We start from the raw sequence: 72089 nt of genomic DNA on the forward strand, positions 1-72089 counted from the left end.
CATTTTCTCATGGACTGCCCTATGCATGGACTTTTTGCTTTGTCTTACATTCTTGTCTGTGTGTGTGAACTCCTCTACTGATTTTCTTGTTCTTTCATGATGCCATTAAAGGTGCTCCATCTCCATGCTGTGATGGCCTCCTTCAGTCCACAACTTATGCTCAATACGTGGGCTCTGCCTTTTTTCTTGCAAAATCTCTCAATATCTGTAGATTTCAATGTTTGTCCAATGTGTGGGTTGTTCTGTGAAAAGCATAGGCCTTTGTTTTTATTTGTTGATATTTTCTACATATGTGGGGTCTCCTTTTCACTTGTGGACATCCCCTGTTCTTGCCCATTTACTTCCAATACGATCTGCTATGTGAGTCTGGGTACCATGAATGAAATTTTGACTTAAAAGGTTGTGGATAAAAGCCTTGAATGACTCATATAATTAGTATACTTTGATCTTTTCTAACTATAAATGAATTCATTTGCAACTAAACTGGCAGGCCTTCCCTCCTCTGATGCATTTTCCTTCTCTAATGAAGATCTTAGAAGTGTATTTGTCCATGGCTCTCTTAATATCTCCAACATTGCTAATGTTCCATCCCTGCTCTTATGAACAAGCTCGGTGGTTTGATAAGCATACACAGACATAAAGCTCTCCTCACTGTACTTCACATTAAATCTCTTGACTCCAAACTTGTTACTAAACATGCTCCACATCTTTCACAAATTCCACACATCTTTATGGAAAATGAAAAGTTTGGTGCAAGAAATCCAAACTTTTTAAAAAATAATTATCGAATCCACAATAATAACCATATCTTTCATCAGTGAGAAAGATGTTTTAAAGTAACAACATTCTTTATGCTCTTTTGCAAAACACTGGGGCCATTGACAAATGTTGGCTTTTATCCATTAAATTTTGATCTATTCGACTTTATCTTATTTTTTTCCATTTTATCTTCTTATTATCATAGAATGATAATAAATTCAATTTTGAATCATTTGAATGTAAGGCAATAGAGTTGTTTTCTTTTGTGTGTGTTCCACATGAGAGAAGTCGTGATCCATCATCATCATAAACTATTTCAAAGCACAACATCTTGGGCATATCATACTCAAATGTAGACACCCCAATATTGCTTTAGCCATGCCATTTGTGTGAGTAGTCCCTTACTTTTAATGGACTTACAATGCTACATTTATAATGGACACTATATGTTGGTTTAAAACATTGTAACACTACTTTTTACAAAACTCCTCTAACCCCGTCTCCAACTCTATGCAATCAGATGAGAATAGTCAGACCCCAAAGTGGGTCCAACTAAAAAAAATTTTATTTCCAAAAAATGAATTCTCAGAATGACCGATTCATCATCTAATACTAATAGGATTCAAAATCAAGAACTTTTCTATCATTAATAACTCATTTTATCACTTTCTTGCAAGTTGTCAACTTTATGCTAGGAGGTCCGTTGATAGGCCTTAAAAGCTTATCCAAACACCTGATCAGGCTCTGAAAGTCAGCATACTGATTCTCTGTTCTACATACTTTTACCCCACCAAATCTCCTCTCATGATGAATTCTCAGTCAAAATATATTTAGTGTCAAAGTTGACCTCTCAGAATTACCTACAAGTAAACAAGTCAGAAAACACTAGATTAGGTTCAAAATCAGCTTTAAAAGCTAGGTAAACTAACACTTGGGAAGATGAAAATTGGGGCATTGATTCTCTATCATGAGGACAATATGAATCTATGATTTGGTCTTATGATGAATAATTGGGTACAAATGCCGAGCGGTCAGCTATTTAGAATTGCTGACTAGAAACAATGGCAGAAAGGTGATTTTTGCAAATGGAATTGACTTGGAAAAGTGTGCAAATGGATTTGTCATGACTCAAAAACTGACACACTTAAAGTATTTTTAGAGTACAACATAGTGGTACAATCCATTCAATCTCACCAATCACGAGTTTTGAATTATAACATCACGAATAGAGGTCCCGAAAAATCTACAAATGCTGAAACCAATAAAAGGATAGAAATTGTGTTTCGAATCATGTTTTAAAATTGGTCAAATAGAATTTTCATAAGTTGAAACTTGAAACATAATAAGTCTCTGATGTCTACAATGCAACGTAAAAGGAATTTTAGCATTTTAGTCAACTGGGTCAAAGTTATAACTCATCAAATAGGGCTTCCCAAAATTTTGAACATTTCATATCAGCATGACATTGATAACTGACCAACTTTGATGGATTCGAAACTTAATCAAACAGACTCAAAATTACTCAAAATCTAAAACATAGGCTCTTAGGTATGGACACTAAATACTCCCAAAATGGTGAGTCATGAAACATTTTTGGGTGTGAGATATTCGATTGCAAACACAACCTCATGTCATTGTTTGACACTTTAGGGTAAAATGCAAATTTGACAAATGCTTAAAACGAGGCTTCACAAAATGACTCGAAATGATAGTTTGACTTCATAGAACATGTGGATTCACTAAATGGAAGGTGTTAGAAAGATTGAACACCTCTTGGGCCTCAAATGGACAGTCGGGTACATTTGCATGAAAAGCATTTATAGGGGGCTTCAGAAAAAGATGTTCAAAATAAGAATGTAATTTTGAGCGCCAATAGACATTTCTTGTAAATTTTTTGTAAATCCTTTAACCAGTTCACTATTGACATAGTGTAATGCCTTTAACAGGGTAGGCCTTTAACAAGAAAAACCATCAAAATTGGTTGAACTCTTTGTTGCAATGATTTTGTGGGTGTCGTCCCCACGCTAGTTTAATCTTCTTATTCCTAGAGGGTTTTTGGGTTACCAAATCCCTTGTGTCATATGTGGATGCATGCTTTCATTTCATATTTTCTTATATGTTTACTTGCATCACTTTAATTTTAGTTATGTGTTAAGAAGGGTTTAAGACAATGAAAAGTTGTTACTTCTGATTCACCCTCGCCCTTTAAGAAGTACTCTTCCCATTTGAACATTCTAACAAAAAGAAATAACATAAAAATAAGGGATGCCATGATTTAATGTAGAAACTCAATTTGGGAAAACCATCAATTGTAACTAGTTACAAATTTTCCCTCTTCTTAAGTGATCCCTGTTAGGAGACAACCCTATTAAAGGTTACAAAACAAACTTTTAGGTGTGACCCTATTAGAGGATCTATTCACCCTATTAGGAGTGACCTTGTTAGAGGTCTTCAAACACTTCAATCTAGAAATTCCACCTTGTTAGAGGATTTTCTAAATAGTTGTTAGGCTAGTTCTGTTAGGAGATTTGATTCATTGCTAAAATTGTTAGAGAGTAATAATGACTTGACCTGATTTCTGATGTAGCTATCTTTTTTTATTCAGATCTTTTTTATAGCTTGATTACTTAATCCTCCTTGATCATAATATTCTATGTAGTTTAGTCAACTTTGATACTGCATCCTCTTATAGATGTCCTTCCAAATTTTCTTCCTTAATTCATCTTGTTCAATTTCTATATTTCATTCCTCAACTTGACCTTACATATATATGATTCAAATTGTCAAGTTAGATTGAATACTCTTTTAATCAAATAGTTATCATCCCTTAAGTCAACTTTTATTAACTAATAAATTTATCAAGCTTAATATGATGTCAATTGGTTATTATAGAATTGAGTATTTACTTAGCATAGAGGATCCCTTTATTCACTAACCATCTTGTTTGGAACAAGATTTCTATGGTTAACTGACCAAACTTAGTTATTACTAACTTATCTTGATTAATCAATTGAGCTAGGTCAATACAGTCTGTGAACTTGGTTATAACTGAGTACTTGGCACATACAAGAGACTACATTTGATGACTGAGTGTACTTTTCTATCACTAAATTCTTGATAAAGGCTTGACATTCTATGTAATATCAAAGACAACACATAATTGAATAAAAATTTTCAAGAATCTCCCTCCCTTTTATTTATGGCAGCATAACATGCTATAGTACAAATAAATTTTAGAGAAAAATAGAAGTAAGGATAATATTCTTATTTTTATTCTGATTCTCATCCATGGGAACTCCCTCTATCAATGAGAACTCAATCTCTCCCTTTGGAATGATTTTCTCCAACTTCTCTAATTTCTCTTACTATAATTCCTCCCTCTAACTAATTGATATAACATTTCTCTGATAAACTCTCCCAAAATTTCTCTTATATGATAGGAAAATCTCCCTCTTTGATATCTCATGCAAAAGAAAATAATCAATGTATTTTCCATGCAACTGATGTACTCATTCATATGTAATCTTCTTTGACAATGCTAATTCAACATGACTGATCTTCAAATGCTCAGTTGATGAATCACAAATCTTTTTTTAGTGAGCTTTAGATAAGGGAATTTCCCCTAGCTTACCTCTTAGATACAAAAATGAATCCTTAGTTAATGGATTGGTGAATATGTCTGTTCTTTTGTATTCACATATTCTAGTCTCACCTCTTTGTCATGCATTAATTCTCTCAAAAATTGATATTTTATTGCAATGTTCTTTGCCTTGCTGTACATCACTAGATTCTTGGATATGTTAATGGCACTAGTGTTATCACTAAAGATAACTATTTGATTCTTGTTTTCTTCCTTCATACTTGAAAATAGTTATTTGAACCAAATAGTGTTGTAACAATTGACTATTTTTCCAACATATTCTACTTGTACTATAGATTGAGAGATGCAATTTTCTTTCTTTCTTGTCCAAGACACTAGCCTCTTCCCAAAAAGAATGACCCACTACTACTACTTTTCCTATCACCAATACTTCCTTCCCAATCAACATCAGTGAAGAATTTTAATTCAAAGTTGCCTTCTTTCTTATATCACAAACCATAATCTTCAGTACCTTTTAGATACGCCATAATTCTTTTTATTGCCATCATATTATTTTCCTTTGGATAAATAAAAAATATTTCCACCATACCAACTACTAATGCAATATTAGGTCTTGTGTATACTACATATAGAAGGTTTCCAACAATTGATCTATATGTAGTCCAATCTACCTCTTTCGAATCATCATTTTTGGAAAGCTTATGTCTTGTAGAAATAAGTGTTCCAACTGGTCCAAAATCCTCCACTTCAAATTTCTTAAATATCTCCTTGACGTACTTTTATTAAGTAATGTAGATGCCATCCTTCTTCTATTGAATTTGTAACCCAAAAAAAAATTTAATCTCTACAAATAGTGACATTTCAAATTCTTTACTCATTTCCTCAAAAAAGGAGTTGTATAAGTCATCATGTCTAGTGAATAATGTATTATCTATAAAGATTTCTTTCAACAATATCTTTTTTCTAGTCGTTCCTTAATGTATAGACTACTCTTGTCATTTGTCCTTTGAAAACTAATTCTTACTAAAAAACTATGCAATCTTTCATATCAAGCTCTATAGGCTTGTTTGAGACCATATAAAGCTTTGTGTAATTTAAAAACCATATATCTTTTGTTAGGATCTATGAAACATTTAGGTTTCTCAATGTAGACTTCTTCTTCTAGGGCTTCATTCAAGAAAGCTAACTTTACATCCATCTAATATACTTTGAATCCTCTATGTAAAATAAGCAAGTAGTGTTCTAAAACCTTCTAGTCTTGCAACTGGACAAAAAATTTCTTAATAATCTATAATGCTTCTCATTTTTGTAGTCTATACCTTGTTATATTTTAATTCAAGGGATAGATGTTACTCATGTTATTGTTTACATTTGAGAAGACCTCAGGGTCGAATGTTATACTTTGATTTTAGTATCATAGATGTTAGACTACTATGTTATTTAGTTGATCATATTTCCATGATGATGCCATTTTGAAATGACAATATGTTTTATGCTGATATCTTGTTATTTGGTATTTGGGCATATCTCTGATTATATTAGATGTGGATTTAATGCTATGGTGATTTACTTCATTCTTTCCTTATTATGCTTTATGTGAATAGGAGTAATGTAAATGGATTATTTTAGTAAATTTGAATAAATGGTTAAATTTTGTATTTAATGCATTTATTTCTTTAGATATATTATTATATGCAATTGCACTTAATTATGTGTTCTAGTGTGCATGATTTATATCTCTAGCAATGACACATGGAGTTAGTGATTCAACTATTCATATTTTACCAATGTTGTTCCTATATAGTCAACGTATCTTATTTAAATGATTAAATTAAACCTTTGGATGATTTGACAAAGCTTGACTCATTTGCATTATATGATTAGACATGTGAATATGTGTGTGCATTTAGAGGTTTGCATTGTCACAAAATTTGTTAAGGAGTTCTATGATTTTGGTTTTGGGTTTTCAAGCTTTATTTTTTTAATTTTAATTCTTGGTAGCTTAGCCATAGATGAATTCCAATTACTTGGAATAGCATGCTTTCATTTGAATTGATTCGGAGTTAGCTAGTCTTCCTAGTTATTCATCCTAATCAGTTACTTACTCGAAAAGTGAATAAGTATCCAAAGAAAAAATTAACTCCTCACTTCTCACTTTTGCAAATTACAAAATTGAGAACTTTTTTCAAAATCCTATTCTGGAGGATTATGTTTTCATTTTTTGTGAGAGCTATAGGCATAGGGTCTTCATGAGATTGGTCTTTATGGATCAAGCTTAGGAAGTCCTTGTTTTGCTACAACTTTTAGCCTCTTCTATGAGATATTTATTTTATTAGGCTGATTCTCATTCTAGCCCTTTTGGCTATGAGGTAGGGCTCTTCTATTTTTGTATTAGGTCTATTTCTACTTTTAATTATGGTAGTTGCATGTTAGGAGGCTGAGAACTAGTGTTCCTCTCTATTTTTGATTGCTAGTTCTGCCTAATTAGACAGGTATGCACATTTTCCTATTTATTAGGATGAGGGTTTGACGTTTCACACCGTTATGTTGGCTACATTTTCATATGATGTTCGAATCTAAATTTTATTGGATTTTCATAGCTTTTTTTCTTTGAGACCAAATGTATTTTATTTTTGAAGTTTTGATGTTTTGGGGCTTTTATTTCAATTTGTGTGCCACCTAGTTTTCTTAGGTTTTCTCACAATGATGTTGGTCATGGATCAAGATCATCCATAAGATCTTAGTTAGACCATTGTTTCACTTTGGAATGCTTGTCACGTCCATCCTCCCAAGCTTTTATTCATTTGAGTGTTATTTTTTTACTTGTGTTCTCATCCAACCCTCATGTTATAATCTTCTTGATGGTGGTGCGCAATACACAAGCACGTATGCATGCATTTTTGGGTGACTTGTAAGGCATGATCTCCCATTTGTATTTGGATTGAGTTATATTCATTGGAGTTGGGTTGGTAATTCATATGCCTATGGGAACTCATTGTTGCGATGAGTATGGGTATGTGGGGTAGCATGGAGGGGCTTCTCTCGTAACCTTGGTGACTATTTCCCAGAGGGTTGACATAAATAAGTTCTAATTAAGTGATAACTAAATAAATTAACTAGATTATAAATAAAAGATAGTAAAATATTTAGTGAACACCCAATTTATTTTGAGGACACTTGTTATGCAAGCACCCAGTTAACTCTAAGGACATAAGATTGTGTGCATTCTATTGGGAAGTTGATGCTACAACCACTAGCTTGGGCTACCTGATGCCAAGTTATTTACCCTCCAATAAGCCCCTATATAGTGACCCGTAGACTATATGACCAAGACCTAATCCACTTGCATTGTCTCATGATCTTGGTTGTAGTCCTCTTTACTATCTACTGTGATTTTTATTCACATGTGTTGGTGGTTGTGTCACTATCTCCATCAGCATGATCGGAGTTGACATATGAGTTTCACATGGTTGGGAGGAATAGCTACCTATACCACTATCAAAGACTAGTGTATAGAGATGGCCTATTATTCCAGTGTGACCAGTGCTTGATGTTCACTTAATATATTTAGAATTTCAGAGTATGCTTCCTTGTGATTTATTCTTTCATTGGAATGCTTGGATATCATGTTTAGATGATGTTAGCTATTTTATGCATTCATATATATTATGATGTTTAGCATATGATCAGAGATGTGGTTTTCTTAGTTGGGGTATCTTTTTCGTATTATTTTAGCATGTTAGATTTCCTATTCTTATAATGTTATTATGCTCTATTACTAATACCCTTGTAAGACAACTTTGACTATCTAGTCAGTAGTTTGGGATATTACACGTGGGCGATAGCTAGGACATTTAAGGTCTCATGATTTTATTATGGTTGGGAGGAACCACACAATAGTGTGGTTTTTTATGTACATTGCAATGCTGCTTTAGTACTTTCCTATTACTACTATGGTTTAGATGGTTAGATGGAGTCTCTATCTAGTAGTTATTATGTTTGAGTGTCTATACCTTGATAAGTGGATCTAGTACTCCTCAGTGTGGAGGAAATGTGTTTCCATATCTTTTCATCTCATTTTTACCTTTCTTGCTATTGCGAATTCTTGTGCAATATTGTACTCTCTCCTACACAATATTGTACACTCTCCTACATGAGACAAGGCATTTCATCATGCAAAAGCTTGCATTTATTCATGGGGTTCCTTTTTCTTCCTTGCATGAGACTTGGAATTAGTACAAAGGTTTTTGCAGCTAGGCTATGCATTCCTTTGCACATGAAGGTATTTTCTTGTGTGGCTTATTGCACTTCATTGCATGAAAGTGTCAATTGTTTTTTCTCATGTAGAAAATAGTGGATATCTTTGTTGTTTTATGGAGAATTTAATTTGGTGTTTCGATTACCCTTTAGGATTACTTAATTTTCTAGGCTTTGATAGATCACAGATTATTAATTCTATTGTCACCTTTGGCTTTTGTCTTTCTGTTTGATCATGTGAGTTTGGTAGTGATAGTTGAAGATTTTTTGGATGCTGAAATTTTCACTTAAGTTTTCCATTGTGATCTTATTGATCCTTGTACGTTGATTTTCGTGTGCATCTATACTTGTAAAAAAAAAATGTCTTGGCTTTTATTTATCCTTGTTTCAAGGATCTCCGGGTGAGGCATTACATAATCAATACATTCTTGTTGATCATAACCTTTTCATACCAACCTTGCCTTATTCTTTGATACTTCTCCATTTTCATTCAATGTATTTGTGAATACCCATTTTGTGCGTATTACATTTTTTTCGTTGGGTCTAGGAACAAGATTCCAAATTTTTTTCCTTTCAAGTTTTTCAATATCTTCATTCATTTACTCAATCCATCTTTCATTTCCTAATGCATCTTTAACTATTCTAGGTTCAAACTTAGTAAGCAAACACATATCTTTTAGTTTTTTCCTTGTCACTGCCCTTTGGACTAATCTCTAATGATTTTCTTAGGTGCATGACGCTTTCTAACATATCTAGCAAGTCCAAGTTCATTATTTTTGGATTTTGGACTTGATTCACTCAGTTCACCATGCTCAAAATGATATTCTAAATTATGCTTGGGTCCCACTAACTATAACTTGGGTCCTTTAGACTAAGACTTAGGTTCTACTATCTAAAACTCGGGTCCTTCTAACTGAGACTTGGGTCCTTCTAACTATGGCTCAGATTGTACTAGCTACAACTCAAGTTGAACTAGATATTTAGGGGACTCAGGTGGTGAAGACTACTCATTTCCAATTGTATTTGCTTGAATTTTTAGTAAAGTATCAGGTTCAAAGTAGACAAAGTTTTTGTAGTTTTCATTTTCTTTTCTACTTTACTCTTTAGCATTTTTCACAAACTTGTCAATTTTTACATGTGCACTTTTTATAACCTTATGATTAATAAGATTCATACATTTATACACTTTTATTTTATTGGAATGTCCTAGGAATATGCCTTCATCACTTTTTACATCAAATTTTCCCTTTCTTGTTTCTTTTAAGATATAAAATTTTCTTCCAAATACTTTGAAATAAAAGATATTAGGTTTTTAGCCATACCATAATTCATAAGGTGTTTGATCTATATCTTTCTTTTTTTGAACTTGGTTTAAGGTATGAAGTATTGTATTGATTACTTTCTTCAACTATTTGATTCCAACATTTTTCTCTAGCTTTAGTGTTCTTAGACAATCCATAATATATCTATTTCTTCTTTTTTCTATGTCATTTTACTAAGGTGTACCAAGTACATATACCTTTCTTTTGATTCCTCTTTCATTGCAAAATTTATTGAACTCATTTGATATAAACTCTCCTCCTCTTTCTAACCTTAAATGTTTTAGTTTCCTTCCTATTTCTTTCTCCACTTTGGTCAGATACCACTTGAAATTTTGTAAGACTTCAAATTTATCTTTCAAGTACATCATTTTCATCATCCTAGAATAATCATCAACAAATAAAATCAAATGCATATATGTATAGTAGATTTCTATGCCAATAGTTCCAAAAAGATTTGTATGAACGAGCTCTAGAACTTCTTCAAAATTATAATTCTTTCTTTTGAAGGTTTTCTTTCCCATCTTCCCAATTTGAAATTTTTTGTGCATGCCCATATAAGGGTTCCTTAGACTTGGAATGTCTCTCACTCTTTTATTCTTTCTTATGTTTACTAGGTTATCAAAATTTACATGACATAGTCTTTTGTGTCGCAACCAACTTTCTTCTACTTGAGCTAGGAAACATGAAATTTCATTTATATCTAGATATAATATATTACTTCTTGCTTGATCACTAGTCCCAACTAGATTTTCCATCCCATCCAATAGCTTGGCCTTTCCATTCATGAATTCTACCATGAATCTAGCGTTGTTCAAATGTGACACACTAAGTAGATTGCATTTCAGTCATTAAACCTAGTATGTCACATCTTAGTTCATTAGTTTATGAAATGCAACCATTTACCTTTACATAATAGGGTTGAGTGATTTCCAAATTTAACGCTCAACCATCATAGTGTTCCAAGTGCTCAAATTTTAAAAATGAGGGTCATCTCATCATTGTCATCACCTAATTCATCTTTAATAGGAATGTAAACGATTTCATTATCATCACTGCTATCAAAGTCTCTAGCCATGTAACAATATTTCTTACCTTTATCCTTCTAGTCTTTGTAGCTTTTGAAATATGTCTTGCCTTTGTACTTGTTATACTTCTTTTCTTCTTTAGCTTCTTTATTTGGAAACCTTGCAAGAATGTGACAAATTTCTTCACAAGACAAATATATTAGGGACATTTTACCTTTTTATTTTCCTTTTCCTTTAGGGATTCTTCTTGCAAGAAGAGCTTCAATGGATTCAAGGTTCATTATCAGAATCATCTTTATCTTCACTTTTATACTATTTTCCTTTAAAATTTTCACCTTTCTTTTTGAGTGATAATTTAGCTTGAAATGTAGACTCAATGCTACCAAAGTTAGGAGCATAGTTATCAAAGTTGTCTAACTCAAAGACTATCAACCTTCCCACTAGTGCATCAAAAGTAATATCATTTTTGAGATCACATCTCCTAATTGCATAAATAGGAAAAAAAGTTTTGACTACCTTGTTGATCATTGTCACATCATCTATTTTCCCTCCCAAGGCTCTGATTGTAGTCACACTTGCTTTGATTCTTTCATTATATTGTGCAATGTTTTAATCTTCTCTCATCTTCACTTAATCAAACTAACCTCTTAGAGTTTCTATCTTAGCTTTTCTCACATTTTCATCTCTTTTGTTGATATTTTTCAGCTTGACGCACATTTCATGAGTAGTAGTACAATCCTTGACTTCATTAAATTTAGCATAATTGAGAGCAGAAGCAATGCCAATCATCTTTATGTTGTGATTCCTTTTTGTTCACAATTTGTTCCACAAAAAAATGTCTAGTAGATGCCACATACTTGTTCTCTAGGTATTTTAGGCTTTTGTCTCCAATGGTTGCCAAATGTAGCTTCATGAGTTCCTACCATGCTTGGAAGTTGTCCCTATTCAACTTGGGAATCTCTCTTCTGTAAGATGTCTTGATCTTTAGCTTAGATCCTTGAAACCTTATCTACAAAGACCAATAGCTATGACACCGATTTTTGGAAATACAGAGGATTAACTAAGAGGGGAGTGGTGAATCAGTTACCAATAAAACAAATCTTAGATCCTTTTAGATGTTAACACAACTTTAAATAAAATCCTTGTTGAAACTCGGTTAACACTAAATATATTACTGCGACTTAGTTAACACTTAAATAATTAGATCTTAAGATATTTAATGTGATTAACCTCAACCAACTTAGTTTTAAAAGCATACAAGAATAACATAAGCACAAGGGACACCAATATTTAATGTTGAAACCCAATTTGAGAAAACCACCAATTGCAACTAGTTGTACTATTTTTCACTCTTTTGAAGTGAGCCCTATTAGGAGACAACTTTGTTAAAGGCTACAAAACACACTCTTAGGTGTGACTCGATTACAAAATTTATTTAGGCTATTAGGAGTGGCCTTGTTAGAGGTCTTTAGACACTTCAATCTAGAAATTCTACCTTGTTAGGGGATTTTCTAAATAGATGTTAGGCTAACTTCATTAGGAGATTTGATTCATTGTTATAATTATTAGAGAGTAATAATGAATTGACCTAATTTCTGATGCAACTAGCTTTTCTAATTTAGATCTTTGTTCTAGCTTGATTACTTAATCCTCCTTGATTGTAATGTTCTTTGTAGCTTAGTCAACTATGATACTTTTCCCTCTTATAGAAGTCCTTCCAAATTTGCTTCCTTATTTCATCTTGTTCAATTTCTACATTTCAATCTTCAACTTGACCTTAGATATATGTGATTCACCTTGTCAAGTTATCTTGAACACACTTTTAAACAAAAAAGCATCATCCCTTAAGTCAACTTGTATCAACTAATAAATTTATTTAACTTAATATGTTGCCAATCAACTAATATAGAATTGACTACTTGGTTAACTTAAAGGATCCCTTTCTTCACTAACTAACTCAGTTAGAACAAGAGTTCTATGGTTAACTGAACTAATGTAGGCATTACTAACTTAGCTTCATTAACTGACTAATCTGGGTCAATACAACCTATAAACTTGGTTGTAAATGGACACTCAACACATACAGGAAATTGCCTTCAATGAAAGCTCAACTATCACTGATTTATAGGTAAAGGCTTGAAATTTTGTGTAACATCAAAGATAATATACAATTGAATAATTATTTTCAAGATATAGAAGACCCCAAACAATGAATAGATGGAAAATAAAGGCAAAACATCTATCAGTTAAGGATGTAGATGAAACATAAATTTGTACGAGTGACCAAACAACACTAATCAACCATTAAAAAATAATTTACTAGTAAAAAATATAGGTGGGAATTATGTACAAAACTGGTCAACTATGGAACCAACGAAGCATAAGTTCTAACAGTAGAAAACCTTCCAAAATCTTAGAATTAAAATCATGAGAGTTCCATTGAAATTGACTAAAGATACATATTTGGTAAATCAATTAGTAGGACTAAAGATACAAATTTCTTAAATCAATTAGTAGGACTAAAGATACATATTTGTTAAATCAATTAGTAGGGCTAAAGATAAATATTTGTTTTATGTGGATAAAAATATGCTAACTAGGTAAGCCAATACATTATTTTAAAAAAACATTTACAAAATATAATATTCTTACCAACCTTTATCCATGGTAATTAATATTATTAAAATGTATACATTTAAAAACACATTATTGAACTAATAAACTAAGAGTATGATTCTACAATAAACTAACATTAATATATAGTTTTAAAATAAACTAATGATAACTAAGAGTATGATCCTACAATTAAAAATACATAATGAGATGATATTCAATAGTTTGAAAAGAAGTTGATAAAATAATTCTAACATATTAAATTATCTTTGATACATATCTATCTAATGATTTTGTAAGTTCCAACTAATTTGTATTGCCTATTTAGATCAAGTTGTTATTATTATTCATCCATGGTAATTAATATTATAAAAATGTATATATTTAGGAATACATTAATAAATTAATAAACTAAGAGTATGACCCTACAATAAACTAACATTAATATATAGTTTTTTAGTAAACTAATGATGACATAGTCTTTAGTTTAGGATGGCAATTAATATTATTAAAATGACACATTTATAAATTCCAATTATTCATTAGTAGGACTAAAGATACATTTTTTTTTTTTATGTGGATAAAAATATGTTAGTAGGTAAGCCAATACACTATTTTTAAAAACTTTTATAAAATATAATATTCTTAATAACCTTCATCCATGGTAACTAATATTATTAAAATGTATACATTTAAGTGTCCTAAAATTTGAGATATGAAGTCAAAATACTTTAAATTAATTCAAATTATTATAAAATAAATTTTAAAAAGAAGTAATATCTAGTTAAGATAATATTATTAAATTAATATTACATTCATCACTTCTATTTGTCTACATTTAAAGGTCCTAAAATTTGATATATCAAAGAAAATAGTTCTTTAAACTTTATTCAAATTATTATAAAATAAATCTTAATAAGAAGTAATATCTAGAGCCTTTGACATAATATTATTAAATCAATATACCATTCATCCCTTCTAATTGTCTACATTTTAAGGTCATAAAATTTGATTTAAATTAAATTATCTACTATCTCAAAGGTTAGTTAAACCATGATGTACACTTATAACATGTAATATGTTCTCATGATCTCCACTATCTAGTCTCCACTTGTGATGTACACACTTAAATTTAACTAGATGTAGACAAAGCCCAGTAGCAATGACTAGGTGGCTATATTGTAAAACCTTTTTGTTAGGCTAATAATCAATAAAGTATATTCCATGTTGGACTATTTTTTCTTGCTTCATTTATATGTTTTTGTAATGAACACAAATTAGAGGTCCATCATTTATCTACGACTTTCCCTTTCATTTGTATCCTTTTTGCCATATGTTTTTCTAATCTTCTTATCTGGCTCCTTATATTAATGTATAATAGAAAATAAATCTGCATATTTTAGCACCTTTTAATATTTCTTCACCCTATACCATTTTTGCACAGATCTGCTCTACACTTCGCTTTTTTATACTCCTTATGCATAGCTGAATCTATTCCTCCCCATTCCACCTATGACTCTCTTATTCCTTTTATCTCTTGGTCATTTCAGGTTGTGATTTTTGAAAGAGTCACATCTCCTTATAAATAAGCAACTCTTCATTTAGACTTTAATTGCACTTCTAATATCTTTCAATAATAGTGATGCCTCTTTAGAAAACGTACCCTTCATACTAATTAGTCTTAAACTTGAGACAAATGTACTGTCGGGTTCTTGAAACTTTTAATAATATATTACTTTTATCACTGCATCATTGATTCATACCTATTATCGCTGCCTACTCATTGCTTCTATTCATATCATGACTGGTGTAACATTAGTTTGTGTTATCACTGCTCTTTTCACAAATCGTTATTGTGGTCACCATATTCGCTGCTTCTATCATTCATAGCAATGAGGTGTCTCACTATTCCACACTACTCTTGATTTATCTTTTTAAGTATGTAATATATTTAATATTGCTTACAATGATGCTAATGTTATTTCTTATTTGTCTGAACAAGTATGCTAGTATATTCAATATCACATAAAGAGATGTTATTGTCATTTCTAATCCTGATCTCAAATGTATGTAAATGTCTTGAGTATTGTTGTGTTTGAGCTAACCTTTGGAAATATGCAATGCTGGTGCTCTTCCTGATTTCTTTCCTTAATTATATACAAACTGATTGGCCAAGAGGCCAATGCTCAATAGAGTGATCCAATAAGGATGTATATGAAAAAAGGAAGTAATTTCTTATTACGTGAGAATGGGATCAATCTCCATTATGTATCTTTCAAGATTGAAGAGTTGCATGGTTTCAAATGCTTAAGAGACATATCTCTTCCTAATCATATCTCTTCCCTACATAAGAAGATCTATTTGTTATATAAATTGCATCTTTTCATGATACCAATAAGACTATAATGCAAATCACTTTTCATAATTAATGATTAAGAACTACTCTCTCTAATTTTTGTTAACATAATCGTCCTTAACCAACCCTTGATTGATCCTTCTTATACAATGCTAATATATTTTCCCTTGCTTAATATGATTGATTCAAAGCAATATTAAGAAATGCTTATGATATACATTGATATGCATTCTAATGGTAATATATTGAATTTTCAATATAATAATTTTATTAAAATAATATCATTATATAATTATTTATTTATATTAAATTTAATATTTATATTAATATCACAAAATATTAATATTATAATATATATTAATTTAATCAATAAATTATTATTATATTTTATCAAATTACTAATATTATCAATCTTTTAGTTATTATATTTTAATACTATTATCAAATTATAATTATAATGTAATATCATACTGTATGATAATAACATTATCATATTATTATTATTTTATTTATTAATAATGATTTGACCTTTAATACTACCTTATTACCTTAGTAACATATTATTATTATATCAATAATATATTATTATTTATTCTTTAATAATATATTATACCATTAATAATATACCAATATTTCTTTTAACATATTATAACATTAAGAAATAATATATTTATTTATTCATAATAATTTACTTATATTACACTAATTAGGGGACATGACAGTCCGCCCTTCCTCAAATTGCTTGTCCTCAAGCAATGATTGTTTATACTAAACCTTAATTGTGAATTCAATATACAAGTTATACACTGGAATGAAAGAATACCTAAGGTATGCATGTAGTTAATGTCATAATGTATGAAGTAAATATCTGAGTACTTGCAGACACTAAGCATACATGAGGAAGACACATTAATGCATGAAGACACGAAGTATACACAATGCACACACAAGATGCATGAAGGCACAAAGCATACATGATGCAAACACATCATACATTCTTGTTGATTTTCACAATGAAGTAGAGTAAAGGAAATGATGTATAAAATATACTTCCCTAATATGCCTTTTGATCATGGACCTACAACACAAATAATTATTAGCATATAATGGTTCTAAATAAAGATGAGTCTTGTGGGGATCCTTCCTCTCATTTACATAATCATTTGGAAGGAATCTTTCTCTCTCTCCTTATTATGATCATCATAAGATGGTAGATTTACAGTGCAGAGGGCACGTGAAACAAGCTCCAAGCGTATCTGACAAGTGCTCGAAATTACTCCACCAACTCCCTACCTTAGGATATCATAATGTGGATGAGAAGATGAGTATTAAATTTAAATTACTTAGTTCGTTTGAAAGATTTCTTCTTATAGTACACAAACAACTTTCTCTCTCCTTGTTACGATCATCTTGATGGTAGAATGATAGTGCAGAGGGTGCGTGAAACAAGCTCCAAGCGTATTTGACAAGTGCTTGAAATTACTCTGCCTTTCTCCCCACCAACTCCCTATCTAAGATTACGTAATTTGGACGAGAGATAGACTCTCTGTACTATAATTGAAATGTATTCTAATTACTATGTTTTTCTTAAATCAACATATTTATATTTCATTTTTCATATATTCTTTTTATTTTGTAACTAGAATCATTGATACATTATTCAATATTCTTCACAATAACAAATGTGTCAGTAATAAGAAAGACACTAGCAATTATCTCTTAATAAAACATATGAAGAAGATATAAACTTACTTTATTACCATACCTTATTACCATTTTGTGTTTGAAGTGGTGATTTGGGAGTATGACATAATCCTCATATTCACTTCCCACATTAAAGTCTCTTATCTGATGTTGATTAGTATGGGGCATAGACCAACTAAGTTGGGAGCGACGATGGTCTTTTGAAACTTCATTTCTTAGTTGATTTTTCCTCCCCATTATTTAATTTTCTTCTTTGAAGAGATGCATGTGTTTCACCTTTTATTATAGGGTTCTCCCTTTTCCTTTCTTTGACCTTATTCAATACTTCTAAAAGATACAGTTGCCTCAACTACTATTACCACATAGATACCTCCTTATTTTCTGCCTTTCTTATAGCATAGACCACATAAAAATAGTTACACTTATTATTGTTGCTCAAAAATGATCAATGGTAACATTTTTCAAAGTCTCTTTTTGATAGAACGTGAAATTTCATATAATGATAACGTGGTGTATGGCAATATCTGTACTTTGCAAATGTTGCTTTTACAATCCATTCACTTGTTGAATAAAACAGACTTGCAACTTATTTATTTATTTTAAGCTTGCAGTCAGATTCCACAGCTGACAAATAATCTAATCTTTCATTTGTGAGCTTTCAGGTCCTTTGTTTGATGCAGTTCCTTAAGAATTAAACATAATTAGAATAAAGTCATTTATTTGTGCAAAAATTATTGATTGGGCTAGAGTTACTTGTGAGAGCCTCATTCTAGTCTTTGGACGTTTCCTGCACTTTTCTCCAAACTCTTGTTCATTGCTTTCCATGATAATAAGTCTAAGTCTTTACTCAGGTCTTCATACTTCAACTGAGGTGGGGTACTTTTCTCCTCTTTTTATGAAATACGTCATCTCCATGACAATGGAAGGAGCATCACGTTTGATAAACCCGATACTTTCCATTAACGCAATTTATAGCAAGATAATGTTTCCTTTCGTCTTTTCGAGCATATGAGATTCTGACTTCAATGGCCCGACCATGATACGAATCTGCTATGAAGTATGTGGACAAGTTGTCTCAGAGTCACCAATATCGACTGCACAAAAATCTTATAAATGTCTAAGTGCCTGATCCATTCTTGCCGAAAATATGCTGGTGTTTTATTTGTAAAAATCCCGATTTGCTAGAAAAAAATTTCCTCTCTTTATCAACGCTTTTAATAAACCAAAATGTTGGACAAGAGAATGGACTTTTGCTAAGATGTATGAAGTATCCTTCAAGTAATTCATTCACATTCAACTGTCAGATTATTCAATTTCATTTCTCCTTAGAAACAGAAAGATTTTAATCAACCATATTGCATCATGCAGATATCAGTGAACAAGTAATACTCAACCATTCCTCTTCAGGGTTGGTAGAAAATTCATTTATTTAGAAGATGGAATCCACTAATTCTGGAATATTCTCATTGATCGCCTTTATTCTTTTGCACCCTCCGTACACCAGATCCATATTCTGCAACTACCAATACAATTGTGGATTTGTTTAATGCAATATTAGCTTGAAAATTGCTAGAGACTTATTATTATATTTATTTTTTGCCCATTCTATTCATGTCATGAGTTGAATATAGGCTTTAGAGGTTGTAAGTTCATAATAGACACTTGTTCAGCTAGCCAGATGATATTATTGCTTCAGAGTTGAAGGAGACTTCAGCAGTATAGCTCATTGTCTGCTTATCTGTAGCGATCTGACTGGAATTCGACTTTAGATACCTCAAAGTCATGTGTAATGATGCAATTAGTCATAGCTTCATTCAAATATATAAATGTAACCTTTACTTTTAGCCTATCTTCCATGACAAAATGCTACACACACACGTAGAAGATCTCCATTAAATATCAGTGTTGTTAACCTTTATGTTACATATAAGTGTTTGTATCAACCTTTATGTTTTCCGGCAACCACTTTAGAGCCCTTAAATTATTGAATCTGCTAACATATTCCATTCAGATCTACTTTCATTCTTATAATTTTAATAGTGATATCACAGGATGGCAGAATCGGTGCTTTGATACCATTTGTAATGAACCCAAATTAGAGGTCCATCATTTATCTACAACTTTCCCTTTTATCTGTATCCTTTTTGCCATATGTTTTTCTAATCTGCTTATCTGACTCCTTATATTAATGTATAACAGAAAATAAATCTGCATATTTTAGCACCTTTTAATATTTCTTCACCCTATACCATTTTTGCACAAATCTGCTCTACACTTCGCTTTTTTATACTCCTTATTCATAGCTGAATCTATTCCTCCCCATTCCACCTATGACTCTCTTATTCCTTTTATCTCTTGGTCATTTTAGGTTGTGATTTTTCAAAGAGTCACATCTTCTTATAAATAAGTAACTCTTCATTTAGACTTTATTCGCACTTCTAATATCTTTCAATAATAGTGATGCCTCTTTAGAAAATGCACCCTTCATACTAATTAGTTTTTAACTTGAGACAAATGTACCACTGGGTCCTTGAAACTTTTAATAATATATTAATTTTATCACTGTGTCATTGATTCATACCTATTATCCCTGCCTACTCATTGCTTCTATTCATATCATGACTGGTGTAACATTAGTTTGTCTTATCACTACTCTTTTCAAAAATCCTTATTTTGGTCACCATATTCGCTGCTTCTATCACTCATAGCAATGAGGTGTCTCACTATTCCACACTGCTCCTGATTTATCTTTTTAAGTATGTAATGTATTTAATATTGCTTACAATGATGTTAATGTTATTTCTTATTTGTTTGAACAAGTATGTTAGTATATTCAATATCACATAAAGCGATGTTATTGTCGTTTCTGATTGTGATCCTCAAATGTATGTAATTGTGTTGAGTATTGTTGTGTTTGATCTAACCTTTGGAAATATGCAATGATGGTGCGCTTCCTGATTTCTTTCCTTAATTATATGCAAACTGATTTGCCAAGAGGCCAACGCTCAATAGAGTGATCCAATAAGGATTCATATGAAAAAAGAAGTAATTGCTTATTATGTGAGAATGGGATCAATCTCCATTATGTATCTTTCAAGATTGAAGAGCTGCATGGTTTTGAATGCTTAAGAGACATATCTGTTCCTAATCATATCTCTTCCCAACATAAGAAGATCTATTTGTTATATAAATTTCATCTTTTCATGGTACCAATAAGACTATAATGCAAATCGCTTTTCATAATTAATAATTAAGCACTACTCTCTCCAATTTTTGTTAATATAATCATCCTTAGCCAACCCTTGATTGATCCTTCTTATACAATTCTAATATATTTTCCCTTGCTTAATATGATTGATTCAAAGCAATATTAAGAAATGCTTATGATATACATTGATATGCCTTCTAATGGTAATATATTGAATTTTCAATATAATATTATTATTATAATAATATCATTATATAATTATTTATTTATATTAAATTTAATATTTATATTAATATCAAAAAATATTAATATTATAATATATTAATTTAATCAATAAATTATTATTATATTTTATCAAATTACTAATATTATCAATCTTTTATTTATTATATTTTGATACTATTATCACATTATAATTATAATGTAATTTCATATTGTATGATAATAACATTATCATATTATTATTATTATTTTATTTATTAATAATGATTTGACCTTTAATATTACCTTATTACCTTAGTAACGTATTATTATTATATCAATAATATATTATTATTTATTCTTTAATAATATATTATACCATTAATAATATATCAATATTTCTTTTAATATATTATAACATTAAGAAATAATATATTTATTTATTCATAATAATTTACTTATATTACCCTAATTAGGGGACATGACAGTTTTGTATATCACAATAGAACCGACACCACAAATTTAAATAGTTTAAAATTTGATCAATATAAAGTTTCCTAGACATATATAAATTCATACATGTACATGTATGTATAACACCTATTGGAAACAACATTTCATCACTTTCTTCAAGATCATAAAACTTTGTCCTCTTTGCCCTACATCACAATAAATAATAACTGACACCTTCATGATTTCTAGGCTTAGCAATCACTACAAAGACATCTTCTATAGAACAAGTATACATACATGTGTATAGTATATATAAGACAGTTCATTGATAATTAAATAACAAGTTGAGATTAATTGACAAGTTGGGATTAATTTTTGTGATACTTACCCACTTTTACGAATCTAGAGATATGATTATAATCATTAGAAATCTATGGAATATCATCAAAAATTTCATCATCTTTATCAAATGTATCAGTAACATCATGTGGTACTAAAATCCATGCACTTGTATATCCACATGTTTGATTGATGTATTCTTGATAGTCTTCATCAATGCAACTATCACAAAAACATGAGTATTCTCTTGTCTTCAATGTCCAATTGTGGTTATCTATACTCATGATTGAATGTAAGGAATATGTCATTTCTATCCTCTTGCAACCATGCATGTTTTTTCTATTAACACCTGAAAGTTCATTACATTGAAAATATGGATAAATTAAATTTAAACTTCAATGAATTGAAAGATAAAACTTCAAAAATATATTTTAAAACTTAATTGCATAAAATTTAAATATGTACACATCCATACTTGTTATCTCCCAAAAGACTCTATATGGCACCTACTAACTCATTATTGATGATTTTCCAACCTTGTCTGATGTAAAATGTGTCTTACACCATTCAACAACATCATGTGCATCATTTATACAAACTCCCTTATAATTCATTTGATACTTTCATAGAGCATGTTTGATGTAAGCTCCAACACCATCATGTTCACCTTTTCCATGCCCACTCTTGAATAAATTCCATATGTGTTTTATATTTTCATTGTGATGATATTTACATAATGCATAAAATGGTCTAGATGATTTGAACTCTGCATCATATCCATTAGACCAGACATAATGTTTATCAGCATTTATGTCTCGTTCTTTCAAATTAGAAAAGAACATATTGAAGCAATGTTCTACATAGTGAATGTCATGTTCTTTATCATCACTTATATAAAAGTGATATTCCTTTTTAATGACCAATGCTTCAATAATACTTTGAACAACATCAAAATCTAACTATGTATGTCTATAACAAACATGTACCATAATAGTGACCTACTTAGAAAATAATAATAATCTCATTGAATTGCTTTCTAATAAAAAAAGGAATACTTCTCTACAAAATCAATGATTGATACAATCATTCCAAGTAGGAAATTATTGCTCAAAGTTTGAAACTATTGTACTTGCAACTTTGCAAAAAATTCTACTAAATATAAGGTTGAATCAAATTCTTAAATCTATCCATAAATGTTACAATAGGTAACTCCTCTTCAACATATTCCAAGATTTTTGTCTCTTTCCCCAACTTTGTTTCTTTCTTCACATACTTGTAACTTTTGCAATTCATTCTTTCATTACATAAATGTTTTCAATTTCCAAAGGAAATAGATCCAATTCACCACATATTTGACATAATCCTTTGATGCAATTTATTTGACCAGCTCGATCATCTATTTTGTCACATAGAATGAATGATATAAACTCACTTCTCCTACTAGGAGAGCAACATGAAAACCATATGTGTCTTCTACAAACTTTCAAAATACTTGAGAGTGGAGATCAAATTCAATATTATGATGACAAAAACATGTTTCAAACACCTTTTTTGACCTCACAAAGTATGGCTTTAATTTTTCAAACAATGTTTGCCGAATTGTCACATTAGGATGTTAACTAAAAAATTACACATATAGCTCATGTTCTGTTGTGTCCAACCAATATTTTGTATGATGTTCATTTTGATTAGATACAATTCTATGCCTAATAACATTTCTACTATTTGATGAAGGGTGATTATTATCAATCCAAAATGATATGAATAAATTTTTTAATCCCTCATCAATTGTATAAGTATGAGGTGCTCTACACATGATTACCCAATTTCCTTCCATAGTACTATCACCTAGAATTAATCTTCTCTTAACATATTATCTTATTCTTTTCCTACTAAAACCCATTCCAAAGAAAATTGAAGATAGTTTTCTATTTTGGGTCATATTAGATTATTTACAATAGACATCAACATCACTTTTCTTCCCATAGACTTATCTTTAGTTTGAGACTGCTTTCCTATGTTTATAAAAAATTGTTTCACATTTTTAATCACATCAATTTGCATGTTAGAAAATCTTCTCTTCTTTGATGTTGTGTCTACACCTTACAATTTTAATGCCACTAGCAACTTATTTTGTTTAAGAAAAAGTAAAAGAAATTGAGCTTGTTCAAGTGTTTCATGTTATTAAGTTTAGCCATTATTTCTCTTATATTCTTATTCATTGACCTTTTCATAGACAAACTTAAGGGTTGAATAGTAGCTATAAGTATTCTCAATTTATCCACATCCATTTTAAGTAAATTATCTAAATTTTTAAGAAAAATTCCATTCTTTATAGATTGGGCAATATTTATTAGTTCATTCATACTAGTTCTTGCACTTGATCCCAACCCTTCTCTAACTTTTGTTACTCAAATTTTTATAGTGAGCCTTCTCCAACATTCATTTTTTGAGATTTTATAGGGAAATATCTTGACCCTTCCCTGACTTATGTTATTTGAATCTCTATAGAGAGTGATCTTGAACCTTCTTCAAATTCATTGTTTGAGATTTTGTAGGGAGTGTTCGTGATCCTTCTCCCCCATCCACTTCTTCTACTTATATTGAGCCTCCTTCAACATTTCCTTCACCTTCTTGATTGTTTGCAAAAAATTTGTAAATAAATCAAATTATATAAAAAAATTAGATTGATATGTATAACTAAATTCAAGACCATAAAAACAAATAAATTATATATATATATATATATAGACTTTGTTTAATTTGATGATAATGTTCCACAATCTTCTAAATATTTCTTTGTTCTACTTCACATTTTGTTTGAATTATGATTGATGTCACTCCAAAACTTCATAAACTATACAATATTCAACCAAATTGAATCAAGTCAAATGCATCATCTAGATATTGACGTTAAAAATCTAACACCAAAAGAATTACCTCATTATAATTTCTAGAAAAAAAATTTATGCATGTTAAGTAGACTGTCACTCATTAAAAATATTGATTTTTCATATGTACCACTTTTCGGAGGAGAAATTTTTTTTGACTTAAATATTTAAAAAAAAAAATTAAAATATGGTTACAAAGAAGGAATATAGTACTAAAAATCACTAGATTATGTCATCTTGAAATTATTCATAGTTTTAGAGACATAGTCACTCGAATGTGAGATTTTTTTCAAAATATTGATTTTAGTGTCAAAATTGGTCAAAAAGTGGCACGCACTATTGTCGGATCACCCAATTGTGTGTCACTAAGAAGAAGATGAAGGAAAGACCCATGCAAAAAGAACATGATCTTGGTGTATCTATGACAAACCAATAGAATTCACTTCATCCTCTGTTTCCATTTCTATTCCATGCAAGTCTCTACCTTTGAGTTGAAGTAGAGACTTTGGCTTCCATTTAAAATAACAATATAGGTTCAAGAAAGAAAAGGCAAAAAAATCCATTCTTAGAAAGATCTAAATTTCAATACTTGTAGAAGAAAAAATTATTGGTGTTGGTGTAAATAAGTGTTTACTATTTACACTTAAGTTTACTTAGGCTAATGCATAGATCTTATTATTTATTTATTGCTCACCTAGGAGTATTCATACTCTTGTGAGTTGTCATTTTGACAACACATGATTTTGCACTCTAATTATGCACATGTTGTCTACACTTAGGAGTTAGCACACTATTTAAGCACATGGTATCTACAACATTCTTGACACCTCATTGTTCTTATCTTCTCATTGTGGAACATATGTGCTTAGTTGTCATACTTATCTCCTAGTACATTCTAGACACATTCTAGATGAATCTTAGAGGTCTTTATATATAGGCTCTCCTAGTGTGTATGTACAAGCTTCTACATGCTTCTGATACTAGAAAGCATTTTCATATTGATCATACTTTTTGGTCTACTATGTGCTTGTGATTGTGCTCCTTGATCTTGGGTGAATTTTTCTCTAAGGAAAATTCTTACATGCTATTAAAGCTTGGGGAGATTCTTGTCACTAGCCATTTGAGACCATAGTTGCTTCAGCAACTCAACCCAAATCTAAACAATTTGCAAAAATTAGGAATATCAAGAGTAAGATCTGACCTCACCATTGTGTTCAAAATGTCAATTCGGTGAATTGACTATAAATTCACCTATTTTGGGCAATAGTCAAAATTGAGGCAATTTTTTTTTGCAAACTGGCAACCCGAAGGTCTGATTTGCAAAATTAGTCTGTAGGAGAGATATTTTACAAGTGAAGATTGAAGCTTGCTAGTGCAAATTAAATATTTGAATAATATTTGTAAGGTCAAAAATCCCCCAAATCAGATTTTGTTTCATCCAAATTAGACATTTGAGGTAAAATCTAGAGCTTTTCATTTTTCAAGGCATGATCACGATTCAAGAAAAATAATAATAGCAGTGATTTTCAAACAATGATATCTTCCTCATATGGACTCCTTTTTCTGAGCAATTTTTTTTATTTTGGGGTAAAATTTTGTGATCTACACATTGGTTTAGGTGGTTTGAGATATCTATTCCTGAATTTTTCTGCAAGTCACAAATCCTTTTTTTTTCTACTTAAAATGCTTGGTATGGGCTCATCTGCACTCCAAATTAGATTCTATTTTTTTTGAAAGTGCATAATTTTTTATCTACATTCCAGATCTACAATAAGATGATAGGTTCTATGGATATAAATATTTCTTTTAGAAATAGGCCCTAAATTGGCATGTGGCTATTGTACTAAGTGCCAAATCATACATTAGGGAGACTTGATTGATTATTTCTATATTGTGGGGGCTGCATACATTCATTGATCTCATGGAGGTTTTTCACATATGTTAGTCTGGTATAAGACCAAAGTTGACATCAAGAAACTATTAGAAATGGAGTGCCTTAATCATTGCTGATCTAAGAGAACATTAGAAAGTGATTCCTTCTCTTTGCTTAAAGATACCACCTTTGTTCAAATATCTTTCTAAACTTCTCAACTTTATGTATAATAGTATGAGTACATAATCCTTTTCTCCTCTTCTTATGGAAATTTTTCCTTATGATGTTTGGATGGCTCTTTGGAAAGCATATGGAGATCCATGTGTTCCTCCATTTCCAAAGGACAATTTACATCCAATAACTCTAGCTATAGTACCTTCAACTCCAGATGAGATCTCACTTCTCAATACTCCTGTTGACTCTACTGATCTAGTTCTAGCCATAGATTCTTTAGATTTAGTACAACAAGAAATCCCATGTCTTCCTACTTTAGCTTCATGGGATGACATCCTTCTAGACATTGCAAGGTTTTTCATAGAGTCTTACATTGAAGATGTGGGAGACATCATCAATGAAATCTGTCTTCTCTTTGTTGAGGAGACTACTTCATGCATTATGGAAACTAATAGTGACTCTAGTGATAGTACTTTAATACATTCATATAGATGGGGTTCTATTGGCAGATCTAGTGAGAGGTCATGACATCAACACATTCCACATGCACACATTTCCATAGTGATAGATCTAGCATAGCAGGTTACACTATATCTTCTAGTTATAGCCTCAGGTGATGACTTCTTGATTGACTTTTTAGGTTTTTTTGTTGGGTCACAAATAATAGATTTGGAGGACCTTTTTGATGATCTAGCACTTTTCTTTACTAAGGATGATTCTTCTATAGTTCTTGTGAGGGCCCACTCTAACCTTCATGTCCATTCTCTATAGGATCAATCTTTATGGGTTGATCTGATTGTGGATACTTATGTACAACATCTATAGGAGGTCTCTTTGTCATTTGAAAAGACTGATGGTTCCTTGAAATAGCCTCTACATCACGTCTTGATTGATCTACTCTTTTTCTCAACAATTTTGGAAGAAGCCATCATCAACATTGACATAGGGACACTTGAACAGGTTTTAGAGACATTGTTCATCATAGAGATTCCTTCTCCATATAGGGGACACATCGCCTTTGTACCCTTGCCATTTTTTCTTCCAAAGGGGAGGAACATCATTTAAAGGTCATGGATTAGCTTCTACATTGGAGCATTTCTCACTAGTTGGCACACTACTTTTAAGGGGGCGACTACCTTGTCTCCTTCTTCTTCCTTTTTTGGGGGAGACTTTTTGTTCTTTGAGGTTTTTTCCTTCTCCTAATTTTCTATTGTATATATTTGATGTATGGCATAATGGGTGGGGTCTTGATTACTCCATCCATCCATACATCATGTGTGTTTTTAATCTCTCTTTTTGGGGGAGGGTTTTTCCCATTAGGTTTTTCCTCTTTCATCATTTAACGAGAGATTTGCATTTCATTATGTACATGAGTATTTAACATAGCCTAGTAGCTGGGACCCGTAATGCATTTCATCCTAGATTTTGTAAGCTTAAGGGCATTCTCCCAAGTTGCACTTAAGGGGGAGTGTTGGTGTAAATAAGTATTTACTATTTACTCCTACTTAAGTTTACTTAGGCTAATGCATATATTTTATTATTTATTTACTACTCACCTAGGAGTATGCATACTCTTGTGAGTTGTCATGTTGACAACACATGAGTTTTCACTCTAATTATGCACATGTTGTCTAAACTTAGGAGTTAGCACATTATTTGAGCACATGGTGTCTACAACATTCTGGACTCCTCATCATGCTTATCTTCTTATTGTGGAAGATATGTGCTTAGTTGTCATACTTGTCTCCTAGTACATTTTAGACACATCGTAGAGGAATCTTAGAGGCCTTTATATACAGGCTCTCCTAGTATGTATGTACATGCTTCTACATGCTTCTAGTAATAGAAATCATTTTCATATTGGTCATACTCTTCCATCTACTATGTGCTTGTGATTGTGCTCCATATCTTGGGTGAATTTTCCTCTAAGTAAAATCCTTACCATTCTCATTTCTAGTGGCCATGAGCTTTGATACCATATAAAAGTTTAGCTTAATTAACAAATAATCTAGCTAGAATGATAGAATAAAATATGCAACTATAGAAAGAAATAATTTAGAATAGAATATGAAAAATAAAACTTCTCATTAATTAAAATGAAAGAGTTACAATAATATATGATTTCTCAAAGCGTAAAGTAGAGGAGAAAATGGGATGAAATTAGAAGTATTCCTTAGTTATCTTATATGCTAACAAAAGACAATTTATCCATAAAGCATGGATAAAAAATTAAAAAACATGCTAAGTTTTAATTTCTAATAGTTGTTACCATTGGGATTTTTTTAAATAGATATTTAATGGTTGAAAGATGATAGAAGGGGGATTTGTGAAGAATTTTGATGCAATACCAATAAAATGAATTTATTGTTTGTGTCATTTTACTATTTCTGAGCATTCTAAGGACTTTTGTAGATTTATAGAATGAAATAATTTCTTCTTAGCATGAATGTGAATGATAATACATTGGGGGAGTATCCTAAGCATTGGAGAGTATTGATATGTTGCATTCATGATTGTGTTTTTCATTGACATCAACATAGTAGTATTGCTAAAGAGACTGGAAGAATAGTAGTCATAGATTTAATATTGTCTAGTAATTGAGCAAGGGTTAAGTGATGCATAGTTGTGGAAATTTTATTGAGAGTGTGCTACTGTCATGGTTAAGAGGAAAAAAATTGAATCAATGTTTTTCAGCAGTTTTATTTGATTTACTATGAGCAACACAGAAACAGAGCATATATTGGTAGTTTTTTATGTTTGCAATATATCTCTTAGCCAAAGTGTAATGAGGTGTTGTGTAATCAAACATTGATAGAGGAAAATCAAGTGAGGATGTTAGTGAGTGCACAAGACTTGGAGCTACACATGTATAGTTTTGTATAGATCGTGAGCCTATAGTGCTATTGTAATTGTAATTAATTAATTGTCTTATTTTAATTAATTAGGAAAGCCTTAAGGTTGACTCAAAGAATTATTATGAAGATATGGTATAAAGGAAAAAAAATTCCTTGAATGTAATGTGAATTGAAGTATTGAGATCATTTCTAAAGTGAAAATTAAGAAAAGGAGTAGATTATTGATTGAACGTGTCTAAGGGATCCAAGGGATTATTGGATGCATAGTTCCCAATCTAGTTATAAGATCAAAATAAGAAGAATTTTGGTTGACAGGATAGAGACCAACAAAAAAAGTATAATTCAGTTATATTATTATGCAAGGAATAATACAAAATCATTTGGGTAGTGGATCCATTGATCTTTCCATCAAAGCTATTTGAGAAGTGGGTCCAGATGTCTTTCATAATTCCTAATAAGGTTGGCATAACTCTTAGTAGGGTTTGAATCTCCTAAGAGGGACTCATATGTACTAAATGTTGTAACAAACTCCTAACAGGGTCTATCCTCTAACAAAGAATATTTATATTAGTACATCATATCATGGGTATCATTCCTACCAGGGTTTTTGCTCTAATCTAGGGTTTCCCTCATTAACATATTTGGTGTTATTATATATAAATATCTTTTTTTAGTTTTAGTTTAAATTACTCAGATGGTTAAGATTGTTTAAAGTTGTTATTGGTGATATTATTCATATAACTTTTGGCATTTGTATTAGAGCCTTAGGTCTTTGAAGGATAAGCTTAACGGGTAAAAGTACAAACCTGTGTCACCCTTGTACAAAGAAAAAGGCTAACAAAAGTATAACTATTCAACTTCAATGACATAAATTTTGTATTATTATTTAGAATTTGAAAAATAAGTAAACTGATGAAATATGTAGAAATGGATGAATTTTAGGATTATAATTTTTAATAATTATTTGCAAAATAAATGATAGATTTTCCTAATTATTAAAGATAACTTTTTAGTTGCTGAAAAATGCTAAAAATTAGGGGTCTAGCTCCCACCACAAAACTACAACGAAATAACCTTATTTCCTTTTGATCTTAGATTATGTTATAGATAATATATCTAGCTAGAACAATCAAAAATGAAATTTGATTTTAGACCTAAATTTTCTCTTTTATAATGATTCAAATTTCAACATATTCAATTTGATAGTTTTCATCTCCCACGATATTTTCAAAAATAGATCTTTTCCAACCAAAATAAAAATTATAGATTCTTGAAGAGGACTCTCTCCTCTAAAACTTTATATAATCTTTTGTTTTTCTAATTTGATTTACTATTTTTTTCTTTCTCAAAATTAACACTTCTAGAGTGTAAAAATGTGTACTTGTAGAAATTTTTAATGATAATATATTACATCTAATCAAAACACTGTGAACTCTATATGAGAATATTCTTGACTATGAGCTTTAAAAATGGTGTTTATATATTATGAAAAAAATTAGTAAAAGTTATTGAAATGTCAGTTTTTTGAAATAATTTAATTTCTTTGGTAATTTGATGCTAACTACTCTAGAAACATGCATTTAATAGACATTTCCAATTGGAAATGTGTGAGACCATATATAACTTAGCTAGAATAAATTTAACAAGATCATATATTTGAAAAAAATGATTTTTAGATAGAAATACTCAAATTTAGTCATTTTGATTAGTTAGCCTAAAAGGTGACACAACTTTGTACTTTCACCCTGTCAACTTTGGGAGATCAATGGTGAATCTTTCTAGAAAGGATAGTATTAGATTTTATGGGGTGAACTATGATACTTGGAAGGAGAATATGAAGATTGATCTATTGTGCATGGGTCTAGGATATTGGATCTTGACAAAGAGAGAGAAGAAAACCATTGAAGAATCAAAGCTAGAAGATTGTAATGAGGAAGAAAGAGATTTGTTCATGTGTAACATAAGTGAAATAAAAGCTCTATTATTATCCTTTCTAGAGAATAAATACAATCAAATAAATTCTCTTGAAACATCTCATGAAATTTGGATAGTATTAGAATCTACTTTTGAAGGTGATTATCATGCTAAAAGAATGAGATTACAAAGTTGGATATGTGCATATCAAGATGCTAAAATGATGAAAGATGAATATGTAAGAGGTTATATTGGGAAAATATCAAAAATGGTTGCAGGAATTTAATTTCATGGTGGAACCAAAGATGATGATGAAGTCATATGGAATATTTTTAAAATTTTGTAGCCACATTTCAAGCCAATTCTATAGGTGATATAACTAGTGATGCTTTGTACAAAAGATTTCACCACGGAAACCTTTCTTGGTAGATTGGAATTAGCTGAAGTAGATCTGAGATAGTCTGGTAAGCTTGCAAGAGTCAAAATAGCATTTGATGTCCTAAAAATTTGACTTAATTTGACAAGGAGTGCAACAACCCATGAGAATTTTTCTAGTAGTAACAAATTTGATGAGGACAAGAAGATTCAGGAAGGAATAACCCTTTTGGTGAGAAGATAAAAGGATGGTAAGAAAATATTTAAATTTTGGACTTGTAATAAATTTGGTCATTATGCATATGAATTTCCTATGAGAGAGAAAAAGTATAAAGGAAAATTTAATCCTAGAAGAGATAAAGATAGAAATTTCTTATATGTAAATAAGGATGAAGAACCTAATGAATTAGGATTTGTGTCTATCAAGGAAGATGATCTTGATAGAGAAATTAGAGAAGAAAGAGCTCTAGTTATCGAAGTTGAAAAGAAATATGATTCGATAATTGATAGTGGTTGTTTACATCACATGGCTAGTGATATGAATGAGTTTTTTAGGTACAAGAATCATGATGGAGGAATTGTTAGATTTAATGAAAATGCAACCTATCATATAATAGGGATTGGATCCATTACTATTTATAGTAAAACTAACATTGGTGATGTCTATTTTATTGATGGATTAAAGCATAACTTGTTGAGTGTTCGATAGCTGATGGACAAGGGTTATCAGTTATAGTTTACTAAGAAGACCTACACTATCAAAGGCAAAGATTGTAAGATGATTGGAACTGGTACTAGATCCAGAGGTAATGTATTTCAGTTGAATCCTACTAAGATAACATGATTGGCAGAAAAGCTTGATAATAGTTGGTTGTGGCATAGAATATTTTTTCATATAAAATTTTAATAATATTGTAAAGGTTAGTAGTACATTTTTAGTGATAGATCTACCTAATATTGTTAAGCCTACTAACATTGTATGCAAGGAATGCATTTTTGATAAGCAGAGGAAAGTTTCCCTTCCTAGCAAGAAGTTCTCTAGTAGAAAGAAGTTAGAAATTATTCACATAGACTTTAGTGCTCCTTCAAGAAGTAGATGATTCTATGGTGAAAGGTATTTTATGAATTCTGTTGATGATTTAACTAGAATGGTGTGGGTAGCATTTATTAAATAAAAATCAAAAGCTTTTGAGAAGTTCAAGATAGTTAAGATTAAATATTTGAGATCTAATAGAGGAGGAGAATTTACCTCTAGAGAATTTAATATGTTCTATGAAGAAAATGAAATCAAAAGACAACTGCCAACACCTAGAATACCTAACGAAAATGGGATTATTGTGAGAATAACTAAATCTATAGTAGAGGTAGCTAGAATGATGTAATTTGAGAATGATGTTTCTACTAAATTTTGGAGAGAAATAGTGAATACAATAGTGTATACTCTAAGTAGAATAGAGATTAAAAAAATGTATGGATAAGACACCTTATGAACTATGGTTTGATCACTCACCATCAGTCAAATATTTTAGAATATTTGTGAGGGAATGTTATATTAAGAGAGATGATAACATTCGTAAGTTTTATCCAAGAAGTGATGAAGGAATGTTTCTCAGCTACTCTTTTAAAATTAATGCTTACATATTCTTTAACTATAGAACTAAGACAATAGTTTGGTGAGAAAATGCTAGGTTTGATGAGAAGTTTGGAACCAAAGAAAAGATGATAGATTATAGTTTAGCTGAAGAATTGGATACTCTGGAATTGTTAGACAGAGTGTTGAAGTTTTCCTTAAGACTAACATTGGCTTATAGAATGATGTGCAAATTATTGAACAAGGAGAAGAGAAGAGAACTGAACCTAGAGAAGATATAAGAGTTGAGATGTGAACTTATACCACTAACAAAATCCTAGAAAATAATCACCCTCATGAGCAGATAATTGGAAGTAAGGACAAAGGAGTAATGACAAGGAATAGAGTAAAAGAGGAGATATGTTTGATATCTCAAGTTGACCCAAAGTATGCATATCAAGAAGTCAAGGATAATCACTAGATCTATGCAATGAAGGAAGAATTGGATCAAATCTTAAAGAATGATACACGAGAATTGGTTCCTAGAGAAAAAGTTAAGAATGTAATACAAACTAAATGGGTTTTCAGGAATAAGATGAATGAGCAAGGAGAAGTTTTGAGAAATAAAGCTAAACTTGTTTGTAAATGTTATTCACAACAAGAAGGCACTGATTATGAGGAGACATATGTACCTACAACAAGAATGTATGTAGTAAGGATATTTCTGGCATATGAAGTAAACAAATAGTTCATGGTTTATGAGATGGATGTCAAGTCTATATTTCTAAATGGAGAGCTAGAAGAAGAAGTTTCTATTGAGAAGCTTGAAGGTTTTCCTCTATCAAAAGACAAAGACAAGGTATGAAAATTGAATAAATTTATTTATGGTCTAAAGCAAGTAGCAAGAACCTAGTATACAAGGTTGGACAGTTACTTGGAAAAGCTTGGATTTGCTAAAGGTATTATAGAAAGTAACTTGTATCTAAAAGAGCTTGAAGATGGTTTATTGATCATTGTAATATTTTTTGATGGCATCATTTTTAGAGGAAATGATGAAGCTAGTGATAAATTTTCTGAAGGTATGAAGAATGAATTTGAAATGATCATGATAGGAGAAATGATTTTTTTCATAGGATTGTAGATTGTGCAAAATGATGATAGTATATTGATATCACAAAATAAGCACTTGAAAGACTTATTGAAAAGGTTTGGTCTAGAAAATTGCAAACCTTTTAGTACACCTATGATAATTGGTCATAAGTTATCTAGCATAGATGAGTCACTTGTAGTGGAATAGAAGAAGTATAGATTAATGATTGGAGGTTTAAAGCATCTGACTCACACAAGACTAGGTATAGAAAATGTAGTTGGGATACTAGCTAGATTTCAAGTTGATTCCAAAAATATCATTTTATAGTTGTAAAGAGAATATTCTTGGATATCTAAAAGGGACATTTGACCATAGAATTTGGTATGATAGATCTAATAATTTCACACTTTCAACATATGCTAATGTTTATTGGGTAGCCAGTAGGGATGATATAAAGAGAACCTATGGTGGAGGATTCTTTCTTGGAGGAGGATTAGTTTATTGGTTAAGTAAGAAACAAAATTGTATTTCACAAATCACAACTAAGGTAGAGTATGTTGCATCAACAAATAACTATAATCAAGTTATGTAGATGTTGAAGGATATCAAAATTGAGATTGAAGAACCTATTATCATTAATTGTGATAACATAAGTATAGTGAGTATGTCTAAGAATCTTGTATTGTATTCTAAGACAAAGCATATATCAATTAAGTATCATGTACTGAGAGAAAAAGTACTAGAAAAGGAGACCAGATTAGAGTATGTATGTAGCAAAGATCAGACTGCAAATATCTTTATGAAGCATTTTTCCTAAAGATACCTAAGAGGTATTCTTTGAGTTATGCCCTTGCCTACTTCTTAGTAGGAGATGTAGAGAGTGCATCAATTGAATGGTGCAAAGCACTATTATTACTAGATAGTATGTTGATGCTTTATGTATGGGGGAGGATCGGGTATGTATTGAGTCATTGAGGACTCTTGGTTTTTGGCATATGGTATTTAAAAATGTCATTGGACACTCGAGCTAGTTTATGATTTGAGCAACTGGTTAATAATCAGAATTTATCAATTTGGATTATGATTGACACCTTTGAAATTGATGTGAGTGGGGGAGAGATAAGCATGAAAAAAGGAATAGAGGAGAGTGTGCACAAGTAGTACTCCTAAGCAATGGGGGAGAGATATATTTTTAAAGAGATTTAGAAAGATTCATATAATGATATAGGAATATTCACCTATTGTATTATGAATTGTTTAGTGTGAAGTAAATAATTGATGTCTAAAGAATATGAAGATAAACATACTAGTGTTCTAGAGGATTTCATATTTGATTGATGAGAACAACAAGTAGTAGTAGAAGTTTACTTGATTTTTTGGAACTTAGATTGTTTTTCATCTATGTTGCCATCAATTTCAAGGGGGAGATTTTTAGCATGAATGTTGATGATGTTACATTGGGGGAGTATCCAAAACATTAAAGAGTATTGATATGTTTTATTAGTGATTGTGTTTGTCATTGATGTCAACATGCAGTGTTTCTGTAGAGACTGAAAGAATAGAAGTCAAAGATCTTATGTTTCATAGTAATTGAACAAGGGTTAAGTGATGTGCAGTTATGGACATGCTCCTAAGAGTTTCCTCTTGGAGTGGTTAAGAAGATGATGTCTAAATCAAATATATATAGAGGTTGTATTTGATTTACTTTGACCAATTCAAAAATAGAGCATTTGTTTAGCATTTTCTAATGTTTGCATTATATCTTTTAGCCAATATGTAACAAGGTGATGCATAGTTAACCAGTGACAAAGGATAATCGAGTGATGATGTCAATGAGTATGCAAGACCTGGAGTTACAAGTGTAAATTTTTGTATAGACTATGAGTCAACAGTGCTATTGTAATTGTAATTAATTAATTGCCGTATTTTAATTAATTAGGAAAGCCTTCAAATTGACTCAAGGAACTATTATGAAGGTATGGTATAAAGGAAAGATGATTTTGTTTATTTTAATGTGTGTTTAAGTATTCAGATCATTGTTGAAGTGTGAATTGCAAAAAGGAGAAGAGTATTGAATGAATGTGTGTAAGCGATCCAATGAAATACTATATGCATAGTTCATGATCTAGTTATAAGATCAGAAGGAGAAAAAGTATGGTCGACAAGAGAAGGATATAGGAAGGAAGTACAATTGAGTTCTATTATTTTTTAATTAATAATACAAAGATCATTTGGATATTGGGTTCATTGATCTTTCCCTCAAAGCTACTTGGGAAATAAGTCCAAAAAATCTTTCATAACTCCTAAAACAGTTGGCACAACTCCTAACTAGGTTGGAATCTCCTAACAGGGTTTCAAAGTCTTCTAAAGTGAACTCATATGTATTAAATGTTGTAAAAAGCTCCAATAGGGTCTAACCTCTAAAGGGATATCTAGATTAGTACATCCCTTGTGGGTATCATCCCCACTAGGGTTTTCCCTCTAATGAAGGGTTTCCCTAGTTAACATATTTGGTGTTATTGTATATGATTATCTTGTTGTGGTTTTAGTTTACATTATTCATATGGCTAAGATTATTTAAATTTGTTATTGGTGATATTATTCATATAAATAATTCACCCCCACTCCCACCCTTCTTGGTTATATCAATGGACTATATATTCTAACATTTCAATGGTAATATAGAGGAGTAACATACTATTAAATTATATTTAGTTTGAGAGATTGCGTTGAGATATTGAGTCAAAATAGGAGTATTTCTATCATAACTATAACCAAAACCTCACATTCATAGTGTTTCCTTAAAAAGATTCCCAAAACTTGGCTTTCCATGATTGTAATTCCATGAACTTATGTGTAAATTAGATACATTATATTATATATTCCTAGAAGAATGGCACCAAATCAATGAGTTTCTATTTTTTTTCAAAGAATTTGTAAGCACGTCATCTTTATGTGCTCCAATGGAAATAGGTTGCAAATGTTGATTAAAACAATTTAGGCAACTACATGTAACATCCAATATTTTGATAGAATTAGAATTTTCATATTTTGTGGGATATTTTGTAATAGTAGGAATAGGTATGGCACAAACTAAACTATAATAGTTTCTTTGTTAATGCTCAAATTAGCCCATTATGCCTACTAGATAACATCTTTTTGGGTTAAGTGACTTAGATAGAGTTAAATATTGAAACCTTTGAATCTTAGAGAGGTCTAGAAAGAGTATAGAAAAGGAAAAAGTATTCCTTGGATTCTGGGGAAGATTTTGGGAATAAAAGTCTAGAAATCAGTTTTAGTGGCCAAACCATGGTAAGTCTACCTTATAGCCCACTGAGTGGAGTTTTCTTCCTCATAGTTTGCATTTTAATTAGAAAATAGATAAATCACCTATCTAATCCTATCAAAGTTTATTTGATCCTTCTAAAAAGATATAGTAATAGGACTTGTGTAGGTTTGATGAAAATTAAAGTAGGATCTTGAAGGAATTGCTTAAGGATAAGCTTGTTGTGAAGGGTTCACTAACACATCTTGGAACCATACTCACTTCAAGTTGTATAAAAGAACAAGAAAGGTCCATTGGAAGAAGGGTTTAAGTGCCAAAATATATAAGGAAGAAAATGAAACTAATGTAGTCCCAACAAGGGTAACAAATCCAATACTTTGCAAGATTGTGAGAGTAGAAATGGAAGAGAAAAAATATTTGAGGAAAGAACTTGAAATAATAAGAAATAAGGTGGATAATAAGGATAAAGAAAAAACCAAAAAATGTTAAGGGAGTGATGAATATCTTTTTGAATGGGAAGAAGAAGAGCTGTTTGTGGATTCGAGACCTCTCATAAAATCCTTGAAGTCCATGGAGAGGAGCAAGGATGGGAACATAGGTCTATTAGTTATGATGGTAAAATGGATCCTAGTGCTATAATAGATTGGATGGAGTCCTTTTCCACTTTTATTGAATGTGAAGAAATACCTAAACACCAAAATCAACTCTAAGTTAAAGGTATTATCCCTAACATGGTTGAATTTTACTCAAGATGAGAGGGTTAAGAAAAAAGACGAATCATGTCTCTACATGGAAAACGATAACAAAAATGATAAAAAAGGAAAACATTTGAAGGGATTATGAAGTGAAACTTCATAAGAGGAGACAAAGTTGTCTAATCTACTTGCAAGAAAGAAACATAAAGCAATAAAGTAACAACACCATAACACAATATTTGGTACCCCAGAAAGAGTCCAAGTAGAAGGTAAAAGTGAGGTGGGGATGACACCCACAATGCTTTACTACTATAGTAATAAAGTTGGTTGGGTAAGGCTTATAATTGATCACTTCTAATGATCTTACTCAATTAAGAGTAATAAGGACTTTTAGGTCCACCTTGTGAAAGGATTTATACAATACAATTAAGTATGTACTCTATTAGGAGTTTCTGTAAAGGATTGTTAGGTCCACCCTGTTAGAGGATTTGGGATAGATGCACTTTTTAGTATGAATCAGTCCCATGATATCTAAAATGCAATTTTTTGATTGCTAATGGGGTAAAAGCATAAACTTATGCCACCCTTCTGTAAAGGAAAATGCTAACAAAAGTATAACTATTCACCTTCAATGTCATAAAATTGGTATTATTATTTTGAATTTGGGAATGAAGTAAACTAATGAAATGTGTAGAAATGGATGAATTTTAGTATTATAATTTTTAATAATTATTTAGAATAAGAATTTATATATTTTTCTAATGTTTATAGATAATATTTTGAATTTTGAAAAATGCTAAAAATTAGGGGTCTAGTTCCCACCACAAAACTAAATGCAAATAAACTTGTTTCCCATTGATCTCAGACTATGTTATAGATAACATATATATCTAGAGCAATCAAAAATAAAAATTGGCTTTAGAACTATATTTTATCTTTTATAAGGATTGGAATTTTAACTCATGTGAAATCAATAGTTCATCTCCCACCACATTTTTCAAAACATATCAATTCTAACTAGGAGAAAAATTATACATTCTAGAAGAGGACTCTGTCCTCCAGAACTTCATATAATTTTTACATTTTTTTCATATGATTTAATATTTTTTTCTTTGTCAAAATTGCCTTCTTTTCTAGTGTTAAAATATGTGGTTGTAGAATCTTTTAATTTTAATATACTATATGTAACTGTTGGTAAACAGATTCATTCTTTTTAATTTCTTCTGTCAATATGACTCTTGATGCCCGAACAATAAACAAAATCTGTTTGCAACAGTTGAAAAGCCGTTTTCTTGTTAACTGGCTTATCTCTAAATTTGTAGGTACAGCTCCCTATTATGAATGATATTCGATGAATTATGTTTGATTCCTAAAACTAATGTGGGGTATGCTCTTAACCCGAGAGCAGGAGAGGAAACCAAGTCTCACCCAGACAAGTGAAACTCAGGCAGGAATCTAAATGTTAGGATGTTATGTATATGGCACCCACAATCTTATGGCTCCCGCAACACAACAGAATGAAATGCAAGATATGGACCGCGAATGCAATATGAGATGATTAGTTAGTGCTACTGCGTTCGGATCTTCACGATCTCATGATTTCCGACACGCAACAATGTAATATAAGATCTAATGCAGATGAATGAAATATAAGGGAATGCATATGGAGAACAAAACACTAATCAAGATATTTCCCACTACTAGCTCCAATACTCTGATCGGTTCACTAGTTCAATTAAATAGAAACAACGAAATGAAACTCTGTTCACTAAACCATTTCCATCCAATATCGAAGAAGTATCTCATACACAAATGAAAAGAAAAGGACAGTAAAGAAATGGCACAAATTCAATTGTCTCTGCAACCAGATTCACACCAAAAATTTGCCGACCCTTTATTAATCATTCAAAATCTTACATATAGGGTGAGAGAGATGACCGTTACAATGGAATTTAAATCAGCTCATCTTCTCAAGATGACAAATGGCGAGATGCCAACTTATCATATCTACACATTTACAAAATCCTAAGATTAATGGAATAGAAAACAAAAGGGGGAATTTTGAATCATTTGGGCTTCTTCCCCTTTTCAGTTTTTGCCTTATATGCTTTAGCAGCCGCTATGATTGGGGTTAATTCATCATAGCTTGGTATGTGTACATTTGTGAATCTCAATAGCCACCTTGCATGTTCTTGAGTAAATTCTTTGGCTTGATTCTGCTGATTCACTGCTTCCTCAGCTACCACGTGCACGTATCCGCTAAGTGTTTGTAGTTTTGACACTCTGTTTTGGCTGCTTGAAGCTATCCCAGACAGATTGCTCAAATGCGTGGAGAAGTTGTTTTTCATCTTATCAATGTCGATGAAGGACTTCCCTTGCCCACTGGTTTTTGATTCAGTGTGCAATCCTCGCATGAGCTCAAAAGCTTTCTCTTGGGCCTTCTTTACTTTATCCCCTATTTCTCTAAGCCCTTTCTCGGCTTCCTGGATCATTTCCCGCTTGAATTGCATGCTTCTGATCCATTCATTCAATGGTTCATCTCCTTTCTTCAGAATCTTTGCTTCAATTGCATCCTTGGCTTTCATCTGGATGATCATATTCAGAAGAGAAATGGATTCTGTGCATTTCGCCTCTTCTCCCGCCAGAATATTACTATTGGCAGTAATATTGCCCTTTTCTGCTTCTAATCGGATGAGCACATTGCCGATTTGACCAATGAGGGCGATTCCATCAGTATTAAGCCTTTCGATCCACTCTTTCCCGATCTGACCGAAGTGCCTATCTTTCTGCAGCTGTGATATGAAGGCCTGCACTTCTTCTGCCGAAGGATCCTCTGTAGCGGGTAAACCGGTAATAGTTGCCAATGGGACAACTAACTATCGGATGAATTTTCTTAGTTCTTCGATCTCAGCTTTCATCTTAATCTTTGATACCTTGAGGTTCTCCAGCTGCTCCTCTATTACTTCGTTACTTGATTTCCATAGGCCCACTTTAGTGTCATGCCTGGCTTCTCCGAGATCGATGGAATGCAGAGTGAAGTCTGCTGGAGTCAAATCTTCAATTTTTCCCACTCTGTTTGGTTTCGCCACCTCCATGGTTAGGTGCCCTATTTTTGTATCATGCCCTAGTATGGATAGGGTTCTCTTCTTCTTGGCCTTCACCATCATCGATCCTGAATGAACTGCTTGAGACACTATATCTTTCGCAGGAGTGCTGTCATCTTTCCTCTTCCTCTTCTTCTCCAGGGTGTCTTCAAGCCAAGACTCTGTGCTAATTATCTTAGAGGCCGTTCCTAGAGACTCAATGGTGAACATCTTCCTCTTTACTTGAGTCACTGCAGCAGTAGTCACAGAGAATGGGTTCCTCTGGTCTCGAGAGAGAAGTCGAGAGGAACTAGGGATCTCCTTTTCTTCTTCAGGTTCAGTGCTACTACTTTGATCATCCTTAATCTTTACAATTTGAATAGAGGAGCCGATAGGCTTCAAGGACGGGGCACTTATGGCTGGAGTAGGGCTATGATGAGATGGTGAACTTGGGGCGAGCTGAGGAGATGGGGGTGGAGTGGAAAGAGAAAAAGGGATTGGAGAAGTGGATCCATCCTTTGGCTCTTCGGCCTCCTTTTCCTCTGCTGCAGCTTGAGTTTCGATGACTGGCAACGATCCGCCTTGGCATGTTGGTACTATCAGAATGTTCTTCTCTGGGGGTTGATCTCCTCCTCCGGCGGACTGAGCTGGTCCTTGTGCAGCTGAAGTTGTGGTACTGGGAGTAGCGCTCTGTGATGAAGCAGGGGTAGCTATGGCTGGTGAAGCTTGAGTGGCTTTACTTCTGCTCTGACCTTTCTTAGCTGTCCATTCTACCCATTTTCCAGTCCGCTTGATGATTTTCACCATCATAACATCGAAATCTTCCTCGACATTGAAGTATGGTTCGGAACTGACAGGCGTGTTCCGCAACTTGGTCAAATATGTATGACTATACATATTTTGGCCGTCATCTTTGATTCCTTCCACGTCTAGATTGATGCCATACATTTTTACCTGCTCCACAGTGAATCTTGCAAATGCCCGATCACGGCTCTCCAGCTCGTCTTTACAGTCCGCCCAGTAGTCTTCCATGGTAGTCACATGTTTGATCACGCTCCCAATTTGGAGCACATCTCGGGCATAACCATTGGGATCGAACATGGGCCTGACTACCTCATACTCTTCCAGCTTGTATTTGCTTTCAAACGCCTTGAGGATGTTCTTTGCATCTGGTCTGGCCTCGCAGCTATAAGCTCCAACTCTTATGGGGAATTCATACCCTTTCTTCCGCATACTGGCGCTCAGCACGTTCACCTGGACAGCTTGTCTCACAATCTCTACGAGCACAATCATGTTGTCTGGGTATCTGGGCAGCTTCATTGGGAAACCATCAAATGCTGCAAGACGCAAATAAGAAAAGGATAAGAACTGGATGAAATAACAGCCAAATTGACTAATTGCCGCCATCGCTTCAGGACTGAATCTTCGCTCCGGACATCCTTGAAGTTCCCTGCAAATTCTCATAGTAAAGGCGTCATTCACTCTGACATAATCTGCATAACTGTTTTGCAACTGTAAGCATGGATAAAACTCATAACTTTTAACATCTTCAGGAAATTCCTCAATTCTGGGAAGTCCTGGCCATAACTGAAGAGAAGCCAACATGTATATCAAAAAGGATGACATATAGAAAGAATTATAAAACTTAGCTGCGGAGAGAGCTCTAGCAAGATGCTCACTCACCTCATGCGCCCAATCTATATACTGAGTATCTGAGCAGATAACTTGCACTAGAAAGAAACTTTGCTCCATAAAATTAAAAGCTTCTACCTCACCTTTGAGCCGATGCAACAGGACCAGGATGTCCACAATCTCTGGTTTGAGGTCAGTACCGAAGAGGGTTTTAGGGACCTTACTCTTGGCTCCTCTTGGCTTCTGAAACCAAGAGCTCATTATTTCTTTCCTCCAGATCATCTTCTTCAAGGAGAACTCCGACATAGCTCCACCCATGGTTAGGTCAGAGAATTATTCTCTCTCCGGAATTCTCAGACAGTTCACCACTGCTTGCCTGTCGATTGAAATCAAAACTGATTGATCAGGCAAGAGGATTTGCTTGGTGTCCGGGTTGTAGTTGTTGATGCATTCGAGAATCAACTCTAGGGCTTGAACTGCTACTGGGAAGCCAGCTACTTCCACCAATCCGCTTCCTCTGAGTCTCTCCGTGATAGGGTGGATAGGTTCCATTTTCAATCTCCTCTGAAAGTCCTGCATGTTGTAGAAACGGAGTGAAGTGTCCGTTATGGTCGACCATGCGGACTTGATGCCACCCATGCTATTGAAACCTGCAAATCTCGCTGCCATATTGCTTGAAGGATAATAATGGATATGCGGATGAATAATAGTGATGCAACAGAAAACAAACTCAGCAAACTCGGGAATTATTGCATATACTAAGGAATTTTAACAATTCGACAGTAAAGCGGGAGTTTGAAAATCTGTTACATTCCCCTTTATAGAAAACTTCAGATTTGCCCGTTTAATTTCATAAATTGCGCCACACGAGAGAATTTATGATTGAATCCGTTGGGTTAGTGAAGGTAAGAATTTCTAACGGATTTAACCTTGTCTTTTCACTATTCCCGTTGATTTCAATGGTAACTTTCATTAATTACAGCCTTACCTCTCGTTTAGCAACCCGCGAAAAAATGAAAACGGAGTACTCCTTCGGGCAAAATCCGCATATGTCAATTCTCTCTGAAATAACTGGTGAATTTGGATGATCTGCTCTCAATTCCCCTCTGAAAACCATCTGCAATCAATCTGAATACTTACCATGCTTACAGTTGCGTCTTCTCATCTGACGCAGAAAATCGCCTCTGAGGGTAGAAAACCCGCAATGGAGAAGTCGATTTCTGTTTTTCCGCCACTGCCTTCTCTTTATTTAAGTCACTTCGTTTCAACCCTTTTCGAAAAATCTCTAAGCGGCTTCGCCAAAAGGTAGGGCCCACCGTCTTATATTATCTCTTCGGAAAGCTCCTTTTCGGAAAATCGCCAAGTAGCTTCGCCAGAAGGTGGGACCCATATGTCAACTTTCCCTTCTAATAGTGCTTTTGCGGAAATCTCACTTAGGATTTTGAAACCCGTCGAGGAGAAGCCCTTTCTTCATTTTCCGCACATCTACCTTTTGATCATTCCATTAAGTTATAATTGATTCCGGTGGTAGGATCGCGACAACATACGAAAGATTTCTTAGAAACATGAACTATTTCGCTTCAGTTGAATTCCTTTACTGTATATACTGAGATCTGCGGAAAAAGGCCTTCAGGGTGCGAAATCCGCCGAGGAGAAGCTAGAACCCAATTTCCCGCCGACTTGATTTTCTTAACTCAAAGTGGGCTATATTGAAGGCAAGTCACATGATGCAGTACAATCCGAGAATCTTCATCGAGTAAGGATCTAAACTACCCCTCTGACTTATAATAGTCAAGGAACAACCCACCCGGCTCATATGTGATACGGAGGAAGGCTACAGGTGAAAACCCGATGAAGAAGCTCCTCACCTAAGAGGGAAAAGACCTATTGACTTGACCAGACCACACAAGACTATGATCTACTCCACTTTGTAAAATTGGGACAAGGTGTAAAAGTGGGGCAACAGCTGGCTCTGACTGGGGACTTGGGTAGAGTATATCCAAGCAAGGGACCTAGGATCTCTGGTTTCGCACAAGGATGGAATAAAAGGTGGCAACACAACAAAAATGAAACAAGACAAACAACAAGGAAAGGAAAAACAGCAAAGGAAAAGCTAACTAAGCAGAACTGGGAAATACTAACCTACTATAGTACAGCACAGGGATTACCTGTTTTCAATTAATAACTTGATAGAGCTTGAGGTCCTGACCATTATAGGTCAGGGGTAGTACTTCGCCATCTTCATATGCCAGTTTGAAAGAATTATTCTCAAACGCCTGTTGGATCTTGAAGGGGCCTTTCCACAGTGTGTCAAACTTTTTATGCATTCTTTTTGGAGCTCTTCTTTTGTCCCAAAGCAATACCATGTCTCCTATCATAAATTTTTGAGGCCTTGCCCTTTTATCAAAAATTTCTTTTACTCGCATCTGATGCTGTGTGATGTGATCAACAATCTCTGTTCTTTCTTCCTCCAATTTGCTCAAATACAAGATTCTCTTTTCCAGGCCATCTCTATAGATATCATCTTCGATTACTGTTCTGATTTTACTTGTAGCCAATTCCAGGGGTAAAGGCAGATTAGCTTCAGTTCCATAAACTAGCTCGAATGGGGATATGCCAATCGCCCTTTTAGGTGTTACCCTATCTGCCTAGAGTGCTTCATGAATCTTCTTGTGCCAATTTTTCTGATTATCTGAGACTAGCTTCTTAACAATGCTAATTAAGTTCTTATTGCTAGATTCAGCTTGACCATTTCCTTGAGGGAAATAGTCAGAGGAATGGCTAACTGTGATTCCATACTCAAAACAAAAACTAGTGATATCTAATGATGAAAAATAGGATGCATTATCCATCACCAGTTTGATAGGAATGCCAAACCTGACTAGAATGTTTTCTTTTATGAATTCACAGACCACCTCCGTAGTAGTTTTCTTCGTGGCTTTAGCTTCTACCCATTTGGTGAAGTAGTCCGTAGCGGTGATTATGTATTGGTGGCCAGCGCTAGATACAGGGGCAATTGGACCAATGAAATCAAGACCCCATTGTTGAAATGGACCTTCAATTATAACTGGTCTTAGTGGTAATGCAGCTAATTGAGGACGCCCAGTAAACAACTTACATTTTTCGCATCTCGCCACCCACGCGTATGCATCCTTAAACATCTCGGGCCAGTAATAACATTGCCTCAGTATTTTAAAAGCCGTAACTGAAGAAGAGAAATGTCCTCCACAGGCCTCGTCATGGAAAGTCTTTAATAGCTTCTCTTGCTGTGGTTTATCTACGCATCTCAAAAATGTACCATCAATGGCCTTTTTGAACAGTTTGTCATCCCACAATACATATTTAGCAGCTTTCAACCTAAGGTCTCTCCTTTGCCTTGAGTTTAGTCCTTCTGGACATTCTCTGTATGTTAGGAGATACGAGATGTTTTCAAACCACGAGTCATACAGACCTACAGCGAGCACTAAATTTTTCTCGCTTAGTTCCTTGCTTTCTTCAGCAATCTTATTTTCTGTAATTGCTCTGCATAAAGCATTCCCTCTTATTAACTTGGTGGGTTTAATCTCTATATCATATTCTTGTATTTTCTCTACCCAGGCTCCTCTAGTATTACAATCTATATCTTGCTACGTCAACACGCTCTTCACAGCTGCATCTGGTACATGAACTACAGAATGCGAGTGCAATATATAAAAATGAAAATTCTTAAGAGCTCTTACCACTGCAAAGGCGTGTTTTTCAATTTGTGAATACTTCAATTCATGATTCTTCAAAGGTACGCTCATGAAAGCGATGGGGGCTTGTATTCCTTTATCATTTTCCTGCACAAGGATGGCTGACAAGGTATGTTCTGATGCGTAGCAATAAATAATAAAGTCCCTTTTATAATTGGGATGGCACAGCACGGGAGCATTAGCAATTGCAGTCTTTATATCCTGAAAGGCTCGCTTGCCTGCTTCATTCCATTTGAAGCTCGGACTTCCCTTCATCATATCTACTATGTGTTTGGTGGTTTCTGCGAAGTCCGGGACAAACCTTCTGAGGAAATTCACCTGACCAAAGAAAGACTTGACCCCTGTTTTGTTTGCTGGCAGACTCAATCTCTGGATGGCTTCTACTCTGTCAGGATCAATTTTTATGCCTTCCTGGGACACTATATGTCCAAGAAGCTTTCCTTCGGTCACATAGAAAACTGACTTTTTTGGATTTAAGGAGATACCATGTTCTCTACATCTTTGCAGCACCTTTTTCAGATCTTCCATATGATCCTTTCTTTTCTTTGAGAATACAGTAAGATCGTCCAGGTATATGACTATAATCTTGTCCTTCATATCTGCAAAAGTTTTGCTCATACATCTTTGGAAAGTAGCTCCGGCATTGATCAACCCAAAAGGCATCCTGTGATAGGCGAAAGTACCCCAAGGAGTGGTGAAAGCCGTTTTATGTTGATCTTTCTTCTCTACTTCAACCTGGTTATACCCTGAAAAGCCATTGAGCATAGACATCATCTCTAATCCAGCAACTGTCTGTAACAAATGATCCATGTTCGGGAGAGCAAAGTTATCCTTGAGAGATGCCTGATTTAAGTTCCGAAAATCCACACAAATCCTTATCTCTCCATTCTTCTTTCTGACGGGCACTATATTAGCAATCTAGGTGGAGTGATGAATAGGGTAAATGATTCTTGCCTTTAACATTTTATCCACTTCCCTGAAAATGGCGTCCGCTACCTTCGGATTATAATTTCTTTGTTTTTGCCAGAAAGGCACTGCATCTGGTTTGAGAGGAATATGGTGTTTCACTTCTCCTCCTCTATAAATTTTTGGGTCTTCATAGCTCCAAGCAAAAACGTCTCTATATTCTTCAAACAAACTCTTCGCGGCTTCCTTTTCTTCCGGGGTACAACATTTGCCAATATTCACCATCTTTGGATTATGGGCACTTCTGATGTTTATCCCTTCGAACTCGCCCGTCGTAGGTTCCTTCTCCATCCTTTTTTGTTTAACGTAAGCATCATGTCTGTTGAACAACTTTTCCAGAGCTATAAAGTATGGAGGAATGATGTTATCTTTCAATTGAACTTCGCCTTGTTCACTGTTTCCATCGGATTCAGATTCAAAACTGGATTCGTCATTTTCAAGAAATAACTGCAAGCTTTTATCATCATTAAACACTTGCCAGGATTCTGTGTTATCTGGAACAGCAGACCGGTATACAATTTTGATCTGGTATTTTTTATCTTTAAAATCTGGATGAGGTAACAGTAAGGATGCAGAAACAGCAAGTGAATCAGCTTTAGTATTCATTTCCCTTGGTACAGCTATGATAGAGAAAGCTTTCAAACCTTCTATTTCATCCCACACCTTATTTCTGTAATTTTTTAGTTTATGGTTTTTCACTAAATATTGCCCTTTAACCTGCTTTACTATCAACTTTGCATCACCTTGAGCTCTTAGGATTTCTATTCCCCTCTCTTTCGCCGCGACTATCCCTAATATCAAGGCCTCATATTCTGCTGTATTATTTGTATTGCCAAACTCTAGTTTGAAAGCTAAGGGTTCGGCCACTCCCTCTGGAGATATCAATACTACGCCGGCTCCAGAACCAAAGGAAGCGCAAATTCCGTCAAATTCAAGGGTCCAGACGCCAGAAACCTCTTGGTGTTCTTCGGGAACCTCTTTGTCCAAATTCTCATCTGTTTGTTTACCTACATCCTCTTCCGTAAACAACATATAATTCCCAAATTCCAATTCCTGATATAAGATTTGGGCTTTGGGATCGTCTGACTTTAAGACCGTGAACTTGGCCTTTTCTTCTGGCTCCAATTTGACTCTCTTACTACCAATGGGTATTATAGCTTGAGACCAGTCCAGCTTAATTTCCCCTCCCAAGTCACGACAGAAACTTCTGCTCAAAAGGAGTCCATAACTCGCAGGGATATCAACTACCAGAATCGTTAACATGAGTTTCTTTTCTGGGTATGAGGCTAGAGCCACTTGTGCATCCTTAATTTGCCCAAGCAAAGGGACCTGTTTGGAGTCCATTGAATATCATTTCCCGTATACCTTAGTAAGGTTGAGGCCTAAGGCTTTAGCCACAGAATAAGGCATGACATTGTCTGAGGCACCTGAGTCTATAATGCAGTTACTAAGCTTACACCCGTTAATGTACAATGAAATATAAAAAGGCTCAGGTTTTTGTCCCGAGGAGGTTGCTAGGACTATTGAATCTCTCCGATCAGGAATGTCAGGTGTCAAGGTTTCTTTCTCTTCTTCCACTACTATGTTACAATTAGCACCAGTCGCATTATCTTTACACCGGTCTACCAGCTTTCTCAGCTCAACAGGGTGTGTCTTTAAATAATCAATGGCAGAAATTTGAATTTTTGAATCTTCACAAAACTGAATAAAATCAAAGGATGATTTACCCTTACCCATATGCGAAGCAGAAACTTCAATATCCGCCGGTGTATTACTTGTTGACGGGCCAGGATCATTTCTCTGAGCAGAGCTAGAGGAGGGAGCCTTTTGCTTTTGTCCTCGAGTAAGAACGGTGTAAGAAGTTCCGTCAATAGTCGCATAACATTCTCCTTTGGTCTCGGAATCCGGTTCATATTCTAAGAATAAATTTTCAGAGTCGCCATTTTGATAAGAATCGGTTTCCAAAACATTAGTTGCATTGTTCAACTCATTGGTAGACAACAATTGCATCATGCGAGCTGTTTCTGGACAATTTTCGTTGTCATGATCTGTGGTTAGATGGAAGACACACATATTTCCCTTCCTTGGTGCCGCCTCAATTTGCAATTTAGGCGGTGGTCCCATGAGTTGTGGGACTTTACCTTCGTTGTTCCTCCCGGGCATGTTCTGGTAATTGCGCTGATAAGGATTGTTGAACGCTGGCAAGTGTTTCTTTAATGACACTATCTCATTGGATAGTTTCTGAATCATCTCTTCGGATGATGAAGAACTGCTTGAACTACCCTTAGCATGAAGTTCTCGCTTCCATTTTCCGGCAGAGATTAAATCATCTTCGCACTCAACGGCCTTCTTTTGTGCATCAGCTAAGTCAGTGGGCTTTGCTCTTCTTAAATCATAGTTGATGTCAGGAGGCATCGCACTTATGAAGAAAGTTTTCAAATTACCTGCGGTAGGTCTGGCGGCAGCCAGGATCCTGCTGACAGTCTTGTTAAAGCTTGCAATGAAATCTCTCATGCTCGTAATTGGTTTCTTCTTTATAGACGTGAGCTGGGTCAACAGGGCATGTTCATCCTCTGCGGTCTTAAACCTATCTTCGAATGCAATCCTTAATGAGGCCCAATCTGTGATTGAACCGTCATCCAAATGATAAAACCAATCAGCTGCACTATCAGTAAGGGTTTCTACGAACAGTCTCACAGCTACATCCTCATGTCCAACTCCTAGGATATGGGTAGCCACGAAAAAGGCTTTAATATGTTCGTCCGTAGTAACCTTCCCATCACCTGAGAATTTAGGGAAATTCTTCCTGGACCCAGACGGAAGTGGATGATAAGGATTTAGAGCTAAGGGTCCTATCGTCGTGGCCCATGGAGCGGCCATGATTATCCTTGAATTGTAGGGAGGAAAGCCTACAGTTGATGGAGGTGTTACCCTGTGTAATGCTAACACCTGACAGGCAGAGTGCGAAGTGTTAGCGCCTTGATCTTTAACGGGTAAAGATGGTCTACTTCGACCCTGATTTTCACTTCTTCGCTTTGGAACTTCTAAGATAGGAAATCCGAGTTCTTCAAGTTTGTCAAAAATAGGATCTTTCCCACCTCGTTCCTTGGTACTTCGGAGGAACTTAAAACTTTCCAGGGTGCTGGGTCACAGCTTCTTACTGCGATTACCTTTCCACTCGTCTGATATTTCTTCTTTGGATGGCTCTTTCTAAGGCTTCATCTCTTCTTTCTTCTTCCTCTAAAACCTGGTTTGCATTCCTATAGTGCTCCGAGTTCCTTCTATTTCTCCAAACAAAGGTGTTGAGTGAAGAAATTATATCTTCTTGGTCGTCTTGAAAACCAAGATTTGGTTGGAGAACGGGTATAATGTTTTCATGAGGCAGTACCATCTTTCCTCATGACATATGCTTTCTTGATCAAGCGACTGTTCGTCTCCCCAGCAGAGTCGCCAAAAATCTGTTGGTAAACAGATTCGTTCTTTTTAATTTCTTCTGTCAATATGACTCTTGATGCCCGAACAATAAACAAAATCTGTTTGCAACAGTTGAAAAGCCGTTTTCTTGTTAACTGGCTTATCTCTAAATTTGTAGGTACAGCTCCCTATTATGAATGATATTCGATGAATTATGTTTGATTCCTAAAACTAATGCGGGGTATGCTCTTAACCCGAGAGCAGGAGAGGAAACCAAGTCTCACCCAGACAAGTGAAACTCAGGCAGGAATCTAAATGTTAGGATGTTATGTATATGGCACCCACAATCTCATGGCTCCTGCAACACAACAGAATGAAATGCAAGATATGGACCGCGAATGCAATATGAGATGATTAGTTAGTGCTACTGCGTTCGGATCTTCACGATCTCATGATTTTCGACACGCAACAATGTAATATAAGATCTAATGCAGATGACTGAAATATAAGGGAATGCATATGGAGAAAAAAACACTAACCGAGATATTTCCCACTACTAGCTCCAATACTCTGATCGGTTCACTAGTTCAATTAAATAGAAACAACGAAATGAAACTCTGTTCACTAAACCATTTCCATCCAATATCGAAGAAGTATCTCATACACAAATGAAAAGAAAAGGACAGTAAAGAAATGGCACAAATTCAATTGTCTCTGCAACCGGATTCACACCAAAAATTTGCCGACCCTTTATTAATCATTCAAAATCTTACATATAGGGTGAGAGAGATGACCGTTACAATGGAATTTAAATCGGCTCATCTTCTCAAGATGAAAAATGGCGAGATGCCAACTTATCATATCTACACATTTACAAAATCCTAAGATTAATGGAATAGAAAACAAAAGGGGGAATTTTGAATCATTTGGGCTTCTTCCCCTTTTCAGTTTTCGCCTTATATGCTTTAGCAGCCGCTATGATTGGGGTTAATTCATCATAGCTTGGTACGTGTACATTTGTGAATCTCAATAGCCACCTTGCATGTTCTTGAGTAAATTCTTTGGCTTGATTCTGCTGATTCACTGCTTCCTCAGCTACCACGTGCACGTATTCGCTAAGTGTTTGTAGTTCTGACACTCTGTTTTGGCTGCTTGAAGCTATCCCAGACAGATTGCTCAAATGCGTGGAGAAGTTGTTTTTCATCATATCAATGTCGATGAAGGACTTCCCTTGCCCACTGGTTTGTGATTCAGTGTGCAATCCTCGCATGAGCTCAAAAGCTTTCTCTTGGGCCTTCTTTACTTTATCCCCTGTTTCTCTAAGCCCTTTCTCGGCTTCCTGGATCATTTCCCACTTGAATTGCATGCTTCTGATCCATTCATTCAATGGTTCATCTCCTTTCTTCAGAATCTTTGCTTCAATTTCATCCTTGGCTTTCATCTGGATGACCATATTCAGAAGAGAAATGGATTCTGTGCATTTCGCCTCTTCTCCCGCCAGAATATTACTATTGGCAGTAATATTGCCCTTTTCTGCTTCTAATCCGATGAGCACATTGCCGATTTGACCAATGAGGGCAATTCCATCAGTATTAAGCCTTTCGATCCACTCTTTCCCGATCTGACCGAAGTGCCTATCTTTCTGCAGCTATGATATGAAGGCCTGCACTTCTTCTGCCGAAGGATCCTCTGTAGCGGGTAAACCGGTAATAGTTGCCAATGGGACAACTAACTGTCAGATGAATTTTCTTAGTTCTTCGATCTCAGCTTTCATCTTAATCTTTGATACCTTGAGGTTCTCCAGCTGCTCCTCTATTACTTTGTTACTTGATTTCCATAGGCCCACTTTAGTGTCATGCCTGGCTTCTCCGAGATCGATGGAATGCAGAGTGAAGTCTGCTGGAGTCAAATCTTCAATTTTTCCCACTCTGTTTGGTTTCGCCACCTCCATGGTTAGGTGCCCTATTTCTGTATCATGCCCTAGTATGGATAGGGTTCTCTGCTTCTTGGCCTTCACCATCATCGATCCCGAATGAACTGCTTGAGACACTATATCTTTCGCAGGAGTGCTGTCATCTTTCCTCTTCCTCTTCTTCTCCAGGGTGTCTTCAAGCCAAGAATCTGTGCTAATTATCTTAGAGGCCGTTCCCAGAGACTCAATGGTGAACATATTCCTCTTTACTTGAGTCACTGCAGCAGTAGTCGCAGAGAATGGGTTCCTCTGGTCTCGAGAGAGAAGTCGAGAGGAACTAGGGATCTCCTTTTCTTCTTCAGGTTCAGTGCTACTACTTTGATCATCCTTGATCTTTACAATTTGAATAGAGGAGCCAGTAGGCTTCAAGGATGGGGCACTTATGGCTGGAGTAGGGCTATGATGAGATGGTGAACTTGGGGCGAGCTGAGGAGATGGGGGTGGAGTGGAAAGAGAAAAAGGGATTGGAGAAGTGGATCCATCCTTTGGCTCTTCGGCCTCCTTTTCCTCTGCTGTAGCCTAAGTTCCGATGACTGGCAACGATCCGCCTTGGCATGTTGGTACTATCGGAATGTTCTTCTCTGGGGGTTGATCTCCTCCTCCGGTGGACTAAGCTGGTCCTTGTGCAGCTGAAGTTGTGGTACTGGGAGTAGCGCTCTGTGATGAAGCAGGGGTAGCTGTGGCTGGTGAAGCTTGAGTGGCTTTACTTCTGCTCCGACCTTTCTTAGCTGTCCATTCTACCCATTTTCCAGTCCGCTTGATGATTTTTGCCATCATAACATCGAAATCTTCCTCGACATTGAAGTATGGTTCAGAACTGATAGGCGTGTTCCGCAACTTGGTCAAATATGTATGACTATACATATTTTGGCCGTCATCTTTGATTCCTTCCACGTCTAGATTGACGCCATACATTTTTACCTGCTCCACAGTGAATCTTGCAAATGCCCGATCACGGCTCTCCAGCTCGTCTTTACAGTCCGCCCAGTAGTCTTCCATGGTAGTCACATGTTTGATCACGCTCCCAATTTGGAGCACATCTCGGGCATAACCATTGGGATCGAACATGGGCCTGACTACCTCATACTCTTCCAGCTTGTATTTGCTTTCAAACGCCTTGAGGATGTTCTTTGCATCCGGTCTGGCCTCGCAGCTATAAGCTCCTACTCTTATGGGGAATTCATACCCTTTCTTTCGCATACTGGTGCTCAGCACGTTCACCTGGACGGCTTGTCTCACGATCTCTACGAGCACGATCATGTCGTCTGGGTATCTAGGCAGCTTCATTGGGAAACCATCAAATGCTGCAAGACACAAATAAGAAAAGGATAAGAACTGGATGAAATAACAGCCAAATTGACTAATTGCCGCCATCGCTTCAGGACTGAATCTCCACTCCGGACATCCTTGAAGTTCCCTGCAAATTCTCATAGTAAAGGCGTCATTCACTCTGACATAATCTGCATAACTGTTTTGCAACTGTAAGCATGGATAAAACTCATAACTTTTAACATCTTCAGGAAATTCCTCAATTCTGGGAAGTCCTGGCCATAACTGAAGAGAAGCCAACATGTATATCAAAAAGGACGACATATAGAAAGAATTATAAAACTTAGCTGCGGCGAGAGCTCTAGCAAGATGCTCACTCACCTCATGCGCCCAATCTATATACTGAGTATCTGAGCAGATAACTTGCACTAGAAAGAAACTTTGCTCCATAAAATTAAAAGCTTCTACCTCACCTTTGAGCAGATGCAACAGGACCAGGATGTCCACAATCTCTGGTTTGAGGTCAGTACCGAAGAGGGTTTTAGGGACCTTACTCTTGGCTCCTCTTGGCTTCTGAAACCAAGAGCTCATTATTTCTTTCCTCCAGATCATCTTCTTCAAGGAGAACTCCGACATAGCTCCACCCATGGTTAGGTCAGAGAATTCTTCTCTCTCCGGAATTCTCAGACAGTTCACCACTGCTTGCCTGTCGATTGAAATCAAAACTGATTGATCAGGCAAGAGGATTTGCTTGGTGTCCAGGTTGTAGTTGTTGATGCATTCGAGAATCAACTCCGGGGCTTGAACTGCTACTGGGAAGCCAGCTACTTCCACCAATCCGCTTCCTCTGAGTCTCTCCGTGATAGGGTGGATAGGTTTCGTTTTCAATCTCCTCTGAAAGTCCTGCATGTCGTAGAAACGGAGTGAAGTGTCCGTTATGGTTGACCATGCGGACTTGATGCCACCCATGCTATCGAAACCTGCAAATCTCGCTGCCATATTACTTGAAGGATAATAATGGATATGCGGATGAATAATAGTGATGCAACAGAAAACAAACTCAGCAAACTCGGGAATTATTGCATATACTAAGCAATTTTAACAATTCGACAGTAAAGCGGGAGTTTGAAAATCTGTTACATTCCCCTTTATAGAAAACTTCAGATTTGCCCGTTTAATTTCATAAATCGCGCCACACGAGCGAATTTATGATTGAATCCGTTGGGTTAGTGAAGGTAAGAATTTCTAACGGATTTAACCTTGTCTTTTCACTATTCCCGTTGATTTCAACAGTAACTTTCATTAATTACAGCCTTACCTCTCGTTTAGCAACCCGCGGAAAAATGAAAACGGAGTACTCCTTCAGGCAAAATCCGCATATGTCAATTCTCTCTGAAATAACTGGTGAATTTGGATGATCTGCTCTCAATTCCCCTCTGAAAACCATCTGCAATCAATCTGAATACTTACCATGCTTACAGTTGCGTCTTCTCATCTGATGCGGAAAATCGCCTCTGAGGGTAGAAAACCCGCAATGGAGAAGTCGATTTCTATTTTTCCGCCACTGCCTTCTCTTTATTTAAGTCACTTCGTTTCAACCCTTTTCAGAAAATCTCCAAGTGGCTTCGCCAAAAGGTAGGGCCCACCGTCTTATATTATCTCTTCGGAAAGCTCCTTTTCGAAAAATCGCCAAGTAGCTTCGCCAGAAGGTGGGACCCATATGTCAACTTTCCCTTCTAATAGTGCTTTTGCGGAAATCTCACTTAGGATTTCGAAACCCGCCGAGGAGAAGCCCTTTCTTCATTTTCCGCACATCTACCTTTTGATCATTCCATTAAGTTATAATTGATTCTGGTGGTAGGATCGCGACAACATACGAAAGATTTCTTAGAAACATGAACTATTTCGCTCCAGTTGAATTCCTTTACTGTATACACTGAGATCTGCGGAAAAAGGCCTTCGGGGTGCGAAATCCGCCGAGGAGAAGCTAGAACCCAATTTCCCGCCGACTTGATTTTCTTAACTCAAAGTGGGCTATATTGAAGGCAAGTCACATGATGCAGTACAATCCGAGAATCTTCATCGAGTAAGGATCTAAACTACCCCTCCGACTTATAATAGTCAAGGAACAACCCACCCGGCTCATATGTGATACAGAGGAAGGCTACAGGTGAAAACCCAATGAAGAAGCTCCTCACCTAAGAGGGCAAAGACCTATTGACTTGACCAGACCACACAAGACTATGATCTACTCCACTTTGTAAAATTGGGACAAGGTGTAAAAGTGGGGCAACAGTAACTAAAACACTATAAACTCTACATAAGAATATTCTTCACTCTGAGCTCTATAAAATGGTGTTTATATGTTATTAAAAATTATCATTAAAAATAGTAAGAGTTATTGAAACACCACTTTTTTGAAATAATTTTATTTTTTTAGTATTTGGATGTAAACTAGTATAAAACATGCATTTAATGGACATTTCCAATTGGAAAAGTATGAGACGATATATAACTTAGCTAGAATAAATTTATCTAGAACATATGTTTTCTAAAAATTGAATTTTAGATAGAAATAATCAAATTCAGTCATTCTGATAAGTTAGCTTGAAAGGTGACACAACTTTGTACTTTTACTCAATGAAGATCCTTTGAAGTAAAACTAATCACCTTATTTTGATAGATGAGTCTCTTCCTTTCCTTGTATTTCTTGTAGCCTTCTAGAAAATCTAGTCTTCCATATTCATTTATACGATGTTCTTCAACTTATGGTCATGTATTTTTATAACCAAAACATTTTATACTTATATCCATCAAAATAATTGTTACATAGGTCAACTACAACATAATCATTTCCAAAATTAATCACGAAGTTAGCTCAGTGTTGGAACTCAGGTCTAGTGACTTACTCAAGTGATACTAAAGATATTTAGGAAACACTATCATCTTGGGTAACTTAGGCACTTGGTTCACACTGCTTTACTAGCTTGATTACTATTCTAAAAATCTCTTCCAACTCTGTTCTCACTTGATCTTAGTTGACACTACAACTCATTATGAATTATCAAGTCAGTTGGCACTAGCACTTAGTTGACACTACATGCAAGGTTAACATTATTTTCTTGGTTCCTTTATGAGCTTGGTTAATATTGTAGACTAGAAACTCAATTACTATTGTCTTTCCATTATGACTAGGTATTTTGACACTAATTGACATTATATCTCACAATGAGATTAAAAATCTCCCGCTTTAGTGACAAAAACACTTTTCATAAGATTTGAAAACAAAAAAGTTCTTTAGTCAAAGTTTTCCTTTGAGCATGCTCTATTCTATAGCTCAGTTCGCATTGAAGACTCTGCCACTCAATTTGAACTAAAAGTCTATTTTTGATTTTCTAGTTCTTATATATTTACTTTTATGATTATATTTTTTCCTTCCTATATATCTCCCTTTAAATTTATAATTATGTACATTATACTTTCTTCTTATATACGTCCATTTGGTATACTTTCCCCACTTTTTTTGCTACAAATGCTAAAAACTTATAAGGTTATCCTAAAATGAGAAAGAAAATCATCACATACCTTCAAAATAATAGGTAAAGTCTTATCCTAGTTATCTCATACCACCATCAAAATGTGTACATCAATTTTAAGCTCTATTGACAACACATACATATGATCTACAACTCATATATTTGTATGTTTGATTAGTGTTTTTGCATGATACATTCTCTTCTACATAATGCCAATCTAGGGAAGTATCACACCTTCTACATCAACCAATATTTCCCTTATTATGGCTTCTTCCCTTGACATTTCAGCCTAAGATCTATCAAAAATTTGGTTTTTGTAAATATAATTGGAGCTTGAGCTTGGAATAAGTGCCAATTGATTTGTACTATCTTTCAAGTCCATGTAAATCTTGTTTAGTTTTTCTTTTATTTCCTTGGTAAAGTTAGTCAAATCATTCAAATTTACAAATAAAGATACAACATCATTTGCGACATTTTCTAGTGTAGTAATCAAAGTAGATAGTTCTACTTGATCAAATTCTATCTTTTGTGCTACATTTTCTAGCACTTTATTCTTAAACTTTCCTTTAGCTTTCAATAAGGAGTTTATAGTCCTACCCATCAATATCCTCATTGAATTTATGCACAATATCAATTAATTGATCAATGATAGGGACTTTATCATTTATTTCTAGAGATAGAGAATCTATAAATATTTCTTTCATGTCTTCCAAGACATTTATAATATCTCTCTTAGCTCTTAGCATTCATTGTTTTTCTCTTTTCTTCCACAATTCTCCTAAAATGTTCATTTCCTCAACATATAGATTTGATTGGTCCCAATTTAAGATTTCAATCTCCTCATCAAGATCAATACCATCAACTATCATCCCTTTTCCTTTTCTCTTTCTCTCGATAGTTGAAGAAGGACCTATAGCTTTTCATTTCTCAACCAAGTCCTTCTGTTGCTACTTGATCAAGACTATGGGATCCTGTAGCCTAGTCAAGATTGTGGGAGCTTGTTTCTTGGTTTCCTCTATGATAGAACTTGGTAAAGATAAAATATATTTCACTTCATATGTCGATCAAACTATGTTCAACTTAATAGGTTGTTGTTAAAGTGTTTCTTTAGGTGGTGTGGTAGGAACTAATGCCATTACCTCTGCAACAATCATCTTAGGTTTAGAATCTTCTATTGTTTGAACCTCTAGTAGGTATCCTTTTTTCTTGATATCAAAAATTTTCTTCCATGTCTTCTTTGTGGACTACACAACATCTTCTATATTATTTGATAAAACATGAAAAGTTTTAAATCTTGGAGTTTGTTTGATTTCATTTCTGGACATTTTGATGGGCACACAACCCAAGAACCAAAATGGACACAACAGAAAAGGGGAAATTATATTAACTGAGAAAATAAGCTAGTACAAACAGTACAGAGAAAATAAACTTCAAAACATGCCCTAAGGGCTTACAATAGCATAAATCTGGAGATAATTTCTCCTTTCAGTACCTCCTCTCAAATTCCACTCCGAACTGCCTTTTACAATGCCAAAAATCTCGTTAAATAGACCCCAAAGGGTTAAGGACTAGGAGTAAATTCTAGAAAGTGCTAGTAGGCATCCACTGACCAAATAGAAGGTTCTGAGAGCTGTGGTAGAAGTTGGCGCAAATCTAGAAGAATCTAGAAACGGTAACCAAACTTCTAGGAGGCATAACTTTTGAACTGTAGCTCCGATTGACAAACCATTTACAATTTTGGAAAGCTCTCAAAGCACTCTATAGCCCTATAGACAAGCTTTGCTTTTCCCCCATTTTTTGGCCCTTTTTGAGGTCATTTAATGCCCCTAACCTGCCTTTGAAGCATTCTTAGGAGGTCTTCAAAACTTGAAAAACTGCAATAACTTTCAAATCGTGGGGCCTTTTGACCTGATTCTTTTTCTGGAATGCTCTAAATCACGATTACATTCATCTAGCCAATTTACACCTTCTAGGTCCCCAAAATGATGGCCAAATTGCATGCTCCTATTTTTTCAAGATTTTCTAGCACACTGATAGTTGAACTGTGAGAGTTGGAACCTTTATTTGACCCAAATGGGTATCCAAATATGTAAAGACATGAAATAGAAACTAAGTCTAAGTACATTATTTTTTGGGTGACATAGGATTGCCCTTATACCTCTAGATGCTCCTGCGTCAGACACCCAGGGTAGATTGAAAAGTGACCCTATCACTTTATGAATGGTAGAGGAAATCCCAAATGGGAAACCTCAACTGCTGAAATCCAAGTTGAGTCCTCGATCGGCTGTCCTTTCCACTTCACCAAATACTCTTCATACTGCCTATTTCTGGTACTCCTACCCACATGATGATCTAGAACGTCTTGTATATCCTCCTTCTTAGAAGTAGGAATTGGACATGGTTCTAACACCAGCTCCTCATCTGCACCATCATCGTGATACTCTATTAAATCTGCAATGTTGAAAATGGGAGAAATCTGAATACCATCTGGTAGCTCCACCTCATATGCATTTCCTGAGTCATATTTCTTTAGAATTTTGCAGGGGCTAAATTTCTTCATTTTTAGCTTGTTGTAAGTACCGGCTGAAAATCTTTCTTTTCGTAAGTGCACCATGACTAGATCCCCTACTTGGAATTCCTTATGTCTTCTCCTTTGATCAGCCCTAGATTTATACTCTTGATTCATCTTGGTAATGTGTGCCTGAACCTCCTCATGTAGATGCTTGATATGTTCAGCAAATTCTTCCACTTCAGCACTTGTCCTCTACCTTTGCTCTATCTTCCTCAATTCTGGTGCAATCCTTGGGCTATTCCTATATACTATTTGGAATGGTGATTTTCTAGTACTCCTATTTACAGAGTTATTATAAGAAAACTCTACCTGTGGTAGAATTAAATCCCATCCCTTGGGCTTATCCCGAACTAAACATCTCAGCAAATTGCCCAGACTTCTGTTTACCACTTCTGTTTGGCCATCAGTTTGTGGGTGATGCGTGGAGCTGAATTTCAAGTCTATTTGCAACTTTTTCTATCAGAAACTATACTCCTTGGAAGACCATGTAGTCTTACCACCTCTTTGAAAAACAAGTCTGCAATATGGACATCATCATGATTTTTGAGGCATGGAATGAAATGTGCCATTTTGGAGAACCTATCAACCACCACGAATACTGAGCCATTACCCCTTTGTGTCCTTGGCAATCCAAGAACAAAATCCATACTTATGTCCTCCCATGGCCTTGATGAAACAGACAATGGCTGATATAGGCCAGTATTGTGACTAAACCCCTTGGCAACTTGACAAACCTGGCAACTCTATACAAACTTCTTCACATCCTATGTAATTTGAGGCCAAAAATAATGTTCTCTAAGAATGGAAATGGTCTTATCGCGACCAAAATGTCCTGCCATCCCTCCATTGTGTTTCTCCTTAATCAGATTTTCCCTCATGGAACTCCTCAAAATGTACAATTGACTACCTTTGAACAACATGCCATCTTGAATCAAATTATCTAACCACTTGTTTCTATCTACAGCAATAGGTTCTTTACAAACTTTCCATGCTTCAGCAAAATTAGGATCCTTAGGGTACAAATTCCTGAGTTCATCAAACCCAACTACTTCAACCTGCATTACTATAAGTAACAACTATCTCCTACTTAGTGCATCTGCAACCCTGTTAGATTTTGCACTTCTATGTTTCAACACAAATGTATAGCTCTGCAAGAACTCCACCCACCTCATATGCCTCTGATTCAATTTACCTTGGCTATTTAGGTACTGTAATGCCTGATGATTAGTATACAAAAAAAATTCTTTTGGCAATAAATAATGCCTCCATTTCTTTAAGGCCTGACCTATTGCAGAGAACTCTTGATCATAAACAGAATACTTCTTCTTTGCATCATTTAATTTTTCGCTAAAATATGCAATAGGCTTACCTTCTTGGCTTAATACAGCCCCAATAGTGCTGCCACTAGCATCATAATCCACCTGGAACACTTTTCTAAAATCTGGAAGTGCCAACACAGGTTGTTCTGTTACCTTCTTCTTCAGTAAATCAAAACTTGTCGCAGCTGTTGTAGTCCATTTGAACTCTTTTCTATCCCCTCTTATTGTATCAGTTAGGGGTGCACATATGCCACTGAAATTCTTAATAAACTTCCTATAAAAACTAACCAAACCATGAAATGATCTTACCTCAATAGCAGAGCTTGTTCCAAGATGGCTTTTACCTTCTCTGGATCTATTTTGAGACCTTTAGGTGATATAACAAACCCCAAATAGACTAACTCCCTTTTTGCAAAGTTACACTTCTTCAGATTAATTAATAGTTTCTCTTCCCTTAGCCTTTCAAGGACACTATGAATATGCAATAAATGTTCTTCCAAAGTTTTTCTGAAACTTAAAATATCATCCAAATAAACAATAACAAATTTTCCCAAGAACTTCTTAAGTACCTCATTCATGAGCCGCATGAAGGTGCTTGGGGCATTCGTCAATCCAAAGGGCGTGACTAACCACTCATAAAGACCCTGCTTGGTCTTGAAGGCTTTTTTCCACTCATCTCCTTCTTGAATCCATATCTGGTGATAACCACTCTTCATATCTATCTTTGTGAAGTACTGAGCTCCAGTCAAGCATTCCATAATATCATCCATCCTTGGCAAAGGAAATTGGTACTTGATGGTGATCCTATTTATAGCTCAAGAATTTGTACATATCCTCCACTCTCCATCCTTCTTTGGTGCGAGTACTACAGGTACTGCACATGGACTCAAGCTCTCTTGAATCAAGCCCTTCCTCGACAGCTCTTGAACCTATCTATTTAGCTCCTCTATTTTAGTAGGAATCATCCTATGAGTAGCCTTTTTAGGCAAACTAGCTCCTGGAATCAGATCTATCTGATGACTGATTTGCCTTATTGGTGGCAATCCATGTGGAACATTATCAAATATAATATCTCCAAACTCCCCTAGTAAATCTAAAACTTCAACTAGTATTTCACTACTACCTTCTTTATCTTTCCTAGGAATCAAAGCATAGCACATATGCTGATGTTTCATGCCATCTAAAAACTTCCTTTCATCAACAAGACAAATCCTAGCACTACTACATACCTTTTCCCCTTCCTTTTTCATGGGCTTCAATTTGTGGCAAACTCCATCCTTTGTCAGAGAGTATGTGTTTGCATGTCCATCATGCACTGCATGTCTATCAAAATACCATGGTCTACCCAAAAATAGATGGCAAACATCCATCGAAATAACATCACAGAGAACTTCATCATGGTAACTCCCAATTTTGAATTTTACTAAACATTGTTCACTTACCAAGACCTTATGATCATCTTTTATCCAAGCAATCTAATAGGGCTTGGGATGTTTCTCCCTCTCGAGCTTCTACTTAGAGACCATCTCTTCTAATACCAAGTTATCAATGCTACCACCATCAATGATCATGTCACAACATTTATCCTCACACTTGCATCTAGTACGAAACAAACTCCTCCATTGTCTTGGTACACTCTCACCACTTAGTAGGACTCTTTCATTTACCAAGGTCTCTCCTCTTTCTGCATCCTCTGAATGTGATGATTGTGCATCTCATCCGCATGAGCAACCCTAGCTTGGCCCTCAGCTCTCCTATCTGTCCTTCCTTGTCGTTGAGGCCATTCAAAGGCACGATGACCTTCTTCATTGCAATGGAAATAGGTACCACGAAAGCCTCCTCTTCCTTGTCCACATCCTCTACCTCTTCCTCTCTAATTTCCAAAGTCTTGTTCACGGGAGCAATTGAAACCCTCATTCCTCTGGTTCCAGCTAGTACCCTCATGTTCATTTTTCTTTTGGGTTTCACTGCGGCCTCCCGATGACCTACCGCTTCCCTTTCCTCCTTGAACGTGCCCTCTTTGTCTTCCTTCAAACCTTTTATTTATCTTCTCTTCAACTCGTAGGGCAAACTGGTATGCCTCTTCAACGCTGGTCATTCTTACTAGACTTAATTCCTCCTGGATGCTAGGTCGCAACCCACTGATATAACGAGCAACCTTCTCCTTATTTGCTTCTACATGTCCTGCTCTAATCAAGAGTCAATAAAATTCCTCTGTATATTCTTGGACTGATCTTCCTATTTGCTTTAACCCATGCATCTTCTTAAACAAATCAAGCTCGTAGTCCACAGGAATGAACTGCTTCTTCAATTTGTCCATCATGCGATCCCCTCTTGTGATCTTCTCCTTTCCTCTTTTGTTTCTTTCCAATTGGACCTCTTGCCACCAAATTTTGGCATGGCCTTTCAATTTGGCCTTTGCAAACTTAACCTTATCTGGGTCCCTGATATCCTCATACTCAAAGTATTCTTCCAGTTCATTGATCCAATCGATCAACTCATCTAGTTTCAGATTTTCTGAAAATACACCTACTTCAATTGTGGGTCTTTTCCCAAACTTAGTAATGGCCCTAAAAAGCCTTTCCTCTGCATGATTCAGAACTTCCCTGTCAAATTCCTCTTCTGGTCCTATTACTTCTTCTTCATTGTCATCCTCACTATTGTCACCTGTGGCAACATTTGCTCCTCTACGGAGCTCCTCTTGCAATGCTTGCACCTGCCTTTGGAGGGCTCTAACCTCCTTAGGATTAATAGCTCTGGCCCTTCCACCTTGGCCTCTTCATAGAGGCATCTTCTAACTCAATCCAACAACCACACAGTCCTTGTGCAAACTACCTCACAATCAGCACTCTGTCTACACACTCAGGAAAACCTACTCTGATACTACTTGATGGGGACACAACCCAAGAACCAAAATGGACACAATAGAAAAGGGGAAATTATATTAATTGAGAAAATAAGCTAGTACAAATAGTACAGATAAAATAAACTTCAAAACATGCCCTAAGGGCTTACAATAGCATAAATTTGGAGATAATTTCTCCTTTCAGTACCTCCTCTCAAACTCCACTCTGAACTGCCTTTTACAATGCCAAAAATCTTGTTAAATAGACCCCAAAGGGTTAAGAACTAGGATTACATTCTAGAAAGTTCTATTAGGCATCCACTGACCAAATAGAAGGTTTTAGAAGCTGCAGTAGAATTTGGCACAAATCTAGAAGAATCTAGAAACAGTAACCGAACTTCTGGGAGGCATAACTTTTGAACCGTAGCTCTGATTGACGAACTATTTACATTTTCGAAAAGCTCTCAAAGTGCTCTATAGCCCTATGGACAAGCTTTTCTTGTTGCCCATTTTTCAGCCCTTTTTGAGGTCATTTAATGCCCCTAACCTGACTTTGAAGCATTCTTAGGAGGTCTTCAAAACTCGAAAAACTACAATAACTTTCAAACCATGGGGCCTTTTGACCTGATTCTTTTTTTGGAATTCTCTAAATCATGATTACATTCATCTAGCCAATTCACACCTTTTAGGTCACCAAAATGATGGCCAAATTGCATGCTCCTATTTTTTTGGGATTTTCTAGCACACTGATAGTTGAACTGTGAGAGTTGGAACCTTTGTTTGACCCAAATGGGTATCCAAAAATGTAAAGACATGAAACAGAAACTAAGTCTAACTACATTTTTTTTTGGGTGACACAGGATTGCCCTTATACCTCTGGATGCTCCTACATCACATTTCATCCTTGATTTCCTTATCAAAGATATTAGGGATGATACTCCTTAGCATTTGTTACCTAATATCCTTCTCTATTTTTGTTGCATTATCCCAATGGTGTGAAACCTTCAATAGATTTTTAGGAGCATGTCCTTTTCTCCATATTTCCATTTTCTCAAGTAATACTTCCTCAATCTATTTCTTCTCCTCTTTACTTATAGAGTCATACTTGAAATATGTAAATCCTTCCATACCCCTTTCTTCCCTTATATTTCTTAGTTATTTCTCAATGGTACGACATGCCTTCTTCAAAGAAATAATTGGGGTAGTGTCTTCATCTTCATCATCTTCATCCTCATCTTGTAGCTTTAGTTTCCTCTTTGGTTTTCTTGACTTGGAGGTAATGGGTATGTGTAGGATCATGGTCAACCAAACTATGCTCTTAAGTGGCAATAAAAAATCAAAAAATTAGGGTTATGTCAAATTGATGTGTAATTTTTTACTTATTATTAACTTTATATCAAAAAGTTGAGAGAAAATAATCTGTACAAAATTGAATCTAGTTTCTAGACTACTAGGACTTATCTTTAAAAAAAAATTGATTGGCTAAAATTTTGATTTTTAATGCAATATTACAAAAATTTTAAAACAAAAATAAGAAGTAGACATATGTGTAACCACCTTAATCAAAATAAAATGATAATATTTTTTAATAATATTCTAGATATAAGTAGTAGACTCGTGTTTGGATGTGACACACATTTTTGGGTATTTTTGTTATAAGTAAATAATTAATAATTAATTTTTTACTTTAGTATTTTTGGAATAAAAATACTCTCATGTCTGACTACCTTAACTAATTCAAAACTCTACAAAATTTAATTTTTCCTTTCTTTCCTTATAGTGGATGAAACATAGAATGTGATGTATCTTTTGGATTTCAAAAATGTTGTACCATTTGAAAGTTATAGTTGTTTTTTAAGTAGTGTGTCAATCAACACTTTATACATAACTCCATTAGAAAATAAGTAATAATTACTTACTAAACCTTACATTTATGGAAAGATAAGAACATTCTTAAGAAACCCTTTTTATTTAAATAAATTTTGGTTAAAAAAAAGGTCGTCAGCTACATGTTTGAAGTAAAAATAATATAAAAATAGGCCAAAAATAATTTTTTTGAATGTTTTAAAAGTTGACCATATAGGGTTAGTATCCAAAGATATAGTAGAACTTATAAATATATTAATCATTTTTATTTAGTAGTAGGGTGAGTAGGAAAAAAGTTGGAATATATTTTGAAATGCTATTAGGCATTTTAGAAATACATATTTTTCAGATTGCCACTTTTTGGCACACCATGATCCTACATATACCCTAATAATCACCGAAATAGAACTTGTAGTCCTCCTTTGTGTCTTAGATGGGGTCATTTCCTTCTTCTTAGGAGGTTCCTCTACCTCTTATTCTTCTTATTTTTCCTCTTTATCTTTATCTTCTATTCATCACCTTTTCCTTTAGTGATCATAGGTGGTGAATCTAATTTTTCAAGTTTCTTCTCACTACTTTCTACAATATTATTTCCTCTTTTCAAACTTTGAGGGATTAGAATCTTAAGTGAGATTTTTATTTTACCTTTATAATATCTACCAAAAAATGCAGCCCTTCAGTCCATTGGTTCACTGATGAGATCCTCAAAAATGTCTCTTATCTCATCAATATTTATCTCATATGATAGAGGTTTAACCTATGCTATTCTAGGCCAAATTGGCTATATTTGAACCCTATCATAGTCAACTAGGAAATAGATATCCTTCTAATAATGATCTACAAGTTTCTTAGGTATCTCGAGACTTCTTTTCACCATGTCCCTAAATTTGTCAAAGTATGCATCCATGATGCTTTCAAAGTTCTCATACATCTCACTTATGAATTCATTAATCTAATATAGAACTTGAGTATCTTTCTTCCAAACATAATTTCCTTTTAAAGAAAAGAATTTTTGGACTTAAAAGAGCAATAAAACAAAGAGTGAATAAAACTTTCATGTTTTTTTCTTTAAGGCCCTAATTCTTTCCATGTTCTTACTTAGCTGGGTGCATTGAAGCTTGCATAGGTCAAAAGATAGATTCTTCTTGACAATGTTATATGTTAGGTCCATTTCCTCACATGGCATGATATTTGGATGACTTGAATTATAGATTTATGTGCAATGACTATTGTGATGTAGATCCTAATTAGACTTAGAGGTTTATTCAATGTATTTTCTCCTCGAATTATTTTTATGCAATTTTTTGGGCGGCACCCTCAAGAAGGGGTCAAGGGGAAGCATGCCTATGGGGTCCCATGGAAGTACCCTAGGTGCACTCCCTATTGTAGTATATGGTGGGGTTTATGGGTAATGTCCCCCTATGGGTTTTGGGGGGTAGTGCCCCTAAAGCCAAAAATTACCTTATAATATAGAAGGCATCGACTACTATTTTTCTTCTGGATGACTTATTCTAGCCCTTATTCTGTAAGCAAAAATATCTTGTATAAAAAGACTCAGGGTTAGGGATTTCATAATGTATGGTGATATTGTAGCTTCTTGCATTGGTATTAAACTATAAGGGATTGTAAATTATAATTAATGGATAATGATCTAATATTTGACTTGTTGTTGGTGGATGTATCCCAAGGATTGAGTGAACCATGTTAAATCTTTGTGTCTTGTGTTTCTTCTATGTGATTTATTATAATTTGATATTGGTTGTATTTTATTGTAACTATTATTTATGTTTGTGGTTAATCCTATAAATTACATGGATGCCAAACTTGATTTCCATGTCTACCACATTGTTGAACATCATACCTCTTCCGTCCCATTTATCTAGCATTAGATTTTTTAGCTCTTCCTAACCTAGGGTTTTGGTATTCTTTGATTTCTTTATCATTGGATACCTTTTTATCCTATGAATCATTTTCTTGATGATGGGATAGGTCTACTCTAGCTGGAATAACATTTCATGGACTCAATTTAGTATAATCATGGTCCATTTGACTCAAAAGTTCCTTGGAATTTGGATGATGTGGGTCAAACCTTGACCTTCAAATGCTTATTTTTTGGTTTCATCATATCATTATCACAGAATACACAAGATTTTCTAGTTCTTGAATAGAGAAATGATAAAATGCCCCGATGTTGTGGATAAAGCTATGATTTTAGAGGAATGCAATTAGAAATCTTTGATAATATTTCTAAACCTTTCTTGAGCTTTATTCTACAAGATGATGCCATAATATTTGGTTGATGAAGAATCCGAAGAATACTATCTTTTCCTGAGAATTTTCTTTCAAAAAAAATTACTTAATTTCTTTGGGGCTCAAGGAATGTTGCACTCTCTAGAAAACTCTAAATTCATAGTGAAAATGAGACTGTGGTTTCTTTCTTTTTTATTAATTTTCAATTTTAAGGCTTCATTCAATGCTCTATACCTAGGTAGGTAAAATAATCTCAGTTTGGTCTTCAACCTTTAAATTCTTGGCTAACACTAAATAACCATGATTGGTCGAGTTAGTGACTTAGTTGAGTATACCCATTCTTATTTAGTTCTAGTGAGTGACTTGGTTTGGTCAATAGATTGGTTAGGCCAAATGAGTGACTCAGTTAGAATTAACATGGTTTGGTCTGAGTCTTTCTTTTGTATAAGTGCATCTAATATGCTGATCTGGTCTATCTTTCTTAGATGAATGGAATTGATGTATAATATTAGTTTTATCATATCTCTAGTGTTACCCTTTCCTATTTAAGAAGAGATAATTGAATCATCCAATTTATTGCTTTGAGTGTCAATAATCTCACTATTTTCATTTCAATTTTTTTGGAGATTTCCCCACCCACTGCTACTTCATTTGAGTCCAAATGTTATAAGCCTTTGATTTATTTTCATCTTCAACTTTACATATATTCATGCAGTTCATTGCTATATTACAAATTTTTTTCCATACATAACACATTTTATTAGGATTTCTATTTTCTGATATGAGTCTTCATTGAATTAGCTCCAACATGTCCAAATTCTACATATAAATAACATCTTCATCAAGTGTTGTAATACCAACCAAGTATTTCTTTAGCAAGTTATTTTGTAGGATTTCAGCTCTTCATTCTACACTCTAAATACTTACAACCTTGTTTGTTGTATGTGAAACATTTTCCTTCAAGCTTAGCTTTTTCTATGCATTTAGTTGAGCTCTATGTCCATGTTTGTTACAACTGTAATATTTTCCATTTAATTTTGACCTTCCATTGCCCCAACATTTTTTTGAATTATGCCTTGTCTTTCCACAATAATTGCATGTGGGTCTTCTATTTTTTTGAGATGCTTGCTATGATGACTCTCCCTATTCGTTGTAGCACAATCCTTCTATCCCTTTGTCTTTTCTAAGATATTTTAGCTAACTAGTCCACGCTTGATTGTGATTGCATCATTCTTTCATTAGTTTCTCTTTCTACTTTAAGATCATTCCTAAGTTTTTAATTTTCTATCCTTATATTGATGACTTATTTATTTTTATTATTCAATTGATTTTCCATATCAGCATAATATAGCAAAAGATGGTGGATATCATTGTCTTTTTCTTCTATCCTAGTGTTCAGTAATCTTCTATCTTCTTCTGCCATTTTATTTTATTTTTAACTTGGTTCTTTTGTTCCATGACCTCACTTATCCTGACCTAATGAATATCCTATTCTCTTCTCAATTTTAGGCACCTTCTTGAAGAATAAGGTTCCTCCCATGTAAATCTCCTATAGGTGTCTATGCTTCATCTAAACTTCTTTCTTTTCAAATATCTTAAATTATTTCTTCTATGTACATATTGTCATTCATCTTTTTGGCTAATTATTTTCCTATTTTTAGGGATTGAGAGAGTTTCTCTTTTACTCAAGGCTGCTAAACTTTTAGATAAGAGAACCTCACTCTAATATCAATTGTTGGAAATGCAATGTAAACCAGGTCACTGAGAGGAGGAGGGGGGGGGGGGGGGGTGGTGGGTGGGGGGGGCAGCGGTGGGGAGAGTGGGTGGGGGTGGGGTGGGGGTTGATGAAGTAGAAACCACTTAAACTTCTTCCATTTAATCCACTTTATTAAGTTCTGTAATATTATTGCATGCAATAAACATAAAGTTGTGAAGAAACAACACTATAACATAGTATTTGGTAACCCAAAAACCATCAAAGTAGAAGGTAAAACTAGGGGGGTGACACACACAATGCTTCACTACTACACTAATAAAGTTGGCTAGTAAAGGCTTACAATTGATCACTTTTGATGATCTTACTTGGTTAAGAGTAATAAGGATTGTTAGGTCCACCTTTTGGAATAATTTATAAAATAAAATTAAGTATGCACTCTATTAGGAGTTTCTATAAAAGGAATATTAGGTCCAGCATGTTAGGAGATTTGGGACAGATGCACTTGTTAGGATAAATCAGTGGATTTATCTCTAAAATGAAACTCTAATGACCCCTTCTAGTCATTCATTAATTTACCCTTTTTTCTTATCATATCCCTTTTATAATATTTCTCTTCACCTCCCTTCTTATGAATTTATATCATTCATTCATACATACATACATATACATACATATATATACATATGTGTGTGTGGGTGTGTGTGTGTCCATAGAGTCATGTCCATTCATAATATTAATTATTTTGATAAGGTAATTATTATTTTATTAAGTATACATTATTTTTTAATAATTATATATTATATTATTATATTAACTATAAATTATTTCAATTTTTTTTAATATAAATAAGACTATTATAATATTATATAATTAATCTTAAGTAATATTACGTAATCTTATATTATGATAAATTATAACTCTATCATACCATAAGATTACTATATTAAATAATGATATATTATTATTATAGATATTTAGATATATATCACATATATTTAATATTATTTATCTTATTTATTATAAATAATATTTGTATTTTAAAATAGATAATAATTAATATTATATTATTTTAATAATCTAATATTAGTAATTAATCCTTATTTCCTATTAAAACCCATTCTAAAATTGGGGACGTCATAGTCCTCCCCTCTCGAATTTGCTTGTCCCTAAGCAATTGATTTGATCCTCATTAATTCATAATTTGGATTCATTCTCTTTGCTACATATGTGTTAGGCACTTGCAAAGTAGACATGTTAGTATATAATAGCATGTACACGAGAAAATGAATAAAGACATAACATAGACACATTAATGCATGAAGACACGAAGCAAAAATGAGGTAGACATGAATA

The sequence above is a fragment of the Cupressus sempervirens genome, chromosome 8 (assembly GCF_028749045.1).
Source record: "Cupressus sempervirens isolate cs-2001-9-10 chromosome 8, ASM2874904v1, whole genome shotgun sequence".
Taxonomy (NCBI): Eukaryota; Viridiplantae; Streptophyta; class Pinopsida; order Cupressales; family Cupressaceae; genus Cupressus; species Cupressus sempervirens.